Source organism: Melopsittacus undulatus, chromosome Z (genome assembly GCF_012275295.1).
Source record: "Melopsittacus undulatus isolate bMelUnd1 chromosome Z, bMelUnd1.mat.Z, whole genome shotgun sequence".
Taxonomy (NCBI): Eukaryota; Metazoa; Chordata; class Aves; order Psittaciformes; family Psittaculidae; genus Melopsittacus; species Melopsittacus undulatus.
In genome coordinates, this window is record NC_047557.1 from 84116061 (window position 1) to 84179347 (window position 63287).

Sequence of the window (63287 nt, forward strand, 5' to 3'; positions counted from 1 at the left end):
AGAGGATATGGTATGGCAATTAGAAGGGTAAGCCTCGGGGCCACAGAACTGTACTCCACCATCTTATTTGTTGGCACATCTGCGGGTATTACAGGTTATAGTTCGCGTTTCCCTGCTCTTTTACAGCACTGTAAATCTTTATTTGTCCCTGTTTTAGGAACAAACGCATGTGCATGCAGAGCACGCTCAGACCTAGGTAAGCTGCCAGGGATATGGCCTCTCCAGCAAACGACCGCGACTCCCACCAGGCAAACGGGGGGGAGGCAACGTGAGCACCCGCTCCTCCTCCTCCTCCTCCTGCCGGGAAGGGCACGCCGAGCGGCGCGGCAGGGGCGGAGCAGCCGCCATGACGTTTCTCTGTGGCAACGAGTGAGCATCCTCAGAACACCAGCGGCGCTGCCGGCAGGAGGGGAGGTAACGTTGGCCGCCACAGCTGCCGGCCGCGCAGCTGCAGCCGCCGGCGAGGTTCCGGAGATCGGCACCGCGGCGGGGCGCGGTCTCTGTCCCACCTTGGGTCGGGTTGGCTTCCAGGGCGCGGTGCGTCGTGCCCGGACGTTCCCATCGCGTTCCTCTGCAGCATCCGGCCAGCCTCGGCTGCCGGTGAGGGGTGGCAGTGCGACAAATGCCGTGTATATTTGATTTAATTCTGAGGTTTTTTAGGAGTGCTTCAGGAAAGCCACCTGTGGGTGCCTCATCCTTGACAGCCCCGGGCGGGAAGCGGCTTGCCCTCGCCTTATGCCCAAGGCGCAGAGCAAGCCGCTTCCCGCCTGGGGGTGTCCAGGAGGCGTAAAATGTGCCTAAACCTTTCTTATTTTGTAGGGAAAACAGGGTAACCGCCATCTGTGGAGGGAGGAGCAACCACCTTGAGGTGAAATGAGCCCAATTCCTCCCTCCCGCAGCGCGACCCTGAGGGCCGGTCTCCTCAAGGCGTTCCCGCATGTGACAGCCCGTCATGTCGCGCACATGTCGGCTTGAGGGAGGCTTTCTGGAGCCACGTGTTGTATTTAGTTTGGCAGCAGGCGAATTATAAGGCTACGTTCTCCGCTCGGCTTGTAGCAGGATGTTTTCTGGTGGCGGGTGCGTGTAATTATAACTGTTCTGTTAATTAACTATTGCAGGAGGCTGAAGTGGATTTAGCAGTACCCTCAGGCGAGCATTCCTTTGCTTACTGGCATTTGGTAGTGATCTTGGTTGTTTATGTGTTTTCTAAGTGACACGCATTAAATGCAGCATGATTAGGTATGACTCAAAATTGCAGCTGAAGAGTACACATGGGTGTAGATTTGTAGGTAAGCATGTGCTTTCTGACATTGCTTTTCTCCTTTTGGAGAGGTTTCCACTTCTGTGCCCCAGCATAAAAAATAATATGAAATAGTTTAACAATCTTCTGTTTTTACCTGGGGCTTATTGTATAAAAGTCTTCAGATGTACCTCTCATTGCAGCTGCTTCATGAATTCTCAGCCTTGCTTCTGTCTAAACCAAGACTTGCCTACCACAAAGTCACTTGTTGAGAGCTTGTTTCTATTTTTTCTTTGGAAATACAGATTACAAATGTGAAGGTTACAGTGGCATACTATTTTCCAATCTAGCTAGCACAGTTCCCTAACTTTGAAGTGGCTTGGTTTGAAATCTAGGTTAATGTTACTGAGGTGGATTTGTCTAGGATTAGTACTTTAGGAAATTTTGAAAGTTTCTGAGACATTGTAATTCAATATCTGTTTGTGAGCTGATTATAGGTCTTTCCCTCATTGAATGTTCATAGCTTTATTTAGGATTTGTCTAAACATGTGGGTAGTATGTGCATTTGCTGAACATCTCTTGTGCAGCTGTGTCACTGGTATTCTCTTTCATACCTTTTTACATAATAAACTTATCTTGTCATTTTAAAAAATATTGATGTTACAACCATTTCTATTTTATCAGTTTGGTTTTTATTGCTCTAAAGATAGCTGTGAGCCCAAAATACTTGCTTGAACAGATTAGATCTTTACATTACATCCTGTCTGCTAACTGTATCTATAGTGAAGAAGTGATTCTTGTTTTCGCCAGAAACAAGAAAAACAGACTAGACAAACTAAGCTTTTCCCACTTCAGTGTTAAGACTGTTAGGTGCCTAAATATATACACTGCAAGGAGTGGGCATTTCTGGGACTTAACAACCTTTGCTCTGTTGGTGCTCAAGTCCCTGAAGACTTTCATGCTGTTTGCCTGTGTAGGGCAATCTTGACTCTTACCCAAAGGGCCAGTCTTTGTGTTCAAAAATAGGAGTTTTACAGCTGGTATATGTGAATATGAGTCAAAGTATATATGTAGTGCGATGTTACAAGAGGTGTTTTATGCAAGACAGCTACCTAAGACATAGGCAAGAACACTGGAAATCTTTGCTAATGAGCAGGTACTGTATAAGAATACAACAAAACATAGTAAGCTTTTAGCAGTTTGGTATTTCTCATTGGTCATTAACTCACTTGCAGATTCACCCCAAGCTGAACAAATGACAGGTCAGCTGCTGTCCTGCTCAGGGGGGAAGAGAGGGTCTTAGCAGATGGTTCCTCTTTCTCCTCTCTTAGAGGAGAGCCACCCTGTAACCACAGTTAGTGCTTTGCTAACTCCATGTTAGTCTTTATTAGCTCATTTGGTACATGGCCAAAGTGTGATAGGCCTTATCAGAATGTATATTTTTGGAGAGACAATGAAGTGATCCTAATTTGACGTCAGTGCCCTGATTTCATATCAAAGCTTTCTTTATGAACAACAGTGTCATTTCAGTAAGAAAATTCTACAGGTATCAGCAAAAATATTCCTCAGAACTGCAATGATTAGCAAAAAAAAAAAATGTTAAACTTGTATTGCACCAAGGGTGAATAATGAGGAAATCTATGTGTTAGGTTATGTGAAGGCATAAGCCTGCATTAGCCACAGCAGTCTTGTGGCAAGATGTTGATAACATTAGAAATCATTCTAAATTATATTAACTGCATTGTTGCAGGATTGTTGTATGTTAGACAGTATGTGCTATTTGTCTCTGGTTCTGCTCTTCCAAGCCTCTTTTATGTTTCCAAAAGACATTCTGTGTCAACAATGTATCTTAATATATGTGTTTTTTCCCTCTATATTGCTAACCTTGACATAGCTTCAGTTTTCTCTGGTTTTGCCTCTCTTTTCCTTTGTAGGTGGGGTTTTTGGTTTTCTTTTTTAGGTGGTGGTGGGTTTTTTGTTTTGGTTTTTGTGTTCTTTTTCTTTTTTTTCAGTTGGTCAAAGCTGCTGACTTTAGTTACAGTTAAGATTAAGTGAAGTGTTGCAGGAAAAAACTGCCAATAGTTTGTTTGTATCATAGAGGTCGTGTAACAAAACACACAGCTTGGGCAGATAAGCAATTCCTGCCCTGAAGGCTTTAAGGATATAAACCAAACAAAGTTAGGAGAACGAAGTGCCAAATCTTGAGTGATCTGTTGCACAGCCTTCATGCAAATCCTAGTTATCAGCAGATCCCTGAGATATGGAAAAAAAAAAAGCAGACTCGAAGAGGAAGAAAGAATATTGGGACACAAAACAACCTAGGTTGAGCAATACTGTGGTTGTTTTTTCCCTGGGTAGAGCAGGGCAAGAAGCATTCAAAGTCATCAGTGACAATACAGAACTACAGTCACATGCTGGTAATTGAAGTGGAGGCATTTGAACAGTGACAGGGTCTGTAGTTATAGGTAATTAAATGTACCTCTGAACTTCAGGCCATGAGGCATATCACGTTCACTCTTAGTGCAAAACTGCTGTGTGTGAACACAGCAGATTTGATTTGATTTGAATGATCTGATTGATTTGAATCAAATAATGAAAATACCTGGGTATTCGAAGTAATAATGTTTATGCTTCTGAACAAGTCATTCTTTGAAAAGTGTTGTAGGAGGAAATGGTGGTGTGGTTTGACACTGACTGGCAAATAAGTACCACTCAGGAGAAAATTAACTCTATTTCGGCTATGTGGAGCAAGAAATCATAAAGCTGTATAGATATCACGAAAATTATATTTTACATCCGTGAGTCAATTCTCAACATATTACTCAGTTTTGTCCTTTAGCTGGAAGGGCGAAGAATGAATATGGCATATTTTCAAACTTGTCAGTCAGGTGTCATAGTAATAGCTGTAATATTCTTGGGTTTTTTTTTCTGCTGACATTTGTTCAGACTGATTTGCCTTTTGAAATACCTGTGCAAATAATGTCCTGTCCGAGTCAAAATGAAAATTAAAAGACTCAAGTTGGAGTTTATGAGACACAAGTGTTCTTTACATCCACTTCTTTCAGTCAAATTAGTCATGAAGACATCTGCTTTGATTAGTTGTCCTGCAGATTTACACATCTGTGCTTTCTCATGACTGCATCATATTTTGCAATGGATTAGTATAACAATTTATATTCACTTACACACTAATAACTAAACTTTCTCTTGTAAAGCAAACGAAATAACCTTACAAGCTCACAAGTCACATGCTTTTTTGAAGACTTAGTTCTTCTAAACCAGTTACAGAAAATCAGCCAGCATGAATTTTGCACAAGATAGGTGTAAGAGATAATAACAAGAAGGACCATTAACAAGGTGGTGACATGAATTTGCTTTTGTCTTCCATTGCAGTTTTGAGCACAGTTATCTGTAAAAACTGTGTGGATGTCTCTCCCTCAATTAGTTTAATTTTATCAGAGGCACTTCATAATAACTGTAAAATTTTTAAGTTCTGAAACAGCAGATTTAATTTCTGGAAGTTTGAAAATTTTTAGTCTAATTAAAAGCATGAAATTTGCTTGCTTTTATGTGTGACACTAGATAAGATGTTGACTCCTGTACCAGTGATAAAATATGTATTTAGTAATCAACCACCTTTAAACGTTTTTAAATACTGAGGGAAAGAAAGGCATCTCACTAAACAGATTGAGGATCTCATTTTACATTATTTAATAGAGCACAGCTTCCATTTTAATGTGGGAAAAGCTAGAATATTCACGAGTTGGAAATGAATGATGTAATGTGTTTCAGTAAATGATTCATACTCTATTTCCATGTAAGTTACTTTTTTATAGATTGAAAATAATTTTTAGTATTTTCATCTCTTCAAAGGTTCAGGGGTGTCAGGTCAGATTTTCTATACTGCACTATAAGGTGTTGCTTTATGGTAAAAGAAGAGTATGATTACAGAGAGTTCCCTGCAGAAACGAGTGCCTCTGCATGAGCAAAACTTTGTATATTCATATATTACTAGATGCATTGATACATCTGTAGCTTGGCTGATTGCATACTGCCCTTTCAAAGTCCCCATACTCATGTTTGTTGTTCCCTTAGTTGATAAGGTTATTGTTGGAATAACAGACCTGTTGTAAATTTAGTGCTACCCCAAAAAAGCTGCAAAATTATTCCCACACCTCCACCACCCCCCCCACCCCCTCCACCCCCCCAATCAGCTGCTTTATTCTAACTGATATTTCTGTCTATAGTAAATGGCTGAAGAATACACTGAGGGTTTAGTGAAGGGCAGGGCAAATGACTCTTAGTGCATCCTCGTAATTATGTTGGCCCTGTTCTTTAAGTAGCTCATAGTAAGCAAAGGTACAGCTGCAATTTAAGCTGGTTCCCATACAAGACTGTTCCTTGAATTGTTTATTTCTTACTTGAACATATATAAAATGGGCCTTATTCAAGATTGCAGCTAATTGTCAGTATATTTTTGTGCTAGTAAATGTCATTAAGCAGTTAACTTGCTTTTGGAAGGCATGGGAAAATTTCCTGGCTCTTCTCTAAATGGTCATTTCTGAAGATGAGGAAAAAGTTTATTTAATTTCTTTGTTCTTAAATAGTGTTAAATACAGTTGCTAATGGAGGAATTTGGATTTAAACTACTGTGGGTTCTTTTCACATGCAGGCTGCACCCTTAGATAACTCCAAGAAATGAGGCAGTGGGAACTGGGAACAGTTTTGGGGAGGGAGCAAACTATAGAATCAGTTAAAAGTAAAGAGCTGAATCAAGGGGATTCTGGTATCTCTTCACATTGCCCTTACTGAGAGCCTACACACTGCGCTAACAACATGCACAACTGATTAGATCACTCGTAACTTACAAGTACAATAATTTGATTAATCTTTTAGTACTGCAGTAAATCTATGATCATGCTTAGAACTTCTAACTTGGTTTTACAGTGCTTGCTTTTCTATATCACCTTTCTTTGCTTCCATCCATTCTTTCTTCCTTTTCAACACTGGAGTCGTTAAATACTGCCCTTCCTATGGTTTTGGTTGTCTGGGTGTTTTGTTTCATTTTGTTTTTTCCAAAGGTACAAATTCCTTTCTGAGTTTAAGTTAATTGGAATTTGTCTCTTGCTCTGTATGTGTTGATTTTTCTGTTTAACTATGCATGAATTTACCATTGTGTAGGAACATATATGAAACAACCTTTGTAAACTGTGGCGTAAAGAGGTGTAAAGAAGACTTGGCAAGAAAGTCCTGGGATAAAAAAATGTTATAATTTAGCTGTCTGTGTTTTGTTTTAGATTGTGATTTGGAGTCGTGGAGAATTCACAGTTTTTCCAGAATGGGAGAAAGGACAGATTATACGAAGTCGCATAGTTCACTGGCTGAATACAGCCCAGTAAATAAATCAGACAGGACAGATCCAAGTGACTGCTGTGAAATGCAGGATGGAAAACAAAATACAATGCAACTGAAGAAAGAAATATCTTTGATAAATGGGATAAGCCTTATAGTAGGCAACATGATTGGTTCAGGTATCTTTGTCTCTCCCAAAGGAGTTCTCATCTACAGCAAATCTTACGGATTGTCTCTAGTAATTTGGGCAATTGGAGGGATTTTTTCAGTCTTTGGAGCTTTGTGCTATGCTGAACTCGGAACCACTATTACAAAGTCTGGAGCTAGCTATGCATATATCTTGGAATCTTTTGGGAGCTTCATTGCTTTTATTCGTTTATGGACCTCACTCCTAATTGTTGAACCAACTAGCCAGGCAATTATTGCCATCACCTTTGCTAACTACATAGTTCAGCCTTTCTTCCCTTCTTGTGATCCTCCGTATTTGGCTTGCCGTCTCATAGCAGCTGCTTGTGAATGTAAGTATTTCCTGAAATTTACTGTGATAACTTTTTTATCCAGGGTTAAGTTTTATTAAAGCAAATCCTAGCTAGTCTCATAGTTGCTGCATACTGAACTTGAAATGGTTTGACTTACAGTGGGAAAAGAAGAATTCCCAGCACATGAATTACTTGCAGGTGTTCAGTCAATGAATTATCATTTTCTCATTCGGAAGCAGAACAAGGTATTTAACTCTTTCAAGTTTACTTACATGCAAAAATAGGGGAAAAAGTTTGTTTTCCCTCAAAGGTATATTCAGTCAAACCTGAAGGTCCTCTTGGTCTGGTCTAAGAGTTGCTGTAGAACAGCTCTTGTGCTATAAATTCTGGTGTAAAATATTTTACAATAGCCTCTCAATATAAACATACATAAATACTTAATGTAGTAGGATTTCAAAAGATCATTTATTCAGGATTATTCCTAATGCTTATGATTAATTGTACCTGTTGTAAAGATGTTTTGAAAAGCAACATTTTGTGTGCACATAAAACAAAAAATCAGCCAGCTCTGTTGGTCAGTACAGGGGAACAATGTCCACCTGCTTCAAATGATGACTGTTCTGCTGTATCAAAAGCATGAAACTGTATGATTGCACTGTGTGTGTCTTACTTAATTTTAGGTATTTCCTATTAAAAGTATTTATGTACATATTTTACATTTCCAGTGTAGATGTAGAAAGACAATGTGATGTCCTCTACACGTGCTGCTCAGAGAGAGGATTTAGCACCATTCTCTTTAGTGGAGACATGATGGCGAGATTACTATCATATAGGTGGAACAACTTTCTTTAACAGTCCGTTTTAGGGTTTAACTGCTTGTTATCTCCTGCTGTAGGTGTTAGTGCTGAAACTCACCCCTACTCTACAACTTCATTTAGCTGTTCTGTTAAGGCCTGTGGTTCTCCCTGGCCTGACAGGATTTGTGTGTCAAATCTTTAGCTCTAGGTATGAGTTGTAATATATTAATTAAGTTGCTGGGAGTGGAAGGCTTAACACTGGTTAAGTTACAGGTTGTATGTGAGAATTGGTGGGTTTGTTGTGGGGTTTCTTTTTTAAACTGTAGCAATAACAATACTAGATCTAGTGTGAGATCAGTGTTACTGATAAGTAATGCTGTATAAGACTCATTTTGGCAATGGGGGTGGCATCTGGTGTTGCAGAACTAAACTTGGCAGTTTACTAAAGTTCTCAGGGACTTCTAAATAGCTAAACAATAATTAAGTTGAGAAAAGCAAGAGAGAATAATTGTAATAAAAGAGGGAGGAGATGTGGCTTACTCAGTTTCTTAGTAAATTTTTTTTAGGTACCAGAGACAAAGTAGCATTTAATCTGAAGGAGAGACAGACCAAGCCCTAACTCACTAAAATAAGGAGTTAACAGTTACTTCTAGTGAAAGCTGCTTAAAAAAAAAAAAAAAAGAAAAAGAAAAAAGGCTGAAATAAACCCTGTGAGCAAATGCGCCATAGATATTACTGATCATGAAAACTGAATAGCAGAGACCAAGCAGGGTTGTTGTTTTTCCTGAGAGCTGTTTGGCAGCCGCAGCAGTCCTGACTTGAAATTTGATGCAACTGTTTTTTTCCCCTCATCATGCCAAGCTCAATGGAATCTCATTCAGCTATTCCACTTGGCTGGACTGTCTGGTATAACAGTGCTATACTTTTGAGATCATTACCTTTCCTTTGTTATCTTTTATAAATTATTACTTTTCTATTTGGTAACTGTGCTAAGTACACTTTTATCTTAATAGTGTCACATTAATCTCGGATTATGGGAAAGGAAATGATTTATCAGATCTTTTAATTTACTCTTGATTGCTATTTCCTTTACTTCTTAAACAATCAAGTTTAGTTTTCATTTAGATGCATATTTAAAATACATAGTGCAAGAAAACTGTTTGGAGATAAAAAGTACAGTAGAAAATAACCACTGCTTCACTAGCTAGAGAAAAACCTGAGATTTGGGGGTAATACTTAAACTTCCTGGTAAGAATGTATAATGTAATTATAATCTGGATAGCAAATACATGTGTTTTGTTCAGTAAAGAAAACTGAAGATAGTGAATCATATTCTGTATTCAGCATTTGAGTACAGGCAGAGGTTGGCTAGCTCTCCATTAGAGGAAAAAATAATAAATGCAAAACCAAAAAGTTGAAAGCCATGAGAACAACATATTTAAACAAGTTTGAAAAGTGTTTATTGGGGAAGTTGACCATGTGAGTAAGTATAGTCAGCCACTGTTACTAAAATTTGTGAAATCTGTTGACTTGAGTCTAATTTCAAGTTCCATTACAATATTGTGAAATAGGTCTTGACACTAATTTATTTTGGGATAGAGGGAGAAATGCACTCAGGATAGTCATTACTTACTACCAGTTCTTAAAAGTACAGATTAATATCACATTAGCTCTAATGTTATTTGGTCAGATCTGTTTTAACTTCACTTAGTAATGCAGTATAATACAACTGGAAAAGATTATTGAATTGCCTGTAACCATATTCAGTATTGCAAAAACTCCATGGATGTTGAACTCAGCCTAACAAGGGAGGATAAAAAAACTTTCTTAAACACTATTTTGCTTGCCTAAAGGAATTTCTAGGTAATCTTTAATTTATCAGAACAGTATTGATATATAAATATTAATTATTTCATTTAGTGGTTTCTTTAGCTTCAAGATAGTTGCAGGGTGCAGCTGATGAGGGGTAGTGTTAAGAAAATGGGCATATAATCAGAGAAAAGGAGGTTCTTCCCTTCCATCTTTTGAAACATTAGGTTTAGAACATCTGTTTCCTGCTGTTTTGTTTAAAAAAGTGTTTCAGTACCAGTGTGTATTTTGCTGAATTTAACCTAAGTGTTAGTATAACATGTAAGTGCATATTTAGATTCCGATTTAAAATCTTCGAATAATGGATTAAACCAAATATTGTTCAAATAGTATTTTAATTTCTTTTTCTTTCTTTTTTTTTCCCCTCCTCCCCTTCACAGGTCTTCTAACATTTATAAATTGTGCCTACGTTAAATGGGGAACACGAGTACAGGATATATTTACTTATGCTAAAGTTACTGCTCTTATTGTCATCATCATAACTGGACTTGTTAAAATATGCCAGGGTAAGCTTATAAAATAAAAGCAAAGGTTTGTATTTATCAGTTTAACTGGGTAGCTAAAGGCTGTAAAATACCTCCATATGTGTTCTTAAATGCCTTGGTAGAGCATAATATAGCTACTTTGAAAACATCAGTAATACCAATGTTAGTCATTATCATGACATTATATCATGAGAAGCTATCCTATCTCAGTTGACTTTGAACTGGGTAAAAGAAGGTAACTGATTGCTCAGCAGTGTTGTGGAATTTACAGCCTGCAGTATAGAATAATAAAGGAAATGAAAACAGCAAAATACAGAGCTGGCAAAATACAGTGGGAGCAGAGAAAGCTGTAGATTTCTGTATGGAACATAGTGCTTTACAATGAGATCAACTAATTTTTTTTTTTTCCCCTCAAAATGAGTTTTGTGCAAGTCTGAAAGTGACTAAATTAAAGCAAAAATAAATTTGTAAGAACATGCCAATAGGTCTGTAAAACCTCAGCTCTTTTTTGTTCATATCCCGAGTTCTCTTATAGCTGTTGAAAATTAGAAAGTTGCTGGGGTTTTGGATTTTTTTTTAATTTATTTTATTTTTAATTTGTGTCTGTGTTGGCAATAAGGATTCAAGTTAGAGAAATTCTGAATTTAGTTTTGTTCTTAGCCCTTGCTTTAGGGAGAATTTATTGGTGTATTAGCTTAAAAAAAAATTACCCTTCTTTCAAAGCTGCCATAAAGGTCTTTCCTGGCAGGTTGTGTCCTTTGCTCTAACCAGTTATTGTTGAAAGTCCATGAGCAAGATAATTATTCTGAATGGAGCAAGGATATGTGAGCAGCATGCTGGGGTGCTTAATCCTTAGCACACCTGTCCATCCGTTGTTTTGTAGATACTGAGCTTGTTCACTACTAATTTCCTTGACATTGTCTCCCTTCTGTGTTTTTAACTCAGCAGTTACTCTGCCTGTGTCTGTGCAATAGCACATGTCTTTTGAGGATAAAAAGTGGGGAAGAGAAATAAGTGAAAATATTCTAGAGGCCTGAAATACTTCCCTGGCTCATTTTGATGAAGTCTAAATATTTCAGGATGCACAGTGCAGGGCATGTTTTGGAATTACATAGTAACTCACCTTTCTCTATTGGGTGTTTTTGTTCAGGTGTGCCTGTATATGTAAATTAGTCTGAATATATAAAAAATGCCATTGATGAGTTTGTCTTGACTTGCTTAAAGTCAAAAGATGGCACAAGTTCTCACAAATGCTGGTGCAAAAGACCCATGCACTTTTTCTTTTAGCTTGGGAAAATTTTATCATGTAATAATAATATTTTACATTCTGTTAATTGCCTTTGGTTTTCTATTTTTCAAAGGTGAAACTTAAAACTCTATTTAGTTACTGGGTTTTTTTGTTGTTTTTGTTGTTATCCAAAATTATCTGTAATATTTGTTTTCTGAATAGGCTAAATGATTGAAAACTTAGAAGTATGTAGAAGGACAGAGTAGATTGTAAATATATATGTTATATAAAATACCCTTAGCCTGAGTCATTGCTGATTGTTTGTAGCTTAGTCTGTACTTAATGTTCATGAACTTACTGTGCCATTATGGACAAAGCATTTAATTATAGAACAGTATCATCCACAGAGCATAATTTTTAGTAGTCTAAATGCCATGCTTATTGTCATGGCTGACACACAGAGTAGAACTGGAAAAAGAGTTTAAGAAGCACTTTGAAAGAATTAGTTTTAATTAGGTTTTTTGTATTTGTGTGCCAAAATGAAGAAAAAAAATTACTAGCTTATTTTATTATCCTGTACCTCACTACATGTTTTCCACACACAGGACATTCATCGCACTTTGAGAACTCTTTCGAGGGATCCTCTTTTGATGTTGGAGACATTTCCCTCGCACTCTACTCTGCCTTGTTCTCTTACTCTGGTTGGGATACACTCAATTTTGTAACGGAGGAAATAAAAAACCCAGAAAGGTAAGCAATTTGAGCTTTCTAGACCTGAATAGTTCCCAAGTTGCTTGTTTTGTGGCTGTTCTGAGCTTATACAGAAATGAGTAGAACTGCTCTGTACTTGATAAGGCTGTGAACAGCTACTAGTGAAGATTCGTTAAATGCCATTAAAAAGAAGGCGGGGGGGGGGGAAGGTAAGAACACCTGCTATTTATAGGCATCGTTCTTGTAACAGTTGAAGCTGGTGAAGTGAACTTCAGATTTCACCTTTCTGTGTTGCCTGTTCTTGGGAATAATGAGATGTTCCAGACTTACATAAAATTACTCCAATAATTAAATGTTTTTAATATTCACTTGATTCATAGTACCCTCATGCTTGTCCAGTCAAAAGTTACAATCCACAAATCAAATTTGAAAGAGGCCCTTGGCTTTAATATTGGGTGATGCAAAGTCCTTAAAACGCCATTTCACCTTTTTGTTACATTATGTAACATTTCTGAGTTAATTTCTAAGTGGTTTTCTAATTCCATTTCTTCTCTTCACTGAGGTTCACAGGTCTCTGACTGTGAGTGTACAACCTGGAAGCAGCGTCAGAACTCCCATTTACTAATTTACTGATTTATTGGGGGGGGTGGGGTGGTGGTGGTGTGTGTGTTTGTTTTTCAGCTTCCACAGCATCAGACAGCCCCAGCTGGAGTTTTGGGTCTCTTGAAATTTTTGAGGAAACTTCCAAAGTGCATTTAATTTTTCTGCTTTGTTTGTTTTTATTGTTACTGAAAACCATATTTGTGGCAAATGCTGATCTATGTCACCATCCTGTGTTTGATTTCAAACTGGGCAAATGTGAGAGTAGCACTCTCAGTTCTGCTTCCGCTTTTGGGACATTTGAATGTCCCTGTGAGCTTTGGGGAAAAATAAGGCTGAGAAAAGCCAAAGCCTAAAATTGAAAGTTTGCTTCTGATCTGCAGTTTATCCCTGTGTAGCTGCAGACTCAGGGCTGTGATATCTCAGTTTTGAATTAAAATGTACCTGTTTAGATCTAGAGATTTTCATGTTACTCTAGACTTTTTTTGAGCTACTTTCTAGATGTGTTTGCTAGTAAGGAACACCACATCTTGAGATTCACAGCTGTGTAGCAATTTTGGATCTGCCCTCTGCATCTCTGTTTTCTGCAGTTGCACCACCTAGTTAGTTTTCTGCAGTGAGTATAGAGGAGAAGACTGGGGTTTTGGTTTGGTTTAGTTGATCTCCCTGCATCATTTGCAGAAGTAGATGCTAGAAGAACAGCAGCAATCCTTAAGGAGAATAAATGCAGTGGCTCAGAGCTCTGCCTTTTGTGTTCTAGTTGTGGTAATTAACATGGCCAGTAGGAAATAATTTAAAGCATGTAAATTTGAAGGCTGTTATGGGTCTGGAAACTCCGAGGCTAGGGTGCTTGATGAGCGCTTGCACAGAATCCATTTTTAGGCTTAATTTAAGTTTTAAGGTATTGCAAAATATTAATTTCTTTCCCAGTATTATACATTAGAATTTCTAGTTTTAAAAGAAATAAAACTCTGCCAGAGATACATATTTTGAAATCTTTATTCTGTCTTTATTTGTTTATTTATTTTTAATCTCTACGGTAAAGAATTTAGATAAGCGAGTTTATTCTGTTACTAATGGATTTTTTTCCCCTGGGTTGGGGGTTTGGTTTTGTTTTTGTCTTACAGGAACCTGCCACTGGCTATTGCAGTGTCTATGCCAATTGTGACTGTTATCTATATTATGACCAATATAGCTTACTATACAGTTCTGGATGTTGAAGCCGTTCTTTCCAGTGATGCTGTGGCAGTGGTAAGACTTTTCACTTTTTAGGGATGCATTTTATTTTGAAGAACAATCCAGGAAAAATCCCTCTTTCCTGATTACAGGGGGACAAAACAGCTCATCATGAATAATATAATCTTTCATAGAAAAGCAGTTAATGAATTCACATATAACAATAATATATTAACAGATTTAGTAAAACAAGCACAGATACATCTTGTTAGTGTATTTTGCAGAGATGCTAATTAAACTTGTGCATGTTGAGCTGATTGTAAGTTAGACTCATTAGTATAAATTGTCTTTATGCTGCAGTGTTTAGGAAGCTGAAGCACTAAGCAGAACAGCTGCACTGAGCTGAATTGTTGAGCTAATAATTGGTGCAATGCATATCTGCACATGGATGTGTTACAGCTCAGCTATGACAAGGTTTATCTCCTTTTAACTTAAGTCACTGTTTACTTAACAGTGTATTATTTCTAACAACTTTTAATATTAAGAGTCATTATTATATGGATGAAAATCTGAATCCAGTTCAAATATATAAGCTTCTTAAAGTAAAAGCTGGTCAAAACATGTATTATACTTAAAGCTAATTATTAAACAGAGTGAAGGGTTTTATTGCCCTGTAGCTAGTGAGTTAATTGGGTAGTTCTGATTATTGTGTCCTTTAGAGTTGAGACTTGGAAAATTTAATCTTCTTCTGTTTTTTTAAATTGGTAGAAAAAAATAGCTTTCCTTCATTTTACTTTCCTAACTGGCTTCTAAAATATAAGTAGTTAGACAATGGACAGAGAGTTTTAAATACATCAAATAAAGGAAGTATTCAGTATGTTCCCACAGAGTATTATTATGATTAAAAACCATGGCTTAGCAATCAGCAAACTCTTGTTGCAGATTTTAGGCAGATGGTTCCGCAAAAGCACTTACTTGAATTTCCTTCATACTTGACAAATATTTGTGTTTGATGTAAGATTTCAAAATGTGGGCTATATGTGTTATTTCACATGTAATTATGTAGATGTTTATTTCAAAATTTATTGAAATAAACTTTAATTCTTTGCCTCTTTTTAGCTAGAATATGGGAATACAAAGTTGTCATAAAATATATTGTGAAAAACTTAATACTTTAGAAGAAAACAAAGCAAGAAAAGGACAGAGAATATTTGATTTTGAATAAGCATATGCTGTAAGGGGTAATAAAATCTCCAGGAATATTTATTTCTGTTGTTGGCTACAGTATGCTTTATAAAGTACCTTCCAGTGACTGATAATGAAATTTTTAATTCTTGTCTATAATTTAATTAATCTAGATAAAACTAAAAGACAGTGCACAATCCACTGTCCGTCGTGACTTCTGTAAAGCAACATGAGATTGCTTTTTGTTAACAAAGACTTGGAAAATACATTCCTTTGACAGCAATGAAATTATTCTCCTATCCAGCCTATCCCCTCAGAGTATTCTGTGCCTGCTCTACTGCTCCTGCACTTTGTCATCACAGAGGTTTATACAGCCATGTGGCAAATAGGATAAGGAAAACTGATCCATCCTGTGAGGTGGGGGGAATGATTCACTGTGGGCCTGTCCAATGTTACCGTACACAACAAGTGGTAGCACTGCAGCAACAATTGGTGGCCAGATGGAGGGATGTCAGATGCTTGAACCTTACTACACGTGTGAAACCCAGACCTAAATGCTTATTACTTTATGTACACTTCATTTAGTTGTTTTTTGACATTGATTTTGACCTAAAGTGAGTATATATTTGTTTTTGTTTGTGTGTATGCATTTATGTATAGACACATGCTGTGTAATTTTACAAGAAATGGTAATAATCAGAACTGGTTAGGTCAGGTCTTCCTGTCTAGTACAGGATGCATCTAGATATTGAGGAGGAAAAAGGAAAACTTAAGAATTTATATGAAGTCTTTAGTCAGTCTAATTACATGCAGAGATATTTTGCAATCAGGATAAGAATGAAAAAATACACTTTTTTTTTGAAAGTTATTAGGGGATTTGCTTGTTGTGCTAATTTTAATGCAACTTAAACAAGTGACTTGCTTTGAAAGTCTAGAACTGTGCTTTTTCAATAGATTCCAGGATTGCCAAATACTTGCACTACTGTTCTATCTAAAGGCGTTTTTGCTGAGGTGTCTCATCAGCTGGCAAACAATGGTCTTCTGATTATCACTACTTATATTTCTTTTAGAATGATAAGGTGAAGGTGCAGCTTAAGTTTAATATTTAACACATGACACATTAAAGATTCCTTTTCATTGTGATGTGAATTTAATTATCCAGTTTTATGAAGCTAACTTTAAGCTTGATCTGCCAGTACGTTAGCAAGTAGTGTGGACTTCTGATAGGATGTCTGTATAGCAGAACAGTTGATGCTCAGGATGTAACACATGCACTACACATACTTTCAGCAGTGTTTTGCTTTGTACTACCTCTAGTGAGATTCTGTGCTGAATGCTTATGGATGGTTGGATTGCAGTAGAGGAGTGCTGTAGGCATGCTCTAGAAGTTCATCTTCCAATTTAGCCTGTTATAGCAGGAAACAAGTGTTTTACTTGGAATACCTAAAAATGATTCCTGGTTGAAGCAAATGGTTGTACTGCATAATAACTGGCTGTTATCTTTCTTGAAGCTGTACAGATTCTTTGGGAGAGTTGGGAAAAAGGTGACTACTTCAGTGCATCTTTGAGGGCCATTTGATCAATCCAATTTACCCTGATGTGCTCATATTGAAGAGCAGACTTTCTTTGCGTCAACATGCCTTTTTCCTCAGTAAATGAGGAATGTGTGAGGCGAGGCTGTGTTTTAGCTGGTTTATTATTCTTTGACATATAGCTTAGCAAATGATGAGTGTCTTTCTTCTAACTGAATTCAGTCAGAATTTCTGAAGTTACTCTTAGACCTTTTGGGTATTACTTCCCTTCCTTCATTTGGCCAATCACTGGTTTCTTTTCTGAAGAGGAAAATCTTCTCTTTGGCTGCTGGTGTCATGTCCCTCTTGTTTGCTCACATTGACACCTTCCGCTAAGGTTCCTTTGGATGAAATGCACATTTTAAACTTTATCATGGAAGAAATCTTCATTGGGCCAGGCAGTTGCATTTAGAAGAGAGCTGGTTAGCAAGTCATTTGCTTGCTTTCTTGGAGCTAGCACTTCTGTTGCCACTTAGGTTAAGTTCTCTGGCTTTGAAGGCCAAGCTGAAAACCTGAGCTAGAACTCAAAAGAGTGCTACATAATAATCTTCATTATGAGGAAGGTAAGAGACTTTGGAAACCACTGAACTCTTATTCTACAGCTAACTATTGAAAATACTAAGAACAGCATGAACACCTGAGAAAGGTGTTCAGCACCTTCAAGGAGACAAAAAGAAACTTTTATTGTTGGAGCTGAGATCTGTAATCTTAATGTGGACCATGTAGAAGAGACATGTTATATGCAGTAGGCATGCAGTATATTAATGGAGTAAAGTAATGCTGTTTTCAGTAAAAGCCGTAAGATTTTGAGTGACTTCAAGATGAAGAGAGAATTTCGTACTGGACCTTGCACTGCACTGGTACGTTTTTCTTCCAGAAAAGGCATTGCCAATAATACAAGGAGACAATTACGTCTGTTTGAGTAGAATCAATCAACAGAATGGTGCTTGAACCAAGAATTACAGGAAATCTGAATGTTTAAATTGCTTTCTTTTGCATCTTTACCACCTTCTGACTCTGTTTCAGTTGATGTGCACTCTCTTTCCTTTGTTTAACATATATATGATGTTAAATCTAATTTGGTCAAACTTGAACGGATGTCATACAGTATCTTGACAAATGTAATTGTGGCAGCGGAAAGAAACTTTATTTACTCAGTGGCTTTTTTGCATGTGTGGTTTCCCGGTTGCCATAAATCAGAGCTTCTTTGTTTCTTTTAGGAAGTAGCTCCTTAAAGGCCTGAGAAGCTAAAAATCGAGAAAAGAAACTAGTTTTTACTGCCAAATCATACTGTTATGTGGGAATATATTTATACTTTGTATCAAGAGAAGAGTCAAGGCAGGATTCATGGCACTTCCAAGATATTAGTCAGATTGCTTATAGTTGTTCACTGTTCTGTACAGCTTTCAGGGTAAGAGTATGTTTTACCAGTTGTTGGGGTCAACAGAAAGGACACTTGACACCAATAAAAGTAGGCTTATTTTACTGTCTGTGTCAAAATAATACAGAAGTAATACATTTCACTAAAACAATAAACTTATATTCTAGTTTTAAGCATCAAAGTGAACAAGCAGGGTAATGCACCTAATCATTACTACACAAGGTTAATTATAGTGAGGAAGACCCATCACCAGTTGCCCTTATCATCCAGATCCGCAGTCACTGGGGAGCCCCGGTTGCGGTGAGGATTTGGAGAACCTGTCCTGGCATTTGGGAGGTCCTACATAGTGCATCCACCTGTAGATGAGGTCTCCAAAGTTGCTGCAAGAGGGTCCACCTTTTATATGGTTGAATAAACACTGACAAAACTTCAAGTGTGAAAACACCCTCCCTGTGGACTCCACGCAAAGCCTGGCCAGGACTTAAGGAGGAGCCCAAGGGAGTATCTCCATCTATTTCAGCTGTGACCACCTATTTCTCAACAAGGGAGTATCTCTTATCTATTTTTTCAGCAAGGTCAGACACCTGATTTCATGGCCTTGCAGTATGTCTCCAAATAAAGAAGGATTATTCTGCTGGTTACTATTACACAATAAGCATTACAGCAAAGCTTTCATAGATTGCTGTATTCATACTAAAATAGATAATACATTGCATATATGATTAATACTATGCATTTTAGATGTATACATTGTTGGGGTGTGAGATTCATCTAGAGGTCAGCTTTGCTTCCAGGCCAATTGTTCAGGCCTTGGTACTTCAGAGTATTACAGAACTGAGCCTGGAAAAGCTCACATGTGTGATAGGATCTTGAAATGGGCTACATAAAGAGGCTTTGTAGCTGCCTTTTAAGCCTAATAGAAACACCTCATAATTTTGGGGTACAGTTTTCTGTAAGCTTCTTACTCATGTTAGTCCACATTCTGTCTGCATTTATACACCTGATCAGTACTGTTCAGTGCTTTGCCAGCCTAGCATGTGTTCACAGCTCCATATCCTCTCCATGTGGTCTGACAGTTTTTGTGTGCCTCTAAGAGCACTTTTTGTGTGCAGTTAAGTGGTGAAATGGTTTTCATCTTGTGATTCGTCACATAAATGTGGATCTTTCTAATTATCTCTGTGCCTGAGTTGATGGTGTGAGGCAGTATCGTGTGTTTTGTTGTGGCAGCTCTTTATGCAGGGCAATTCCCATTGCTTTTAGTTTAACCTGTTTGTATAGAACAGTTGTTCAGGCCTTTAAAAGGGCAAAAAAGTGTTCTTGTAAACCAGTTACAAGTTACCAGTGAATGATCATGAGATCAAACTAACCCAAGATAAAAATAAATATCAAATCAGTCATTCATATCTTGAAACAAAGCTGTAATTCAGTTTTGACCATTCTTCTGGGAGTAATGTAACATTTTAGTCATGATGAAATAAGGGCAGTTCAGCTGAGAAGTGCACAGCTGGAAGCTTCTTCTTTCATTATTATTCCCTGTTGATGGTTTGGGAAAAAAAACCCAAACCAATCAGAACAAAGGGGAACAATTCCAGGTGCATGTCTTTCTACAGTGTGCATGTATATGTATATCTTACATGTCCAGTGAATGGGAGGGCATAAAAGGTCTTTATCTGTAATTGCAGGTGCTGTATCAGCCACTAAATTCTCTGTTTCCTAGCTGTTAGAAGCAGTTATAGCTCAGGTCTGGACTACAGGACTTGTCAGACTGTAGCAGAGATGACAATTTAATCTCTTAATCCTTCTTGCTCTTTAGACTTTCTCAGAAGAAACCTGAGAAGAAATCCATCCCCATAGCGGTGGCTTTCTCCTGTTATGGTGGACTAAATACTTCTGCTATAGCTGCCTCCAGGTAGGCTCCTCTGTCATCCTCCGCACACCCTTGAAATGCTCCAGTCTTTTCCCTATTTGTTTTTATAAATGCACTACTCCCAGAAGTAGTGGTAGTTAAAATAGAATCGGTTAGGTGCTCAGTTCAGAGCCCAGGTCTGACTCATTTGTGGAGGATCCGTGATTGTACAATTGCGGTTTTAGCAGAAAGCAGCCACTAACTCTTCTCCTTCCTCCTTTTTTTTTTTTTTCCTCTTGGTACAGTGCACGTGGTGTATGTGCTTGATAATTTGCTTTTTGTACTTCTCTCTGACTGTCATTCTTATTCAGAATAATCTTCTGACATGTTCACACAGTGGAATGCTTATTGTGGCCAGTTCTGCTTATGCTTCAGTAATGCTTCCTGCAAGAAACACTGTAGAGGGTATAGCTCAGCTCTGGAGAAGACATTTCTTGGCATCTGTTAAAATGGGAGTGTCGAAGGATTTATAAATGTGTACTCCGAAGTACAAAGGTGTGTTTATTGTCTGAGTAGTAATACATGAACTTGGCTGATTTTTATGTTAGATGTGTGGCTAAAGCTCTGTCAGAAAACACCTGCATAAAGGCAGTTGGATCAGTACTTGTCATGTTAAGTTAGTTAGTATCACCAGAAGGTTTAGCTAAATTTAAGTACCTTTCAACTTTGTTTTGCTGAGAAATCATTTTGCAGGCATATCTACTTGGCAAACCAAGCTGAACTTTTTAGAGCATTCTCAGTTAAAATACTCTTTTGCGTTACCTAATTAGGGAGAAGTTAAGCTCTTGAAGTTAATGCTCCATCCCTTGCTCTGTCAGGTAGCCAAACTGCAGTGTTAGAAAGTACATCAGAAATGAGTGTTTGATAAAGGCTGTCACTAGGTTATTCTGTCTTTTGAGACGTCTGACTTGTACAGATTAAGGGAAATTAATTATTTAGACTTTGAGCTGGATTAACAATTGTTATAAATCACATAGCTTGCATTTAGAATGCATTGAATCTATAATATCTTGATCTGTGTACAATTTCTGGCAGTGATACCGTAGCTTTGTCTTAACTCTTTGTGGTTTTAACATCTCATGGGAATGGTTGCTGCTTTCCAGGATGTGTGTAACAGTATTAGTATATCTTAGAAAGATTAGGTATTATAGCATGGAAGTGGCCTTTGAGTTAGTCCCACATCTGTCATTCCACAGTGGCCTGTTACTGGATGTTTCAAAAGGAGATGGGAGATTCTTGCAAAGAAAAAGCCAACCTGCCTTTTGGGAGAAGAAGTTTCTTCAAATGACATACTAGCTAATTTGCATCATGCAGCATAAGATTACATTCATACATTTTCTCTCTTCTTTAACTTTAGCTGTTAATACTACTTATCTAAATGCTTATCCTTTAGGCAACTTCACTAACATCTTAATTCTCTAACATCTTGTTAAGTGAGTTCATCTTAACTTTGTATATTTTAAAAAAAAAGCTCTGAAGTTTGAAGTTTGGTGTCTAGTTATGTCACTTACTATTTAACTTTGGAAATCAGGAGTCCAAGTTTAAATCATCCTTTAAAGTATCACAACTGCACGTTAAAATCTTGTCCTCATTCTTGTTCTGGAGAAGTTGTCTTAATTCATTCACTGGATCATTATAAATTACATTCTGCCTTGGGAGACTGGATTTCTCAGAGTTGTATTTAGATCCAGCAAGGATGTAAAAGAAGCACTGTGGATTCTAGTAATTATTTATTCTTGAGCAGCAGAAATCTTTTATAGATAATAATGTAAATTTATGAGTTGCTTGTTCAGTTTCAATTGACTGAAAATGGGTAATTCATGGTATACAGAACACATTTCTTATGGCATTGTCTTGCTAAATTGATGTTCTGATGAACCTTTGGTAAGGTTTCAATTGAAACGATTATATGGTTTTACATTGTCCTTTAGCAACAGGAAATCTTATCTGCCTTTGCTGATAAAGATGGAACAAATTTTGCTTTTTAGTGTAGATGATGGTGTATGGCTAAGCAGAGTTGGATTCTGAACCTTAACCTGGATAATGTGCTGAACAAAACACTTTGTCAACTCAGATAAAGAACAAGAAACTTTAGCTGGCCAAGCTTTGGTTTATGTCAGTAAATTTTTCTGCATTTTATGGTTTAAAGGTTGATATTATATGAAGGGTGTTGCCTCATGAAAATCAATCACACATTTCACAAAACCCTAACACCCCATTTTATTAAGTCATTTTGTCTTTTTTGACATACAGGAACATTCAGGAAACTAATGCACTGCTCTTGGTGATCTTGTTCCTGGAGTAATGAAATCAAAATTTGACAACTGTTAAATACAGAAAACTTTACAAACAAAGGCCAGTTCTGAGTGTTAATCCACTTTGACTGAGCTCCTTAGTTCAGAAATCTTATGAGGAAGACCAGCAGTCTAAAGGGGAGGTCAAAGGGGCGGTGTTTTGAAATATTAAAAACTGAAGAAAATTTTTGTAATAGAAAAGACAGATCTGCAGAAGGCTGAACTAGAATATATACTTTTTGCATCTGAGGATCTGAAATTGATAAAGCAAGAGAAAGCTAAGAAAGTGATTAGAGAAAGGTTCATAAAAAAGATTAGATTACTACTACCTCCTGAGGTGTAAAATGTTCTCATACCCACAGTCTTTGGGGTTTGTTTGAATATCCCTTATGTATAAGCATTTACCTTTCTGTTTCTATAGATAGTTATTTTATGCTGTCTAATGTAGACATAGTCCTTTTGGTACCATGGCTGTTACTTTGCTTCTGTAAAAGAAATCATGAAAGTAATTTAGTTACTGGTAGGTAGAATTGGGATAGGAAGGTTTTCACCCACATCTTTTGGACACAGCATGAGTGGATTTTTGCTTAACTCCAAACATGCTAATGTTCAGATATGTACAGTGCTCAGACCAAGATGGGATTTGGTATACCTGCCAGTCTTCATATGTTAAGTTTCTTGATTTTTTCAAACATTTTGTCTGATATTCTAAGTCTCTCTCCCCTTTTTCTCCACCCAGGAGGCTGAACAGAATTGACAAGGACAATATCTTGCAAATTAGTACCCATTTTTATTATAGCTCCCAGGTCACTGGCAATCGATGACTCCTACAATTTGCTGTGAAACTTTGATGCTGCTGGCTTCGTGGTTTCAGAGCTCTGTGTCAGAAGGTCACTGCAGTTGGCCTGCAGTATTGTCAGGCAACACTAACAAATGACTGCTACTCGGATGCTTTCTCTGTCATTACCATGTTGTGAGACAGAGCCCAGAGGCCCTGCTGATGGAGATAAAGGAAAAAGTGTTGCTTAGGGAATTGAGAAAGAAGGAAAATTAAGTAGATTCCTAGAATCTAGGAATCTACAGTATAGAGTCTACGTCAGGAATAAACAGTAGGTGTGATGGTGGCTACATTTATAATCTGCAATGTGGCACTCTCCTTTCTTGTATATGTAATAATATTTTTGTTCTTTATTCTCTGTAGTCGTTATGTCCCACTTGAGAGGGGTAGTTCAGTTAGATAATAAAACATACTAGGTTTGGTGAGAAAATTATAAAACCATTTTGTGAGGAGAAAATGTGAGTTCAGGTGGTTGGCCAAGGAAGTTTATGCTTATTTAGAATCCATAAATAAATAAATAAGCTATGTGCTTCTTTGTACTGCATTATGGATTGTCCTTACAATAACACTATTTTTCCATACAATAATACTATTTTTCCATACAAACTTATTCCAGAAGCTCTGATACCATTATTTTATGTATGCTTTGTTGCAGATATTTTCATGTTTCCTTTCTCTTTTCCCTTTCATCAGACATTTGCTGACCAGGTATTTGGTATCTTCAGCTGGACAATTCCCATTGCTGTAGCCTTTTCTTGTTTTGGTGGACTTAATGCTTCAATTCTAGCATCATCAAGGTAGTGCATACCTCTTTCTGTTTGACAAACGTTCATAAGTATTTTTATATGTTACTGTTCTGCTCATCTATTTATGAGAGTAGCAAAAATAGTTTTGTAATCAAAACTATAGTGAGTAGCCACAATAAAATAACAGACCTAAATAAACCTCTGTGCATGTGTACATACACCCATAACACTGCCTTACTTCCCCAAAGCACTCCTAGGTGTATGTAGAGTACAATTAAAGATCAAATGAATGTTTTCTGTGTGGTGAGTCCTCAGGCCTTCTGATTCTTTGGATTGAGCTATCTTCCATTTTAATTTAGACAGTAATTCCTGCAACTTCTTGTTTTCAAATGTATTTACTTAAAGTTTACTTTTAAAATCAGTGTCTTTAACGGTTTTTTTCAATTAAAGAGTTTTAAAGGCTGCTGCTGCTATTAAGCTGCAGCCAAAAAGCTGATGATACAGTACAGAAGCTTGCCTCTGAACACTGGTTATGGATGTGACTAATGAGAGTTTTAAATAGATTAACTCAGGCATTTTAAGATCCTTCCTGTCCATTGAATCTATGTGCAATGCCTCTGTACTGAGAACAATATTAACATGATCTGGTGAAGTAGTGAATACAGAACGATTTGCAGTTGATAATATTTATTATTTATTTAATAAATTATTTTCACTGGTATTGTCCTTTGATTTTCTACAATACATTGTCTCTCATCTGTGGCATCAAGAACTGTTTTCTGTTTTGGGTTGGGTTTTTCTTTCAGGCTATTTTTTGTAGGATCTCGAGAAGGTCACCTTCCTGATCTGTTGTCTATGATACACATAGGCAGGTTCACACCTGTGCCAGCACTGCTCTTCAATGTAAGTTACTATTGCTTTTCAGCTATTTGGATGTGACTGTAGGAACTTTTTAAAAGAAAACTTAAAAAAAATCACAAGAGAGAACTTCAGATGTAGAATAGAATCATAGAATAGTTAGGGTTGGAAAGGACCTTAAGATCATCCAGTTCCAAACACCCCTGCTATGGGCAGGGACACCTCACACTGAACCATGTCACCCAAGGCTCTGTCCAACCTGGCCTTGAACTCTACCAGGGATGGAGCATTCACAACCTCCCTGGGCAACCCATTCTTGTACCTTACCACCCTAACAGTAAAGAACTTTGTTATATCCAATTTAAACTTCCCCTGTTTAAGTTTCAACCCATTACCCCTTGTCCTGTCACTACAGTCCCTAATGAATAGTCCCTCACCACCATTCCTATAGGCCCCCTTCAGATACTGGAAGGCTGCTATGAGGTCTCCATGCAGCCTTCTCTTCTCCAGGCTGAACAGCCCCAACTTTCTCAGCCTGTCTTCACATGGGAGGTGCTCCAGTCCCCTGATCATCCTCGTGGCCTCCTCTGGAGTTGTTCTAACAGTAACATGTCCTTTTTATGTTGAGGACACCAGAACTGCACACAATACTCAAGTGAGATCTCACAAGAGCAGAGTAGAGGGGCAGAATCACCTCCTTCAACCTGCTGGTCACACTCCTTTTGATGCAGTCCAGGATACTTTTGGCTTTCTGGGCTGCGAGTGCACACTGCCAGCTAATGTACTGTCATCAAGGTGATGTCTGTCTGAGAGAGTGATTTTTGAGGCATAAAATTGTGCCAAACACCAGAGTGTAAGATGGTACTTAAAGTCAAAAAGCAGTATAATCAGTAAGTTTCAAACTTCTGCTGTTCAGCTCACTCTTGTTTTTTTCTGACAGTGTGTTATGACCCTTATATACCTGGCTGTGGAAGATGTCTTCAAGCTTATTAATTACTTCAGTTTCAGTTACTGGTTTTTTGTTGGTCTTTCTATTGCTGGGCAATTATATCTGCGTTGGAAAGAACCAGATCGACCCAGGCCTCTTAAGGTAGTAGTCATTTATTACAGAATTGTTTAAAATACCTGTCTTCCATATATTGTAAAAGTACTGTCTAAAATCTGGACCATACATGTTATGTCTAATGATTACAAATTGAACAGGACATAAAACATTACTTCCATTTAATATTGTGCTGTGAAAGCCAGTTTGTCTGCTAGATAAGAATAAGTGATTGTTGTGATAGTGTATTCTTTTATTACCCATTCGTTCAATCAGTAGCTCTTCTCTCTTGTCAATTTGAGAATGTCTCAAAAGGTTAACATAGTAGTTAGTTAACCTTTTCTCTTGGATTAGTAATCTCTAATTAGGAATCCTATAGTTAATTAATTCTGTCAATGTGGAACACATTTTGTTCTGATGGTGTTTCAGTTCAATATCTGATCCTCTTAACCACCTTCTGATAGTTTAACTTGATGCTCTGCATGAGGAAGTCATTCTTGTTTCCTCAGTTTTATTGGATTTATCTAACACCACTTTGTGCTGCTGTGCAGTTTCTGTCAACACAGCAGAGTTACCATACTTGATTACTTCTACAATTTTTAGCAGCAATTCTGTTCAAGAATAATTCTGCAATTTGATTATGGTTCAAAATAGCCAGATATAAAAGAGGAAGAGCAGGTAGTTTCACAAAGTAGGGTAGAGAGGGAAAAGTTTGTAACTGTCACCAAAATTTAACTGCAGACCACAGATATTTTAATAACATTCTGTTCTGTTTTTCTCCCTTCAGCTGAGTGTGGCTTTCCCAATAATATTCTGTATATGCACAGTATTTCTGGTGGTAGTGCCACTCTATAGCGATACTATAAATTCATTGATTGGAATTGCCATTGCTTTATCTGGAATTCCAGTCTATTTCCTGGGAGTCTATTTACCTGCATCAAGGAGACCTCGGTTTATCAACAAGATTTTAGGTAAGTTTCTTTATAGACAGAGGTGTTAGGAAAGAGGAAAATGAAATAAGTGAATCTCAGTTTGCTGAGAAAAATGCTGTGGTCAGATGATCCCAGCCAGCAGCTAAGTACCCACAGAGTCACTTTCTCACCACCATCCCTCCCAGCAGGATGAGGGAAAGAATGGGAAGAGCAAAGGTGAGAAGACTTGTTGGTCGAGATAATGACAATTTAGTAAGTGAAGGAAAGGGTAAGAAAACCTGCTGCTGCAAAGGCAATAATCACTTACCACCTCCCACAAAGCAGGCCTGTATGCAACCAGATTCCAAGCAATGGTCACCTTTTGGGACACCCTCCCACTTCTTCCTCTACCTGTTTTTATATCTGAACTAGAAAATATATGGCCTGAAATACCTCTTTTCCTAGTTTGGGTCAGCTGTTCTGGTCATCTTCCCTTTGAATTGCCCATGCCCATCCCCATTTTGCTGCTTGCATGGATGGCAGAAAGGAAGGGGAAAAAAATAAAAAGCCTTGATACTGTGCAAGCATTGTTTAGCCATAGCCAAAACATTGGTGTGTTACAACTCTGTTGGAGCCACAGATCCAAAACACAGCACCATATGGGCCACTATGAAGAATGTTAACTGCATCCCAGCCAGACCCAGTTAAAGGGGTATGCTGATATTTTTTTATATATATGTATGTTTTTGTATATATATCTCATGCTGTGCCAGTGAGGGGCAGAAGAAGCAGGGAGGAAGCAGAGACAGGACACCTGACCCAAACTAGCCAAAGGGGTATTCCATGCCACAGCACATCATGCCCAGTATATCAACTGGGGGGAGTTACCCAGAATTAATTTATCACTGCTTGGGTTAGGCTGGGTATCAGTTGGTGGGTGGTGGGCAGTTTGTATCATGTGCCACTTGTGTTTATTTATTGGGTTTTTTCCCTTTTTAGTTTATATTCCCTCCCCTTGTTATTTCTCTTAGTAGTAGTAGGAGTAGTAATTTTATACTATACCTTAGCTAGCAGACTGTTCTTACCTCAACCTGCGGGATTTACATTCTTTTGATTATACTCCCCATACCGCTGGGAGGGGAGCCGAAAGGGGAGTGAGCGAGTGGCTGCGTGGTTGTGAGTCACCAGCTGGGCTTCAACCACAGCGATCTGGCAGGGTGCTAAGAATAAAAATACTCTAGGATATCAACAAAACAGTTCTAAACATTATTTGTTTTAAAAAAATGAGTGGAAGACAATATTCTGTATTAGCTTTTATAATTTGTATCCCTGAAGAGGTGAGGCAGCATTCGTGACAGCTAGTTTTTCTTAGGCAGATGCATATTGTGTAGTTAAGAGTTGAGATAGGTGGTGGTTCTGATTTATCTCCAATTTCCTATGCAGGTGTAGTCACGCGAAACATGCAGCTGCTCTGTTACTGTGTTCTAACAGAGATGGACCCAAGTGAAGAAAAGAAGTTATAAATCAAATCCAACAAATATTTCAAAGCCATTACAAGAAACAGGAGGGAGGCTAAAGAAATTATGACAACAAAAGGGAAGAGCTGGAACTGGAAAAAAAAACCAAACCAAAACAGAAAAACTGTTCCCAGTGATCTTTTAGAAACACTGGAACTGTACTTCCTTGCAGTTGGATTCCCACACAGATCATACCCTTGCCTCACCCTTCTGAACTGTGGCATGTTTCAGGGGATTTTTTTTTTTTTTTTTTCTCACTGGATATTGATTACCTGCTCAGTTCAGGCACACAAGCTATGCGTCAATACTGTTCCTTTTCCAGAATTGGTATTCAAATGGTAAGAGCTAATGGATCAAATTAGATTTTTGCAGAACCAGGTGGTGAAGTAATGCATTTGTAAGTTCGACTGAAAACCATTTTGACTCAGAAGACCAAAAGCCATTTACTGCTTAATTCTATGGATGTTTGCATGAAATTATTTGCTGTGCTATTTTGGTTGTCATCACAGAAGACACCTGGTCACAACAAACTACCTTATTAGTCACTATTAGCAGAAAAATGAGCTAAAGTTGTGCTACATTATTTAAAGACTGAACCAACTTAAAGATTTGTATTTTATTCCATACGCTATGTGGAAGTGTGCTATCTGAGTGTAGCAAGGATTTAATCAAGATAGCACCTTGGCACTAAAGTTTTGATTAAAGGTTGATGATTCTTTCCTGTTAGCTTGTTAGCACATGGTCAACTTCTGTTAGGCTTTATGAAAATTTCAAAATTAAAATGGTGTTTGAAACTTGTCAGCATTTGTTTCTGAACTTTTTCAGTAAGCACACATTTTGTTGCCTCCGCAGTCACAAAGCTCCTTTTCTACATTTCACTCTGTTCACTATAAAATGGCCATCCAAAACCCCACAGAACAAACCACATTCGTTTTCTGTATCAGAAGTAAAGTTCTGTATCAGCTGGAAAGTAATATCTTGACAGATAAGTAGCAGGGAAAGAAAAACAGGAATAAAAACAGAAATAAAGATTATTATTTTTAATACTTTTTAATGCAGATTGATGCTGATTATTAGTAGTTGTAATTCCAAAGCTGTTAAGTGTAGTATCAGGACACTTTGATACTTAATTTTGGTGCAGCAAGAGATGAAGCCAGCCTGTGTGGCTAGCAGAGTGAGGTACACTTCAACCCTATGCCTAGAATTTTTACCTTAATTCAGAATGTTTACCTCACTTTATCCAAATTTGTTCATATATGTTTTTTTGTGCATTTATAGGTTTTTTGTGCATTTAAGTTGAACTAAATCTTGTAATTGCAAGATTGTGGTTGAAGCAATGCATGCTTCACACATTCACACACACTGTATGACATCTGCATCAGCCACTTTAGTAATAGGGAGGGTATCTGGATTCCTGCACTAACTCTGTGATTAAGGTTATCTTAAAAAACTACAGATAATGGCAAATGGTAGTAGATGGTGAGGACTAACGTAAGAGGGTTTTGGGCAGTCTTCATGAAGCAGCACAGGGATTTAAGAGAAGTGGAAATTCTAGCTGGCAACTTTGTGCCCAGTTGTCATGTAAACATGTAGGGTTTTTCTATATTTGATGAAAATTAGAACTTAGTTATTATAATATAGCTTTTAATCTCGCATATGATTAGAATAAATTCAGTATCTTAAGACATCTGTCCAGTAAGCAAGAATAGCTTTAACAGGCTTAGGGCTGTGGCATAAGTTAACAGCAGTATTAAAACCAAGGGAAAAAAAATATTTTGCCTCCACTGCCTTGACATCAGCCAAACCTAATTTATCTTAAGTCTTTGCTGCAACCTAGAGGTCATGAATGGTGTTGATCTGACATCTTATTAACTATTTTTTACAGACTCGGGTGAGAGAATGCTGAAATAGTTAGTATGCCCAAACAAGTAAGATTAATTTAAAGGTGTATGAATGTAAAGTAAAATACCGGCATGGCTTCAGCTGTATCAGCTTCTATGATCTTTAAACAAGTAAAGAAAACTTAGTAAAAAATTCTTTATTTTAAATTTAAGTTCACATATATTGTTCTACTCCAATGGCAAAATTACTGGAGAGAGATCAGCAATAAATGGACAGGTCAAGTCATTTCATATGCTCAAATACTTGCGAGGGAAGTAACTTAGGAACAATAGAATGTACTAGGACAGAGCACCCTTTTCAAGGACTTTCACTTGCTGCCATGGAAGACATGTTGTTCTTCATGTGAAACCTGGCACATTAGTCATGACCAGAAGGGCTGCTCCCAACGGTACCTCCATACTTAATGGGAATGCTTTAAAACAAACAAAAACGTTCCTTCAGAACCACAGCATCACAGAATGGGCAGAAAAATATTTTAAAGTATACAGTATCTTTCGCTTGGAACAAAACTTTGTTTTGTTTTTGAGTATGTCAAGTGGACATACACTTGTCTGTTTAGTAGCTACCAGCTGAAGCTGGCTGCTGAGATGGTTAAGTTTTACCTTTTGCTGGAGTCCCAGTCTTGGATCTAATGCCAATCCTAGTCAGTAAGTGCAAGGGTAAACCTGCTAGTCACCAACAGTTTCTGAAAGTCAGACAGCTCATACATGCAAAGACTGGTTTCCTACTGTCCCAGTGAGCACACCTTTTATGGAAAAGGGTGTTCCAAGGTTTATTTTGTTGTTGTTTATTTTTGTTTTTTTTTTTTTTTTATTCATTCCTAAGTTTAGTTCAGCATTCTTCCAAATAGCAGCAGCTGTCTGGATTTTCAGTTCTGTTGTAAAGGTAGAATTTAATCTTTAGTGTACATTTAATCTTCAGAAAATGGACTGTTAGTCAGACTCCAAATCCTGGATCTCATCATATCCAAATTCCTGTAGAACATCTTGTTGGTATTTTTTCCATGTTCTCCTGTAGCATTGGTCCTCATCACTGAAGCTGTCTTCAGACTCTAAAAAAAGGCATTAACTTTTAGATAATTCCTTTTTTTTTAGTTAAGCAATTCAGTTAATCAGATTATTTTAAGCTTCTTCAGTAATTAACAAAGTCTGAGCAACTTCTGTATTAGGTGAGGTTTGAACTGTGTGTGGCATGTACTGGAAAGGGAGTTAAGAAAGCAGAGGCACTGTCTCAGGCATGGGGAACCAAGTAATCAATTTATTTCAAAATAAGCAATCCTTTGCAATAGCAGCAGCCTGCAAAGTGAAGCTCTCAATTTTGACTTTGCAAAAATGTTAGGAGCTCTTGTAGTTCCAAGACAGATTATCCTTCTTTAAGCAGATTTAACCCATTACAAGAGCAGAATACTACCCCAGCAGTGCTTACTTTAGAGATGGTATGTAAAAGGGATGAGATTTATACGTGCACAGTATGAAAGCAAACAAGTGTTTATTACAGGCACACCTTTTTCTCCATCACTATCTTCCTCAGGTAAGAATTCATCTTCATCAGGATAGTCATTACGCCAGTTATTTTCATCATTTTCATCATCTTCATCTGTTTCCTCTGGATCATGATCATCATTTACCTGCATGTCAACACAAAAGATAACATTCACTAAAAATACACTTAGCATTACGGTGGTTTTCATTCACCTATACCACCCTGTGTGGATAATAAAAAAGCCAAGAGACACTCGTCTACTGCATGCATAAGTAATTCTGCAGTTGTACAAAGGGCACTGCAGAAACATTTGTGTTTTTGTAACACAGCAATCTGCTTTAGGTGAAAAAACAGTTAAGTCACGCATTTATTTCAGCATTCAAATGCTAAGGTTAATGTCTGAAGTAATCCTACTCACATCAGCAGTTATAGAAAGTAGCTTCAGGTTCCCAACCTGCTAATCTATTGATCACAGTATCTATACAATGGAAGATTAAAGCTTACATTAAACTTCCTAACTCCACAGCAACTGAAGGATTCTATTACAAGAAAGTATCTCATATTGAGATTAAAGTCAAGTCCTCAAATATTGGAAAAAGTGTGTGTCCCTTTGCTCCTTTTTTCACATAACCATATATTTACAGCTACATTTTAATTGCTGCCTCTTAATCACAAATGAGACATGTATTACTGAAGTTTTCATTTGTGTGCCAAAATTTATTTGGCAATTTGAAGCCAGACACATTCTTCTGAGTACATGAGCTATATCCCTTTAGTTTTCATTGTCATAACATAATTTCCTGGAATCCACAGTAACCTGTAGGAACACAGAACTGGCAGCTGGAAAACCCCAACATATAAGTCCCTGAGCGTACATGTAGTATCTCAAAGCATCTTTCTTGGCATGGCAACTTTTAATGACAGGATGTCAAGAATGTTTATTTGTGAGCTTTCTATTTAAGAACGCTATTTTCTCACAACCTTACCAGTTCATATTCTTCTCTGTACGGATGTACAGAAAGAATATTTTGGATCCAGCCAGTGGTTGATGAGTCCATATAGTAGATGTCATAAACATACTCATCTTCTTTCTCGTGTTCCTTTTTACTATCTTCAGAAACATTTAAACGCTCACGGATCATCTCTACTGCATTGCAGAGGATTACATCTGGATCAGTCTTCTGCTGAGAAAAAATAAAAAATGGCTATTTCCACTGAAGGCACACAGACAAAGCTTTAGTTACAATCATCAGTTTTCACTATAGACAGTAGCCAACAAACAGCTAGCTGACAGTCTGAAATCTTAGACCAAGACACTTCCCTGTTGTAATGCTGATATTCAGAACATTAGCAAGCTAAAATACAAACACCAAAAAAAATCCAATTACTGTAGTACTGTGCAGCCATGTCTTATTTCAGATAATAGCAGAAAACTTCTGGTACAAATCTTTAGAAACTACTGAAAGGGATACAACTAATCCCATAGAATTGTTCATCCGTTTCTAATGACATGTTGGTTGAAAAGGCAAGTCTTCAGCTAGCCTGTGCTTTGTACAACTTTACACTTGGAACACTGCTGGAAAGATGTGCATTCAGCAGCATGGATAATATGCAAACAGATTACGTGTACAAAGTGTGGACGAGAGACAATGAAAATGTGACAACAGGAAAAAGCTGACCAGCCCTATGTAAGTTTTTTATTTCCTTTATTTCCTCACTTCAGTTATTAACAACAGAAGACATTTCTTCATGCTTTCTCCTTCCTAATAAATTATTTGCAATGTATCTGCATGTGACCTGCACTTGAAGGTCTACATGGTCAGGTTTTTGCTGCTTTTAATCTGCTAGAGCTTTTCAGATATTTTGTTCAATCCACAATCTGGTCTTGTGAACTACTTATGTAATTCTGAGGAACAGCTACAGACTAACCTTTCATTCACTCCTAAATACAGAATGGAAACAAAGCTTGCTTTGTGCTTGCAACACCTACTGCTAGCTCTGAAAGAGTATAAGGAAAATTCTGATGCTACCTCAGTTTCATTTCTGTTTTTCTAATCAGCATAATGATTGATAACAGTTAACTAATATCTCAAATGCCTGTTTGAACTACCTGCTTAATAGAAAGTGTGAGTTTGTATTAAAGATTGATGGCAAAGCCCTGAAATAATCTATCAGAAATCCTGAAGGGTGATAGCCGGTTAGGTTCTTCCTCACCCAGGTTATCTTTTTTAACATCAAGCATTTAAGTTTTCCTCAGTACTCTCACAGGCTGCGTAAGTAAAGCATCCACTTACATACAGTGAAGACACTAGAGAAAGCACAGACAGCCCTCTGACCTTTTACATATAAAATCTTCTTAACACTGTATAGAGGGCAACCCTATACAGAATGCAGAGCTTCTTCATACTTAAAGCTATGCTAGATATTAAGCAGATATTCTGCCAATTGAAAAAAAACTCAAAATACCAGCGAAAACCAGGATGTAGCAGCTTAAGTAAGTGTCAAACACCTAAATTCTAAAATAAACTGTATCATAAAACCTTATATTGAAATTATGAAAAGGGGAGGCTCGAAAATGTCTTTTCCTGGAGTGACTCTTGCCTACAAGTGACATTTCTAATCATATGCATAGATGACACTGAATTAGATTTTTTCGGTTCTCTAGGTAGAGAAGTTAATTAAAAAACCTTGAAAATCTACCCAACAGATGGACCCGAGAGTTTACACATCAGAATAGTGTACATTAAAAAAAGGGTAGTAGAAGCCCTTCCTGTAGCAAACAATTTCACGTCCTTGTCTCAGCATTAGCGCACTTAAGGATACTCCTGACAATTCCTCCCTGTACAATATTCCAAGTTGCAAATACCTAGTTCAAGCTCCCAGTAAACACCAGAATACTTACAAAGTAAAAAATCTTCCACAGAAGTCAGTTTGCCCACATGTACCAGTCAACAGTGATATCAAAGCACCTCAAGTACACTAAGTTCATTTGCTGACCTGAAGGTTTGCAGCAGTTACGCTGGAGTCTTCCAACACCTCCTCTTCTTGTACAATATCAAACAATTGGAATTGCCCACAGCAGTCCAAACTCTCCTCAACAGCACTGCTCTCCTTTTGTGAAGCATCTTCCCTTGCTTCACAGTTTGATCTGTCACCATCAGTCAATGCCTTACCATTTGCAATAGGTTCAATGTTTTGACTACAGTTAGGTCGATTGCTGGCTATTACATGGTAACGGTTTTCCTTCCTTGTTTCTCGCTTGGAAGAACGGAGTTCCTTAATGATTCGCTGAGTGCTTCCTAAAGAGGGTCGCAGGCTTTGAGCTGCTTTGTCTCGAGTGATCAGTTCCTGAACGTATTTATGAACTGGTTCATTCTGAGGAGCAAAACAGAGAAGGAATATAACGATACCATCAACACATGTTTTAAGTTGTAAAGGTGATTAATAACTATTACCAGTGCTTCCTATTGGAGCACTGCAATCCTAACAACGTTCAAGTGACCTCTTCTACTGCTTAAGCAACACAACTACCATAATTCTTGAAATTCTCTACTATGAGCATCATGAGACACTGGCACAGGTTGCAAAGAGAAGCTGTGGCTGCCCCATCCCTGGCAGTGTTGAACGCCAGGTTGGACAGGGCTTGGACCAACCTGCTCTAGTGGAAGGGGTCCCTGCCAGTGGCAGGGGGTTGAAACTGGATGAGCCTTAAGGCCCTTTTCAACTCAAAACAACTCTGTGATGCAATATTCTCCTGATATGAGGGGGAAACATATAAGGTATGTATAAATTGTAAAATTGCTACAATTTGATTTTTAAACGATGCATTTTGTGGTACAGGACAGCCCTCCAAACCAAACCATATACCTTTGGAAGACTGGTGGTGGCCCACCTGTGATGGTCCTATAAAGACCTGCTCTCAAGGAAGACCAGTTTCAAGATAAAAAGCAGTACAGTGGGGGGAAGTTGTAAGCCCTGCAGGGTTTAGCTTCAGCACCCCAAACAGCAGAAATTTAGGCTCAATTTAGTGAGTACTCTGTGCTCTGTATGTTCGTAAGTATAAAAGAGCCAGGGCTGAACCGAGCTCTGAACAGAGTTCTCACTCTGCGCTATGTTCTTTACCCAGCAAACAACCAGCAAACAGCCCGTTTCTCAGGCGGGTCAGGCGGCAGGGAACAGAAGGCCGCCGGTTTATCAGGACAGGAGGACACGAGTCGCTGCTGCCCAGGCTACTAGCCAGAACTTCGGAGATCCCGTAAAAGGGATCCTGAGCTTACTCCGCTCAAAGGCCCCTTCAGGAGCACAACGAAACGCCCCGGCTGGACCAAGCCGCCCCCAGACGCCTAAGGCGCGGCCATGGCCTACATCGGCCCCGGCGGCAGGGCCTCTGTACCTTTGAGGACACGGTCGCCACCAGTTTGAAAAGGTTCCTCTCTACCGCCGGAGCACTGCCTCCGTCCTCCGTGCGCAGCCGCTTGCAGGCGAGGAGCAGCGCCTCGGCCGGCTCCGTCCCGCTGCGCTTCCGCTTGACGCGCAGCACCGCGGACCCCTCCATGACGCTCGGCTACAAGCAGTAGGTGTGGGCCCGCAGCTCCCTGCTCTCCGCGACCCTGCCCGCCGCGCGGTGCATGCCGGGCAGGTGACGGTTGTCGTGGGAAGGCGGTCTGAGTGGTGAGGTGATGGCGGCGGCTTCGGGCCTGGGGGGGAGGATGAGATCGCGGTCCCGTCGGCGCAGTTGCTGCTCGGAGTTTGTAGGTCCCCTGTCAGACAAGGCTGGTGACCGACTTGTGTAGTCTGGAGAAGAGAAGGCTCGGGGGGACCTTACCGCTCGATACAGCTACCTGACGGGAGGATGCAGCCAGGAGGTGGCTGGTCTCTGCTCCCAAGTATCAAGTGATAGAACAAGAGGAAAAAAAGCTGCATCAGAGAAGGTTTAGATGGATATTAGGAAACATTTCTTAACCAAAAGGGTGGTCAGGCATTGGAACAGGCTGCCCACGGCAGTGGTGGAGTCACCGTCTCTGGAAGTGTTCACACCCCGTGTAGACAAGGCCCTCAGTGACACTGTTTAGTGATGGCCTTGGCAGTGGAGGGGTGACAGTAGGACTTGATCTTAAAGGCCTTTTCCAACCTGGTTGATGATGATTCTGGAGATTGGGTGTTTGGCCTCCCCCAGCCCCATGTGCTTTCCCTCAGGGGGAGGCATTTTTCCTGGAAAATGTACCCGTGATTTTTTCTTTTTTCTGGGCTGAATTCCTGCAGGGGCTAGGTGACAGATGTGAGCTTAAAATATCCGTGTACTAGAAGTGTAAGGCAGTCACAAGTGCGGCTGGCCCAGTAGGGAGTATGTGTATCTGTGTATCCAGAGATAAAGTGGTCTCTGTTGCTTTCACTGCAAGTTTTGTGGTGTTTTGTTAACTTTTTTTTTTTTTTTTTTTTTTCCCCACAGCGAGTATTTTGGGTATTCCACTGAAGCCAAAGTGGGAAAACTGCACATAATACATAAATAATACAAATTGAGATTGATCATGAAGACCTTTTGTGGAAGAGCTAATCCAACCACTGGTGCAATGGAGTGGTTAGAAGAGGATGAGAACTATGACTACCATCAGGAAATTGCACGGTACACTGGAAAAAAATATCCTGTTGTTCCACTAAAGCTACAAAAAAGAGCAAATGCAGCTTGATTTTGTAGCAGTTTTTGGGTTTATCTCTATACAAATAACAATGGTGTAAGATGAACAGGCTGTTGAGTAGTCTAAATGTTACAGTGCCCTGTATTGTTCAGGAACAGATTTATATATGTAGAATTTTGTTAAGTAATCAAGTAGCTTCCCTCTAAATTATTTTAAACATTTTCTGAGGTGATCTTAATACCGAGTTGTGGAAAAATGTGTTGACTAATTTTTTTTAAATCCCTAGTGCAATAAATAACTGCCAGTTGTTTGTTCCTGTAGTAACTTTATAAGAGCTTGATGTAACAGTTGTAGACGTTGGGAAGATTAGATTTTGGGATGTTTTTAAGTAGAGAGATCCATGAAAAATGGGAACTAAAGAAATTTACATCTTGGTAACAAATGGGAGACCATTAGTAGGCTGTCTTTCATAGCTAGGTATTGCTTTGTGTGAACCTCTGTTTGTCCCTGCTGTTACTTCACAGCTATTTGTCCATAGGTTAGCTGGGACCATGTATTGAATTCACGGCTAAAGAGAGGATACATGGCAGCAGATAATTAGTTCATTTATATGGTGATGACAGATCACTGAAATGACATTATTCCTTAAATCTGAGAAACAGTTCAGATCCTCAAGGAAGATGTCAGTTATCTGTGCATTTATGGGCCATGTAGGACCGGTTGCCTTAGTAAGAGAGACTGAGGCAGCTATATAAGAGCTATCAGTTTTGTTGTGCTTTGCAGTATGTAGTATTTTGACTAAATTTTTTTTTACTGTAGGTCACGCTATGCAGATATGCTTCATGATAAAGACAGAGTAAGTATAGAAGCAAAACACTTCTGAATAATTAGAAATGCCCACTTTCTTTTTCTTGAATAGATGTCACTTCATGATTACACGGGTTTCTCTGGAAGACGAGATGATCAAATCTGTACCCTTTAAGATACCAGATCTGCTTTTAGATCAACAGATGTCTTCTTGTGTCTGACTCTAGTGCTCTGTTTATTGCAGAACATAATATGTACATTCAGTAGCTATTTTTGCTGGTTTGGTTGGTGTTTTTGATGGAAGAGTACTCACTAGATGAAATTTCAAAGGCTGTAAATGTGAATCTAGGCTTCTTAGTTTTTATAGTAATACAAGTATTTTTATTCTTTCGTAGTATTTTTTAGCTTTTATTTACTGCTTAGGATTGAGAAGAAAATTCAGACACCATATCTGTGGGCATGATAAAGTCTGGAGTGAATGGTTTAAATGTTCCTTCTGCTCTATAGCCATTTAGAGAGGAAACTAAACCCAAGATACTTTAGCTCCTGTGCTGGCATAGTCACTATTTGAGTGGTGCTGCTGGGAAAGAGTAATCAGAAAAGCAGTAGTATCTCAAATGGATCTTATTTGCTCCAGAAAATATATTGCATTTGTAACTTATGCATATGGTGTAAAAGCTGAGTGAAAAGTATAAATTAATAAAAGGTTATTTTTTTTAAATTTATTTTCTTCTCCACAGAATGAGAAATATTACCAAGGTATTCGTGCTGCAGTGAACAGAGTAAAAGAAAGAGGTGAGAAAGCAATTGTTCTGGATATAGGGACTGGCACAGGACTTCTGTCTATGATGGCAGCTTCAGCAGGTGCTGATTTCTGCTATGCAGTTGAGGTGAGCATTTATTGTGGGTTGCACATACTTCTGCTGGTGCCTCTTTTTAGAGCGTCAGTGCAGTTGTTCTATCTGTATGATCAGTGGAGTAGATGTACTTGCTGTTTTGTGTTGCAGCTTCTGAAGTGAAAGCTTGATACTTCCATGTGTCAAAACAACTTAGATCTTAATATAACTGAAAAGGTGCATCACACTTTTAATATTTTGGACAGTTTCTGTAAATGTGCAGATTAAAATTACTGAGCGAAGTTTTATAGTATTGTCTTCTCTGCTTCTTATCAAGACTCAAATGTAATATGGAAAACTTTTAACTAAACTTTTTAAAAATGTGTTCTCCAACCATATTGCTGATCTTTATAAATTTCAGGGCTTGGGGATGGGTTCTCAAACCACTTAATCATACCATGGCCCGCATCATAATAAAGACACTGTCCCGTCAACTCACTTTCCATAGCTTCATGATTAGGTAGAGCATCTCCTTTTTTTTATTAGCAGTTAAGAAACATCCTGATGGTTGTTAGTAGTGATTACTTATATTAAGGATAATAACAGGAGCATTTTGGCCATTTCAGCTTTTTTTTTTTTTTTTAGGACATTTGAAGAAACAAGAAGGTTCACTTGTCTGTAGGTCGTAGTTAGCAGAGTGCTGTGTGATTTTATCCAAGCAGAAATCTACTGGGGTTTTTTTGTCTTGTTTTGTTTTTATTAACTGAGGATTGTTGCTGTCTTGTTCCACGGTAATGAACTTCAAACAGGGAAAGATACAGAAGATGTGAAGTTTCTGAGTTACTGCATCTTGTGTTTGTGTCCTTTCATTTCTGAAAACTAATCACAGCTTACCAGTTTGTTATACTTTTGTTATTTACAGGTCTTCAAGCCCATGGCTAATGCTGCTGTGAAGATAGTGGAGAAAAATGGTTTTCGTGATAAGATCAAGGTAATCAACAAGCACTCCACTGAAGTCACAGTTGGTCCAGGTGAGAAAAATAGGTTAGGTTTAAAAAAATCAGCAAGTAGCTGAAAACCTTGAAGAAATATGTCTTATTTTATATGTGCTTTTAATTAAAACAGTCTAATCTGTAACTCTATAAAAAGTAATATTGAAAATTTACTTCAAAAGGGAGTGTTATATATCAGTAGTCATTTATATTTCATAGTAAACTTCTAAAGGAGAACAGATTGCAGTCCTCAGGAGTTTCTCTTACAGGAATACATTTTTAATTGTGTTTTCAGTATAGCATCTTCTTGAAAGACTTTTATATAAGTCTTATTATTAAAATATTTAATTCTGTCTTTTAGATGGAGATATGCAATGTCGTGCAAACATCCTGGTAACAGAGCTGTTTGATACAGAGCTGATTGGAGAAGGGGCTTTACCAACCTATGAGCATGCACACAAGTATCTTGTACAGGTAAGAAAATAGCTATCAATAGTATGTCCCATCTATCCCTAGAGAGCCTCTTCTATAGGAAGAGTAGGGTAGAGATTGTTCTTGATTTAGGCTTCTGTATCCTTTGTGAATACACCATCAGGTGTGTTAGTTATTTATTCAGTAAATAATTTACTGCATTCATTCCTAGCTGGTGGAGTTCATATTGTAAATCACAGGCTCTGAAATTACTCTTAGTTGCTTTGTATTAACCATTTGCCATTAACTTTCTGGTTAACAAATGTCTTTCTGAATGGTATCCAGTTCTGATTTGGAGCCTTCCTTAGTAGTTTGTTCCAAAATGTTGTAAAAATGAAATTTCCCTTTGAAATTTGATGGCTTTCACCTCTCTGGCATTGGTTCATGTTTGGCTAGTTTTCTGTTTTTTTAGCTAAGGAGGCCTGCTACTCCGCATGTTTTTTTGGCTATGGAAATACTTTATTAAACACTGTAATCAAATTAATACTTTTTTTTTCGGATATATGATCTATTGGTATAATTTTAGTGTTTCCTCTTTTACCCTAATTTTTTCCTTTAATTAAAATGTGGATGGCAAAACTTTATTTAGGTTTCCAGGTTTCATCTCACCCGTTTACATATGAAGACAATAACATTCGATAACATTTTGCTGGTCGGCATATATAGTTCTAAATAGTAATTAGTCTTTTTGTAAAAGCATTGTTCTCGGACTTCACTCTTAGCTTTTAGTTTTAGAACAACGTACATGTTTTTTACTCTTTAAATACGGGTACAAAGTTTTCTTTGCATAAAGATTTGAGCCATTATTTTTCCTATTTACTCACCATGATCACAGACTATTTTAATGTTGATAGCTTAGTACTTTTCTGCCTTGAGAAGCTCAAGATAGATCTCTTGTTTCAGAATGAGAATGGACATGCAAGTTCAACTGAGGCTAGGAAAATCATAATGTTGCATGTTTAATAGTAACCTGGCCTTGCTGAGTCATACTGAATAGGATAGATACATATATTATACTTCACAGATAACAGAGGCAAAGCGAAAATGCTCTGATATTACAAAAGTCTCTGAAATCATCTGTGTGTAAGACTTCAAAGCTCCCAGGCCAGCTTCTCTTTAAATTGGTTCACATTCCAATTGATTTAATTCTCATTAATAGGTCAGACTTGTTGAATGCTTTTACCCTTTGTTTTAAACAGGAAGGATGTGAGGCAGTGCCTCACAGGGCAACAGTGTATGTCCAATTGGTGGAATCCAAAAGAATGTGGGCCTGGAACAAACTGTTTCCTGTTCATGTCGAAGCAGAGGATGGTGAAAAAATTATTGTCTCCCCTTCAGAAATGGAGAACTGTCCAGGTGTTCCTTCTGTTTGTGATATCCAACTGAACCAAATGCCTTCAAATGACTTCACTGTCCTTAGTGATGTGTTAACAATGTTCAGGTAAGGTAGGCATTGTTTTGTTCAAAACAGAATTTGCCTGTTAATGCCTTTTATATAAGTTCTGTATTCAGCTTAGGAAGCTAGTGAGAACTGGAGAATGCTGAACTATTTGTTTTTACAATTTTCCTTCTTCTCCACAGTGTGGATTTCAGTAAGCCAGTAAGGAGTGCTTCTACCTACTATAGAGTGCAGCTGGAGCCTGTAAAATCTGGCAAGGCACAAATTGTACTTTCGTGGTGGGATATTGACATGGATCCCTCTGGAATGATAAATTGTACAATGGCTCCATACTGGGTAAAACCCACTTCCACTTTCCAGGTAAATACCAAGCCTTCAGATACTATCATCAGATGACTGTCAGCAGTTATTTTGAGTAAAGGCCATGCTGGGTGTTTTACACATCTTTCTCTTAAACTGTGTAGGAACTTTGGTAATGTTTTATGTATTGAAATGTGCTAAATAAGCAAATCATAGAAATGTTAACTATATTATATACCTATTTTAGGTTTTCTTTAATGTAAAACTTAAGCTTTACATTAAAGCTTAGATTTAAAACCTGTAGTTTGTCCTCCATGTATTTTTCTCATATTTCTTTGACTTTCAAAAAATCAAATATTTCCACATACTTTTCCTTATCTAGTCTCTATCTCTGATCAAAACATTAGTCTGTGATTTGCTTCCATGTAGTTCTGTTAAATTTCCAAAATAAGTGTTAAATTTATGGTAATATACACCCATAAAAAAAGGCTGATGTGGGAAAAAGCTGGGTTTATACTGGATAATTAGAGGAAGAGGAGATCACTATTAAATTAGACTACTGTGTTTTTGTATGAATGTATTTAGTAGTAGGATTAATTTAGTCAAAAGCAAGCTGCAAATTGATTGCACTTACTGTGTTTGAGAATAAAATTTGAAACTATCAAGCTTTGGGGCATCCAGTCAACTCTGGAATGACCAGTCACCTTGGAATATTTGGAATGCAGAATATAGCATTAATAAATGCCAAGTGTATTTTGGATTTGTTTTTTGTTTGATTAAAATACAGGCTTAGCTGGTTTAGCAAGCTAGTGGTCTCACTTCTAAGTGAAAAAATTCTAAGGTTTTGATTATCAATTCTTTTCAGTGGCGAGATCACTGGATGCAATGTGTGTATTTTCTTCCCAATGAGGAGCCAGTTCTCCAGGGTGAGAAGTTGTACCTGATTGCCAGTCGTGATGAGTACTCTTTGTGGTACAAGCTGCAGAAGGACAGGTAACAATACACGTCTGTTAAAAAGGGTAGTACTCCAAGCTGAAGTATTTGCAGTATTGAAGTATTAGCTCTTAGAGCAACTATCTTGTAGAAGAGCAAGGTAAGAACCTAAAGATGAGAAAATTACTAACATTCAATTCATGGGCAGTGCACAGCTGAAAAATTATTGTATGTAGTATATCATGTAAATTTATTATACATGATTTATTATACATTTATTCTATATATATATAGAATTATTGTAAGCCATGTATATTTATTATACATTAAATCACAGTTGAGGTTTTTTAAAAGCTCCTGCTTTATACCTGGTAGCATTCTGTGATACAGAAACAAAGAACACTCACAGTCGGTTCCTGACTACCCTAAAATACAGCTCAGCTGAGATGGCATATAGGTAAACGAGCAAAATAATTGCCATTCTGTCTGTCTCCATTTTTTATTTTCCTAGTCAGCTCTGCCTTTTTAAGATTAATACATTTTGCTCAAAAAAGAGCTTAATCATGTTGGTTGTGATGACAATTTTTAACATTTTTAAAGTTCAGTGACAGCTTTAAAAGTTAATGTCTGAATTTTATGTATCTTTTTCACCTAGGAATCCAAATCAAATACCTGAAATACCTAACCATTAGAATTGGTGGGAAAGTGGGGGGGGTTCTTGATTTCGTCTTTTAGAAAAGGTGTAAATTGGCCCTTTCTCTTCAGTGGAGTCCATATGCATTGATGTGCATGGTAGACAAAAATTCATAAATATATCTGTTTGCAAAAACATGCTATTGATGCCATAATTAATACTTCGTTTAATTATTTTTCCAGAGGAGAAGAGAAGAACAAAGCAGAAGTTCTTGTTGAGAGTCCTGTTTGTAGATGCCAGGCTCATCTTCTTTGGAATAGACCACGCTTTGGGCAATTAAATGATAAGAACCGAACACTCCAATATATCAAGTCTCTGATGAAAGTGAGTGCATGTTGCCTTTACGTTTTTTGGCTTCTCTGATAGCTGCATATATTGTTTATTTGGTGTAATTATTTATAGAATTTGTTTCTCCCTGCTGGAGGACTTCACTCACAAAGTGTATTTTATTTACATCAGCAGATGCAAGTTAAATTTTGTCATTTTTTTAATTGTAAGCTGCCATTTTTCAATAGAAACCTGTAACAGCTCTGTGTATTTGTTAGAAGGAGTATTAGTAGTTGAATAAAGGAACGCAGAACATTTTTGTGCAGACTTTTTCTGACCTAAAAATGAGTGGATTACACGAACATTTCTTGCAGTATTCTTTTGTGCTTGAACTGGTTATGTTAATCACTGATTCTCCCAGTCCTTACTTGATATGAAGTGCATAAAGTGGGAAAAAGCCCCACCAAAATGTCTAGAATTGGAAAACATTTTCATCTGTAGTAGGAATAACAGCAACTGTTTATTTTCTGTAGGTTCTGAAAACTGATAGTGTTTGCCTTTGTATTAGTGATGGCAGCCTGCTGCCTGTGCTGGCTCACTATCTTGGAGCAAAGCAGGTACAGTACTTCATGTTCTTCTGATCTTTGTGTTTTCACTTGGTATTTTTAGTTCTCTGATATTTCAGTATTTCTGGCCCATTATTTAATTATTTCCAGTGCTTCTTCAGTGACAGGTGAGAAAGAGGCTTCTGTTGTGTTCAAGTGGAGGTTAAATTCATACTTGATCAAGCTGAAGTCTAGGGTGGAGATAATTACCAGTTCTGATGCTTACTGTTGTGGAGCCCTGAATGCAAGTGTTCTCCATTGCCCACTGTTTCTTTTTGCTTACTGTCTTGTATCTCAGTGCTTCTGGAGATACTCTTTCTACTGACCTAAATGTTTCACAGTTTTTTTCTTCTTTTACGTTTGCAATTCCATAATTACGTTTATTATCTAGTCTGAAGTGGAAGGTCTGCAATAGCAAGGTAGGAAGCAGTAAGAATACTGAGTGTGTATAAATGAGAGCTGGGAGCCCCCTGGCTGTTTTGTTTAGGTATATACTTTACTTGATGTGTTCCATCATGGGGCTCTTGAAAATAAAATGTATTACAGTTGTACAGAATATTTGGGAATGTGTAACGTAATATTCTGAGGACGATGCAATTTGTAGAAATGAATAACCATGATGAGTTAAACCAGTGATCCATAGCTCCTGTATTTTTGCCTTTAGTAGTGGCTAGTCACAGACAGCTACTGAGAAGAGAGGAAATTAATAGCGCAGATTACATAATACTCTCGTAGCCCTGTAGCAGCCTATTGACTTAACTACACACCAGTTTTGAATAAAACCTAATTTTTTCTTGCTTTGAATGGCTGGTGTGCTGCACTGCACATCTGAGCTCTTCATGTCTGATTCAGTCAGATCATGTTAAACAATGCTTACAGGGAGTAAGCACTACTGGTGCGTGGGTCAGCACAATGGCAATATGCTTGTGTTTGTTCGGGAATAAACATATGCCTAGAGCAAGTGCTAATATACTGTGTGGATCTTAAAAATGGAAAATAAATATCTGCATTCTGTTGAGGTTTTTCACGTATGGTTGTGAAAGCAGAATGATTTAGCATGTAGTTATTTGGAGTGGTTTTGTTGTTAAAAAGGTGCATAACTCTGGCTTAGATTCACAGTTCTTATGAACTGTGTTCACTAGGGCATCAAAATTGTTCCTTCATTGTTTATTTACATATTCTTTTAATTATAAAGCTAGTTTGACTAACTGTTGTGTATTTTCTTTAGGTATTTACACTAGAAAACTCTGCTGTGTCCTGTTCTGTCATGGAAAAAGTTAGTCTTCAGTTTTCTGTTAAAGCAGTAAATGAACTCATGGCATTTCTAAGGCCAGAGTTGGTGGCTTTGATTGTCCTTGTATCAATTGCTTGGGGTTAAATTAGTTTAATGAATATATTTGATCATACAGTTTGACAACACTGTGGGAGGTGGGATATGTTGGGCAGGAGGAGTTCTTATTTTTTCCTGGTATTTGTACAGTGCTTTATGCAGATACTTGGAGGAATACATCTTGTTGGAGAGAGATCCAGTCTCACAGCTTTAGCCATAAGCTGAATAGGCCTCTGGGGAAGTTGAGCTGAGCAGAGGAAATTACGGTTTTCAGTGCTCGATCTCTCCTTGCAGATGCCTTGTGGCTTGTCTGCTTGAGCTGCTGCTCTGCTGCCCTCATTGTATTGGTGATAAAAGTCAAGGGTTTCTGAGAGTGGAATTTGAGAATACCTGTTTTACCAGAAAGGTGGCATCTAGCAGTATGGTCTTGCAGCTGGGACAAGCTGGGAACACCTGCTCTGCTGTTTGGATATTAGGAGACAGTAGGCAGTGAGTCTTACCCACAAGTAATGTTTCAACTGCTGTCCTTGGGGTGGAGCACAGGAGGACCTGCCGGTGAAGTGGAGGCTGCTCAGGAGAAGCAGCTAATGCCTAAGAAGTGACTGGAAGCAGCTTCCTGAGGTCACTGTTCGGCTGTGTCTGTTCTAGTTGGCACTATATGTTTCAAAGAGGTCTATCTCAGCCTGTGGTTTAGGGGTACAAAAACATGAATAGTAGGCCAGTTAGGTTGCAAACCTGGTCTCAAACAGAAGGCAAATATGCAGTGTATTTATAGGTGAAGTGATTTTTATATCTCTTGACTGTCCTTCCCATATGTTTCAAAGTACAGACAAATGAAGGTGAGGCAACCTATGTGTTACCTGCCTTTTTATGTACTTAACTGAAGGAATACATAGGGCATGTGCTTTAGTTCACTAGGTGTGACATGTTGGCTCAAGTGCATGCACACTTCAAGAACAGACTTGTATCATCCTAGTGAGTTATGGTAGGCAGTATTTTTAGGAGTCTGAGTCTCAACTGCAGCTTTTGATAAAGACATACACTACTTTTTCTCTTCAGTTTTTTAAAGCAAATCATCTTGATGATAAAATTAAGATAATAGAAGCACGTCCTGAGTTGCTGACATCTTCTAATTTGGAAAATAAAAAGGTATGTTACAGTTGTCCAATACTGAATTTCAGTGGGGAGGAGAGGGGAAGGTGAAAATGAATCTTGCTTTATACTATTGTAACTACAATGAATCCCATTATATCCCAGTTCATATAAGTGTATACATTATTATACATATGACATATATATATTATATATAATGTATATATATGGGTCAGACCTTGTCGCACTAAAGCTAAATGAGACTAAAAAACTATGGGAGGGTTTCTCCTTGATTTTGAAAGGGTATGACTTCCCCTTACTGCGTAATCTACACCAGCTGTTAAGGCATTTAAACTGCTTTAACTGCATATGTGCTGCTGGGCTGCAGTTCTCTTAAGGCACTCAGAAGATGCAATCTATTTGGAAGTACTAACATTCTTAAATTAAAAATTTCAAAATTCTTTGGCTATCATTACAAAGCCTTCCAACCTAAAACTGCAGTATTTTCTCTCAAACTCTGTTTCAGGAAAATTAATCTTAAAATTTGCTAACTAAACACACAAAAAGATACCTGTTGTGCAGTATATGCAGTATGCAGTAATTAAATCCTTATAGAGCAGTAAGAGGTTTTTATCTAGATGACTTCACTGGCTATATTGCATTATCAGCTATTGAAGATATATAGAGCCTGTGTTATTGAGCTGTTGTCCTTTATTATGCTTTTTATCTCCTCCTTTCTTTGCTAAGGTTTCTGTTCTTGTGGGAGAGCCATTTTTTACTACAAGTCTGTTGCCATGGCATAACCTGTATTTCTGGTATGCCAGAACAGCTGTGACCGGTCACCTCACCAGCGATGTCACTATCCTACCTCAGTCTGCTTCTTTGCACATGATGATTGTGGAGTTTCAGGTGAGACTGCTCAAAACTATTTGCTTGATATTTATACAAATCCACTTAAAATTGAGTACCATTCCAGGGTTTTTTTAGGGACAAATTTATCTCACCTTAATACTGTCAAATACATTTTGCACTTGCCACCTGAGAAAGGAATGTTTGACATCTTGAAGGTGAGTTTTGCTATTTCAGCTATCTCTTACCAGAAAACTATCTCAAGTAACATTACCAATTTAAATGAAAGGGATAAATATTTTAAAATAAGTACTTTCATAACTAATATACAAACTTTTTTTTTCAGTAGCTAAAGTGAGGGAACATTTTAGTCCAAAATTGTGTAACTTAAATATCCATATCTGTAAAAAAAAATTCGTATAATCTAATGAGTTTTCACATAAGCATAATCTTCAGTTTATCTGTTAAAATTAGTAAATCTTTTCTCTTTTCTTCTTTCTGGCTTACCAGATGTGTAGTTTTGTGTCTGAGCCTTCTCTCCTTACCAGTTTCGTGATTCAGATGTTCTTTAACCTTGTTATTTTACTTCTGCCTTTGATTTGTGCAATTTTACTTATGCATTTGATTTGTGAAAATACATGTGTTCTTTTTTTCTCTGAGGTTAGTCAACTCTATATTTTTACATACCTTTCAGTTTTCTGCAAAGATGCAGAGAGTTTAAATATATACTGAGTAAATAACATAAATCTGAACCTGGTAATAGGAAGCAGATGTTTAATCAACAGTAACCAGATTGAAATAATATCTAGAAGTTTTACTTCCCTAGAACTCAAAGCATTTTCTGAGGAAGTAAGCATTATTCTCTTCATGTTCTGGATGAGAAAACTGAAGCATGCAGGGTGATGACTAAAAATCATTCAGCAATCTAGCAGCAGAATGTAGAGTAACATCCATGCCTCCTATTTTACACTTTTTATCTACAGAGTTTGTGTTCAGAGATGATTCCACATAGCTGTTTTGGTAGAACATTTAACTTGTGTTATGTTCCATTAAGCTATTCCAAAAGCTATTGGTTTAATTATACATTTTCCCCTTTGTTCAGTGGTTACTCTGGACTTGAAGACTAGAATCTGTGTGTTTTTTTTTTTAAATAACCTCTGCATTTAACAGTTTTTCGTTAGGCATAATGGACAGACATGGTGTTGTAAGGTATTCTGCAGAACTGGTTCTTTAGGCTGTTCTGTCTTGTCAGAGTGCTAAAGGAAAGTATGTTAGTCGAATGGGCTCTAGGATGTTTTGTGCAAGAAGGAGCACTTAGCTGTGCTGCGTAATAGAAGAGGGGAGATGGGGCTGTAAGGGTTTAATCTTAGCAGATCCATACCTACTGTAAAGTAAACTGTACATAGAGATGGTAGAAAATGTGGCAGGTTCTTTGGAAGTGTTGAAAACAGTGGCTAAAAAATTATGTGACTTGAAAAATATTTTCCCAGAATTATACTATCTTATGATTTTTGCAGTAGTCCTAATGGTTTAGGAATGTGTAAGATAGTGGAGTCTTTATCTGGCTTATTATCAAATGTCTTATCTACAGCTAAAATTATCTTGAGATTTCCTATTTCCTTTAATAAAGCAAAACAAAATCCTGATTTCTTTTTTAGGACTTATGGAGGATCCGGAGTCCATGTGGCACCTGTGAAGGTTTTGATGTCCAGACTATGGATGATATGATTAACGTAAGAAAACTGAAAACAGTTTCAGTGCAATTCTCAACAAAACAGAAAAAAAACTCAACTTACTTAAAACAATATTTAGTGAGTGTTGAAAAACTTGTATGTTGAGCAGAACACCATAGGATTAGTTTCTCATAAATATGGTAGCTATTTAGTTCTTGCAGAAGAGTAACTTCTGTGGCATGGGTTTTGAGGTAGAATGTTTCTTCTCATTTGTGAAGCTTGTCAGTACTTTGCACTGTTTTGAAAATACTTCAGTCAAAAAGAAAAATACTGTTTTCAAAATTTTATTCTGAGCTTGAAATTAAATTACCTGGGAGTTGTTCATAGATGGATCCTGCTGCCCTTACTTGGCCTTGAAGGTACTTTTGAAAGAGAAAAAGGCTTTTTGACTTTATTGATATGGAAAGTGAGATTTATTTGCATCAATTTCTAGAGCTGTGTTGTCGGTATCCATGTTTGAATTAGCCATTTAGATGACTCTAAGCATTGTGGAGGATTACAGGCAGTGCTAGAGTGGAATTCTTCCCAAGGGAGAAGAAAAGTTAAATGCTTTGTATTTTGAAAGCACCTGTTTCTGTTTCACAACTGAAGACTGTAGTCATAGCAATTAGTTCATGCATGTAGTACATGTTTTCCTTTACACCTAAGAAGTGCAGTCCCATCCTCTGGCAGCTTTATTGTTTAAATACTCTGTGTTCAGGACACATAATTAACTTGAAAACAAGGACTGTTTGCCTTTGGATTGTTTTTTTGTTTCAGATAGTTTTTTTACCTTCTTTCTTCAGAATTCTCTGAATTTTAGGGAATCCAAGGAAGCAGAACCTCACCCTTTGTGGGAATATCCTTGCAAGTCTCTCTCTGACCCCCAAGAAGTTTTGACATTTGACTTCAGAAAGACTGTACCACAACACTGTCTCAGAACAAAGGGTTCTGTAAATCTTTTACGGTGAGTTTTTGCATTGCAAATGCTGTTCTTGTCATCATCTATTTTTTTACCTTGTATTCAAGCTCTTAGTGTATTACAGTTAACTAGTGGGAACATAGTTGACAGTATGACAATATTTTTAATAATGTGACCTAAAGTTCTGGAAGTTACTCTGACATGAATTTCCTGTGTCTGTTCACAAGAAGCTATATTACATAATAAGGTTAATTTCTTAGATAATATTGTTGTATTTCAAAAATAACATTTTTTCTAGATGTTGCCATGATTTAAAACTTAAATAGATTAATTTATAGTTTAGAGAAAATAAACCATTTTCTGGATGGTTTTAATCTTTCTGTTTGTTCCCTGCTAATGAGTTCTTGCAGAGAAAGTTCCTATTTAGCTTTCAAAATAATTCTGTTTAATAGCTTTAAATTGTACATTGTTCTTCCTTCTAACTATGATTCTGACAATCTTCATAATTGTCATATGTCTTCTGAGACATTTTTCACTGTATTCTCTTTAAACTTGAAATGCTGTTAAGAATTAAAAACCAGGGGAAAAGTATTTTTAACTATGTATAGCTTATGTAACTCAAATCACTGCTGTAATTATACATTTCTCTTTGTGAAGCAAAATTCAAGGTTTCACAAAATCTAGAACCATCTAGAGGTCTGTGCCTCTGCACTTATAGTTACAGGCAACACAGTAGCATGACCTTTGCTCCTTGTGGAGCAGACACTTGAAGTGAGACCCTGTCTGTGGTAAATGCTTCCTCAGAATTCAGACCATGCTGTGGTCTCTAAAGGAAAAATTCTCCAAGTATGCCATATAATTTATGCCATGTTATCAAATGCCTGTTAAAGGAATGTGATTTTGAGTAGATTTAGGTATATTTCCCTTTTGTCTTTTAAATTTTATATCTGCAAACATTTTAAAAGTTGCTACCCATTTAACAAGTCATTCAGCTGTTGAACTTTTTTTCAAGGCAACAAGTTAGTCATGCATTTACAGCTCTCAGATAAACTATGTGAGGAATGGGTGCAGCATTTCAGCTGTCAGTGTAAATTAACAAGTTTTGATCCTCCACCTTTCCCCAGGAAAGGAAAGAGCCATGGAGCAGTTCTGTGGATGGAATATTATCTTGCTGCTGATATCTCCGTTAGTACAGGACTGGTGCAAATTTCAAATGAAAAGGTAATTCTTCAATCTAATTCATTGTGCCAGAGTCCATAGGATTACAGTGCTGAAAAATGGGACTCTGTTGGCCATGCTTGGTTTGTGTAGTACTCTTTGTTATGCTGTTTGAATACTATGTAGACAGAACTACTGGGGCTACTTGGTCATATATTTAAGGGAAGCAGATGTACCTTGAAATGGGAGAGTGTGGACTGAATCCGATTGCTCCCATAGTTTGGAACCATATTCAGAACTTAAATGTGGTAACTAGCTCAAAGTAGAATTTATTCATACTTCTTTCTCAGTCTGACAAAAGCAGGATTTTTAAGAGGAAGGAGTAAGTATTTTTAGTATTCTATCTAAATATTCTTTGACCAGATCCATTTTTTCCTCTACAACTTCACTGTGCATATGTTATTTTAAGTTACGTGCTCCTATGGATGGCAATGGAAGTGATCACTATCTCATCATTGTATAATGGACTGGGAACAAGGATGCTTACTGCATATTACTGTCTAGTAATAACATCACAGGTTTTGATTGCTTTCACTTTTATCTCTCTCCTGTAGGGAAACTGTGAGTGGAATCCCCACTGCAAGCAAGCTGTCTATTTCTTCAGTTCTGTTATTGAATCAGAAACTCTGTCAGACCTTCCTAGTGCTGTCACGTATGCTATAAATTTCGACACAAAGACAGGAGAGATTGCCATGGATTTTAAGCTGTCATAAAATAGCTTAAAATTTTAATTACTTTCTTTTTATTCATGTTCCCAAATTGTAATAAACTTCTATAGAATTTTTTATATGGCAGAAGGATTTTATTTGTTGTGCTCAGAGAGCAAGCTGATTGTTCTGAAATACACTTTAAACCTTTTTGGGTTTGTTTGCAAGATAGATGGTGGGGGAAGTAGAAAGGAACTTTTTAGTAAAGATGAGTACTCCTGACAAGAATTCCTGACAGGGCTTATATACATACATACACATACTTGTTACATATCCTTCAGTGTGAAACTGGTATTTTGGGGTTTTGAACAACATTATGGAGCTACAAAAGAGTTGACTTCCTGTTTATTGCATGGCATATCAGTGCATGAGAACACTGAACCTTAAACTAACATTAAAGTGAGTTAAACACATCTATTTGTAGGCTTTGCTCTTGCCACTGTAAAATGGGAAATAATCTTCAGAGTGCACAGAAAGAAATCCCAGGTCAAGCTACATATGTGTATTAGTGCAGTTAATAGGGAGAGGGAAACAGTTTAGCTGCTCGCAGACTTGTGTCAGTTATGGCTAGTATTAAACAGGTCAGTGAATTAAAGTATGATGCACGAACATTCTTGTGGAGTCTGAGATACTGCATTTCTGAAGAGACATTTGCCAAACAGTGACCCAAGTCAGGAAAGGTGTAACTAGAAATTAAAAAATTTACAAATTCAGGTTAATTGGAATTTACAAACTGATAGTATTATGGCCAGAAACAAAAGAAAAAGCCATAGTGTACAAAAACACACAAATTTTAGGAGATACGTAATATGCATTATCTGGTCAAAAATGTGGACTTATATTTGTTCCACTAGAGGTCTAAATAATACCTGTTCAGCTGAGTTGTATGTTGCACATATCTGCAGCTGAGTTTTACTTAGTTGTATTCCAGATCATGTTGAGAGAAGTTGTAATGTGTGACAATGTGTGTGCAATTAATTCTGCTTTAGATGAACAATCAATTGGTGGATCTGTTTTGTATGTGTGACCTATTAAGAGAAATAGAAAATCATTGTATCGGCTGTCCTAAATTATGTCAGCCAGCCATAGGCATAGCTCTGCTTACCAAAGTTACTCCTGTTTCCTATGACCAGCAACTTCAGCAAAGTGAGAGGAATTCCACAAAGAAGCCATGAGGGAGCAGGAGCTTACTCTGGTAGCTCAGGAGCTTTCCTCGTCACCATGGTAAATAATTCTGGTGAGTAGGAATTTTTCCTTTTTCTCTTCCTAAGTGTGTGATCGCATTTACAGACCTGGAAGCCATCTGAAATATTCCTAAATTTCTGAGAACTGTTTTTCTGATGAAGGTCTTCACACTTAATAGATGTAAGGAAGCAATTAAATACATGACTAATATTTTTCACTGGAACAGGAACCCTGCAGCTCCTGTTGAGATCTGTGGATTTCACTTTTCAAAACTGTACTTTTAAGATGCTTAACATCAGACTCTTGTTTCTTACAAACTTTGCTGGAATGTGTAGGTTACTGTTCATTAAACAATTGTTTCTAATTTTGCTACCTGCACCGAGTCCACAGAATGTATAGTGGCACCCACCTGTTTGTTGTATGTTGGGAACATAAGCTGTGCAGTTGTAAAGGGAACAATAATATGGCCAAGGCATTTAAAGGGAAAAGGCTTTTTAAATTTAATTTATAAATTAAAAAAAAAAAGGCAGACAGTTGTGCAAGTGTGAATATTGTAAGGCTTGCACTGTATAAATTGTCTTTGGGAAGAGATCAGAGCAGAAAAACCACAGGTGCTGCCTTCTGTGTTTGCTCGTGGTCTGACACAGAAGGCATGAGCTGCTGTTTTTGTTCGGCAGTATTCAGAAGCTATTTTTCAGGAATAGCTTCTGAAGGTGCGTTGCATATGACTACAGATGATTCTGGACCTAACAGAAGCATACAGTGTTCAAAAGGTAACACAGAACTAATAGACATCAATATATTAGAATTATGGTGTTTGAAAAATAACAAAACCACAACTGCATTTACAGTATTTTAATGTCTACTGGTAACTTTCTTAAAGATTACTCTGTATGTATGGTCTGAATTGTGCTTCCTAGTTAAAAATAAAACAATTTGCTAAAATGACAAGGAGAAGAATCCCAAATTGATGGGAATTTGTATTTTGTTATCAGGGTTATGTATGTTGAAGATGTGTGGGTACTGCAGTAGAAACTAGGCATGGTAATGGAGAGGCATCCTTTCTAAACAATCGTGGTATTGTGAGACTTAAGACTACTGAGATTCTCAGAGGGGGTGTAGTGAAAATGAAGGGCATAAGCTAAATGTAGTAGCTAGCACAGCTGCAGAACTATGCTTCCAGAACTGAACTGTGGCAGTTAATAGGGATCATACTACCTGCATATGAGGAAAAACAAATTTCAATATACCTAGAGTGGAAGTTGTATTGCTGTTCAAAAAAAAAAAAAAGGCTGAAAAGCTGTAAAATTGAGTGTATTTTAGCACCCGTGGGCTCCTCACAGGAACAAAATCTGACAGATCTGCTAAAGAAACCTTGTGTGTGTTTTAATTCACTGTGGGATCAACATTACTAATATTTGCTGGTTATACTTAGGCATTTTAACAGGCACTGAAACTGCTTGGAGGGTTTGGTTAAAACATGCTGGAAGCTGTTATGTTGGAAGAAACCTTTTCCCATATGTATAGGTTGAATGTTTTCACAAAGGTCACACCACTCATTAAATTCTGGTACATACAAAACATAGCTGTTTGATACAAATCTGGGTGAGTTGGGGAAAGATTAGTTCACATGTGATTAGGACTATTTAGTGTATGTATCAAATCTTAGTTAGCTACTGTAAATTCTTCACAGACTTAAAACCCTAGTGTGATGAGTAAATTGTGTGGAAAACAGCTGCTTATAGGGAGATAGCAGCCATTCTGGATACATGTATGCAAAACCAAACCAGAACAAGTACTTCTATCTCTGTTCTCTTCCACAGGGCATTTTACTGCCAGCACACACATGGGGGAGGAAAGCCACTTAATCAGAAAAGCACATCTGCCCAGTAGCAACATTCAGCCTCCTGTTTATTCCCAGACCTGACAGAAGCATTGCAATGATGTGCTGACTTGGAAGAGCTTCTGGCTACTGGGATCTTAATAAGCAGAGCCAGAGTCCTATTTTCTCTTGGAAGGAGCCTACCCCATGTAGCCACCACAGGCAATTGGTTTTTTTTTTTAATGGCAACAGCTTTGATCCTGACTGGGCCTACAGGCATAGCACATGTTTTAGTAGAAAAAGAATCCCCTGTCTCCACTGAACCAAACAGTATTGCAGTTCATATATTGCCTGAGAGCCAGTGTGCCACTGGCAGATTTTTTGTATGTGGCACAAGAGATGCTTGCACTAAAGATGCAGGTTTTATTCAGGTATTAAAATAATCATAAACCGCCATGATTTGCCATTCACATTTAATTCCCCATTGTAGTTTTGCTGCAAAAACAACTTTTCTGTAGTTCTGAATTGTAATTGAAGTTTTACTTACATTTGGTAGTTATCACAGCTGAAATCCACGAGAGGGTGCTGAGAATCCACTTCTTCATTGCTAGCATGTTTTCAAATTATGTTTACTTCTAATAAGGAAAAGTGCACTGATTGCAGTGCAGCTGTCTCGTGCAAATAAAAAGCTTGTGATGTTATGAGGTACATTGTACACGTATGCACTGAAGTGGAAAACTAGTACAAAAAGTGACAACTCTAGTAGTCTAATAGGGACTTGCACTGACCATAAAAAGCAGGCAGGCAACAAAGTGTCTCATGGTGAATACACAAAAGGAATAATACTCTTGGGACAGTGACATTGTCATGGTCCTAATGAAGGACAAGTCTTGCATTTTAAAGGGTCTGAGTCATGACAGCTGACTGTTATTTGTAAAACTGAAAGCTTTTGTCCAAAGGCTGGGCAGTTCAAAGACTGAGATCCTGGAGCTTGCTTTTCTCCTTCATTAGCCTCTTTGAAAACTGCTTTGTGTTGGCTTCCTGCATTTAACAAGATAGAGGATGCAGTTCAAAACTAATTTATTTAATCACTCATCTTTTGTATTCTGTGTGTAGTTACAGCTGGTTGTTAGCAGGGGAAGAGACTAATACAGTTTCTTAGTGCTAAGATTTTTCCAGTGATGATTGTGAGCTGAATACAATGGGTGCCTGTGTTGTCAGTCTTACTGAGTTCGATGGCATTGCAGAATGTTAATTTGGCCTGGTACTTAATAATTACAAAACTTAATATTTCCAAGCATTTACTGCAGATTAATGATTAAGAAGCTTCTCAGAGGTGTGTCTTGTTATCCCCATTTTTCAGATGAGAAAAACCAAGTGTTCTGTGTGGGTATTAAAGTGTTTCATCTGCCCCAGGCTCACTACAAGATTAGGGCCTGAGAGCTAAAAATAACTTGCTCAAGGCCATACAGAATAAACTAATCTCCTGGCTCCCTCGCTCTGCTTTAATAATTCGTTTTCTTAGTGCAGTGTGGTTTCACATGCAGCCTTATGAAGTTTGACCAGACACAGCAGATACAGGCTCAGAGACAGCAAGTCCTTGGATACCTCAGTAATTAAACCCATGGGGTTTTTAGCATATCTAAAAATAAATAATATATATTATATATATATATAATTTTTTATATATATGTATACATATATATATAGTTTCTTAATATATATAGTTAGAAGGCTATAGGGCTTTGGTTTTATTTTGAAAGGCTGTTGTGAAGATGATCAGTATTTCCCCCCCCAGCAGGATTCTGTCTAGGATTTGAGAGCTCTGAAGATGCCTCTTTTGTGGACACTGATTATCTTCCTCCAAGCGAAAAGAAAGACCTGCAGTCACACATCTGCTGGTGCTCTTGGCAGTGGCGTGGGCAGTCTCAGGGTATCTTAGCTTCTGAGTTAGAGACAGGAGACTGGCCGCATAACCTCTGCTGCTTCCTCAGGGTGTTGCTGAACTGCAGCTGTGTGATACACTGTTTGTTGTGGGTTTGGTCTCTCACTCCTGTTATTTTCCTCAGCCTCTGGTCTTCCTTGCCTTGCACATCACTGAGTGAGTGTTGCACTCATGCTCTGGGAGAAAGCGTGGGTGCAGCAGCTTACTGCTTCTCAACTTCTCCTGCTTCTCAATGCTGATGGATCTGGCTGTATCTGTACATCCATAAAGTGCCTGCTTTATGCTAGAGTATCCAAGAAACCAGTTGTTCACAACCCTAAGAGTCAGTGAATAAATCAAGCCACGGCAATGAAACAGGTGGCAGGGACAGTTAGTTTATGCTGCAGCATTGAAAATGTCATCCTCCTCGCCTGCCGTGTTTCTAGGAATGGTTGAAGTGACAGTACTGCACGTCTACGTACATCATCTCACGCATACCTCAAGGACAGCTGCAAAAGCGTTTGCAATGAAGGGGCTGGTGATCGTGTTGAGGTGGAAAAGGCCTGAATTAATCAGTAATCAGCTGACTCCCCTGGGCCCTTCCCCGCTGCACAAGACGAGGGAGCGCAGCTAGGCGGCCGTTGTCCCGCGGTGCATCGAGTCCCGCAGCACCTCCTTGCCCTCCGGCCCCCGGTCCCTGTGGCGCTGGATCACTTCTGCCAACACGGCTGCCACCACCCCACCGCAGCCGGGCCCGCCGGCAGTGCTAGGCTCCTGATTGGCCGAGCCCTCTCGTCAGGCAGTAGGGAGCCATTTTGTCCTTCTGCCGCCTGAGGAGAGGGGGCACGCCTGTTCTCGTCCCCAGCGGCACTGCCGCGGCGAGGAAGGCGGGGAGGGAGCTCCGTTTGGTGCTTCTGTCGGAGAAGTGCCGCTGTAAGCCGGGCCGGGGAGGCACTGCTTCCCTTCTACCTTTTTGTGTTACTGCTAGTGTTTATATCACAGCTTTGTTTCCCCTAGGGAGAAGAAGGGAGAGGGCAGTGGGTTGAAAGTTGCAGAGCCCAGTTTTGGGTTAAATTTAGTGTTAATTCATTTGTGATCTACATATGCAAGGGTGAAAACTCAGGGGGAAGACTGTTTATGCTAGAGTCTGGTCAGCCCTGGTTTGTTTTAAAACACTTTCCCCCTCCACTTTGGAAGCAAAACGATTGTAGCAGCTTTAACATACTTCTGTGTTAAGTGACACAGATTAGCTCCAGCTGCCTGCATATACATCTGTCTCCATTACTGTGTGTGCTTGCCTGCATGATTAAAATGGTCTTTGGACTCCAAATCTAATAGTTTCATTCTGGTAAGAGAATTTAAGTGATGGTCCATAAAGCAACCTTGTTGGCATTGCTCCTCGTTAAGCCTTGGCATTGCTTTAAATCAGTGGCCATCTCTTTTGCTCCTCCAACCTCCCTAGTGCCCGGTTGACCAGGCAGTCCTGAGAGCGGAGATTGCAGATGCCAACTGAGAAGTCAGAAGTCTCCCAGGATTACACAGGGATCTGAACTTCTCTTTAGCAAAAGGTGGTTTTGCCTACAAAAATGTATCATCTAACATTTATGCTTCTGGAACTGAAGCATAAAACCAAAACTTTATCTGAAGGCACGCATGAGGCATGGGGGAAGTGGTAAGATTACGACAAAGTTCTGTTGTGCAGCGTATGTGTCAGTAGAGGGCACTGATCCTGAGTCTTTAGGCATAGCAAGCCAAAGGATAAAAGTCTTGATGGGGGCAGAAGGTTAATCCATACTGGTCTTGTGTTGAGAGCTGTGCTGATATATTGCATTCTGATGGCTTAGTATGTGTTTCTGTTTTGTATGAAACTGTTAGGGAAGTTGCATCTCCTTCATGCATTGTTTTTTTTGTTTTCCTTTAGATTTCAGGAGTTTGGATCTCTCCCCCACTTTATGTTTTTTAAGAATACCGACTAGGCCTCAGCAAAAGCTAGGAGTTCCCTCTGTGTTGCATAGCAGAATAAATGAACCCTAAGGTCAACTTCCATGTCAGATGTTACATTTTCACCTTTTCTTGTATTATCTTGGCATGTGCATTCCAATGTACATAAACAAAAAAAGAAAGGTCTCCAAAAAGTCAATAAGGCAGAGAAAAATCTAGGAAAGACTATGTCTTCATATTTCATAGAATCACAAGACTTTGTTGTAGTGGAGTACTCTGCTTCACAGGTTTCATGGGTATATACTGGCAAAACATATAATTTCTGTGTTTTCTTTTGTGTTTGTCATGGGCCATGAGCACTTCAAGATCAGTCTCATACTGTATCCCTGTGCAGGTCCTGTGCTGCCAGGCTGTGGGGTTTATTTGATGTTTATAGGTGTTGTGAATGCATCAGCAGAGTGGAGGTATAAGTAGCATTTCCTTTCCACCTCAGATCATCTAAGCACTTCTTCCTAAACAGCATTAGTGCCGGAGTTGCTTTGTGAGAGCTGAACTCCTCTGGTATCTGTTGCATATACGCTAACATACACATGTAATTGCAGCATGTTCCTTGCTCCACAGTGGCAGTCATCAGGTATCGGCAAGAGTTCTGTGGTAAGGCTATGACACAGACTTTTCAGTTGCTGTTTAGTGCATTCTCTTTATTTGAAGTCTCCCTTGTTGGCAGAGCTTGTCCTCATGTGGAATGCTGTAATATGTCACAGTGCCAGTCAGCCAGGCTGTATAGTCTGCCTGAAAAAATAAAGGTATTTTCTCACAGGAGATCATCTATCTGTTCAGATTGATGCAATGCCTTCTATCCACACTCTCAGCTTCCTGCTGCTTTCTTGGATGCTGCCACCTGTATCCCTTTGCTTATGAGCAGAATATTCCACTTGTGTGTCTGACTCTAGCTGGGAGCTAGAAACACTGCTCCATTGTTTACTTCCCTATAAACCTGGGACTCTTTTGAGACAGTCTGTATTTGCATTCCCTGGGTTGGCTGGGCAACAGCTAATCAAATAATTACATTTGAAATAAGATTTAATAAAAAACCCTCTAAAACTAAAGGCAAGGTGTAGTTATGCTTGTCACCAACAAAACTAGTCAGCAGTGTACATTCTGTGGAATGTTTATATAAGGACCATTTAATTTTTCTTAATATTCTTACTTTTTATAAAATTGCAGTTTACTTCTTATTTATTCCTTTTCTGATGCTCTTGTGTCTTTATAGGATGTCTGCAGATTCAGTAGCTCCTCCTTCCATTTATTTATTTTTCATTTCCCTTTGCCCCCCACGCTTTACATACAGTTTTCTTACCCAGAACCATGACAGGGAGCTATTCGTAGCTAGTTTCTGCAAGTAAGTGCCAGCCCTGTTCATGTTTAAGAAGTTAAAAGGAATATCAGTTATTTTTTTAAGGAAGAAACCAAAGGCCCCAAACAGGTAGTTACCTGTGCTTGTAAATAATAATTAACCAGAAGCAGAAGAAATTCTGTACTTTTCTCCGTCCTCAAACCAAGTGCGGCACTGAGTGGGACCTTCTGGGTTGCTCTGTATAGTCTCTTCCTGTAGGAGGGCTCACACATATAATCTCTCTAAAAATACATCAAACTCTGTTCTAAAACCAGTGGATTTTCAGAGAGGAATTTTTGTTTGTGTTACATTCCATTGTGGTCACTTGGAAGCTGGTTTTGAACTCCTCTGGTCTTGTGGTCAGAAACCTTCTAATTGTCAGTCCCTGGGAAGGCAGGCCTGGACAAGGACCTTTTACACTGAGTTTGGAACCACAGCCCAGCACTTAACCAGACTCAGTGATTCTTTCTGTCAGGGTATAATAAGTGCCACATTTACACTTTCTAATTTACGCTAACATTGGAACATGTAGCTGCAGAGTGGTGAGGCAGAGTTTTTTGCACTGAGATGGAAGGACACTCAAGGTCAGCTGTGGGCAAGAGGGGTCTCACCAGGGTGAGCACATCAGTTAAAAAATGCCAGAGTTCCAGGAACACCAGTCTGCTAATGAAGTAGCTACAGTGTGAAGTCCTCCATATGTGCATACTGTGGGATAAAAGACATGTTTTGTTTCAAGTCTTGAGTTTGCTGTGGTTATGAATAGCTTTCTCAGCAAATGTGGAAAAGAGAAATTATATGTAACCAAGGAGTAACAGAAAATAGTGTTTAAATGCCTGTTTCCTAACAGTCTTATTTTGGAGCCAAGATAATGGACCAGGCTGTGTACCGAGAAATAGTTTGTCTTGTGTGATACACCTCTCATTAGAAGTATATTTAGCATAGTGCTTGGCACCAGGCTAGGCCTGGGATATTTTTTCAGTTGATGTCTTGCAGACATTGCAACTGCCTTTTGTTCCTTGATATCCTGAATGTCCTTTTGAAGCAGTATAAAACATTCAGTGTTGACTTTGCTGAAGCTGGTGATGGTTGTGGCAGTTGACTTCAGGTGAAGTTTTTAATTGCAGAGGAAGATCCATCTGCATTTTGCTGGGTATTCAAAGCTCTGGATTGGCATTTGAAAAGTATTTAAGAACCTGTGGCAGCCAAACACAAAGAATGTAATAATTATACCTAGTTAGATATGAAAAGGTAGTGAGGATGTTACCCAAATTGTAGCTGGGCCAGGATGTTCAAACTAATGATCTGCTCAATTTTAAGTTCATGAACCTCTTTAATGAGAACAAAGAGACCTAATTACATTCGGTGTGGAAGATGTCATCTTCCCCTTGTCATGTGCATCTCTTTCCATTCATTGTTGTGAGTGCATTCAGAGTGCACTGCGGCTGGGTGATTTCAGGTTCTGAACTCCCCGTTTGCTTCTCTCAGATACAGAAGTGTTCAGAGCCTGCCCATGCAGGTGCTGTTGCATGCAGTGCTGCAGCAGCATTGGAAATCCCTTCAGTTGTTTTTACTGTATCATCCAGAATCTTAAATTACAGAAACACCATTGTGGAATAGAGCAGTTCTTACCATAGGTGCATCCTGAACTCGTGCAAGTTGTTCTGCCAGGTATTTGTGAAGTTACACCTCACAGGTTAAATAAATGTGTAGGACATGTGTGCCCACTTTACAGACATGCTACAGTCCTTTCTGCAGGCAGCTCTGTTTCCCTGTGATGTCTTTGCCATCATCCTCCATTTTGTATTGTTAAGGCAGAAGGATTTATGTCAGTTACTAGCTAATACAGTGTTTATGTATCTGTGAGGCAAATTCCATTTTAGCAGGGTGAAAAGCGGTCGGTGATATCAATATTCAGTACACTAATGACAGGACCACATTCAGGAACACATTAAAGTCTCTGTTGAGCTCATCAGATTGACGCATCTTATTGCTGGGATTTAAGAGTCACAACATTTGCGAATAGCAATGGGACTTTTAAGGCTTCTGGTTGCTTTGGACATGTGCTGCCATGAGTTGAGGAACTTTAGCAGAGCTTTGTAAAAGAACAGATGTAATATAACAGAACTACTGTGACACATTAGGATTTTGTTGCAGTGTTCATACAGATAAAAGATACTCTGGCACACGTGGCTTACTGTCTGTGGACTGTGGTACATGGGGCAGTTTGGAGTTGTTCTGCTGATTTGGCCTTGGAGACATCAAAGGTTTACTTACAAAACGGAAAGAGAGGGCTTGACAGTGATAGAAACTGTGCAAGCACATGTTGGTAGATGCTTCCAGAGGAACAGAATAAGCAGAGACTGTTTTCTAGGAATTTACAGACAGGAAAGCCAGCTGTAAGGTAATGGGGAAACATGGGGAAAATGTCCGGGTATTTTATGTGATTATATTCAGTTACGCTTTAAAGCTCACAGAAAGGCTATAGCATTTTTCTACTACAGTGAATCTCCTTTTTTCAGTAGTTTACTCTTTAGATAGTTCTGGTGCCTGGGAACAATTTCCTTGATGTTGTAGTGCTGGATGTTATATAAAAGACAGGGCAGTTACAGGTCTTCTGCACTGTGGCATCTGTGTCACACAAGAGGCGAGTGAGAGGACATAACCAAATGGTGAAGGTGG

At 38.3% G+C, this 63287-nt stretch overlaps 3 protein-coding genes across 11 annotated transcripts; 2 read left to right on the plus strand and 1 right to left on the minus strand.

Annotated features, from left to right (window-relative positions):
- The first annotated feature begins 356 nt into the window (after positions 1-356).
- Positions 357-28987, plus strand: SLC7A6 (solute carrier family 7 member 6). 3 transcript variants are annotated; one of them, XM_013129838.3, is made up of 10 exons: positions 357-414; positions 6538-7110; positions 10118-10243; positions 12056-12200; positions 13889-14012; positions 23806-23909; positions 24665-24761; positions 25657-25806; positions 26546-26729; positions 28113-28987. In XM_013129838.3, the coding sequence occupies exons 2-10, from the start codon at positions 6579-6581 to the stop codon at positions 28190-28192; spliced, it is 1542 nt and encodes a 513-aa protein (XP_012985292.2). In that variant the 5' UTR covers positions 357-414; positions 6538-6578; the 3' UTR covers positions 28193-28987. The 3 variants fall into 3 exon arrangements, with proteins under 3 accessions (XP_012985292.2, XP_030907806.2, XP_030907805.2); XM_031051946.2 differs by lacking the exon at positions 357-414 and adding an exon at positions 421-600; XM_031051945.2 differs by lacking the exon at positions 357-414 and adding an exon at positions 840-1077.
- A 1872-nt stretch (positions 28988-30859) lies between these two features.
- Positions 30860-36200, minus strand: SLC7A6OS (solute carrier family 7 member 6 opposite strand). Of its 2 annotated transcripts, none has more exons than XM_005152240.3 (5): positions 35964-36200; positions 34568-34945; positions 32557-32754; positions 31592-31715; positions 30860-31139 (listed from the first exon to the last, which is right to left on the minus strand). In XM_005152240.3, the coding sequence occupies exons 1-5, from the start codon at positions 36123-36125 to the stop codon at positions 31021-31023; spliced, it is 981 nt and encodes a 326-aa protein (XP_005152297.2). In that variant the 5' UTR covers positions 36126-36200; the 3' UTR covers positions 30860-31020. The 2 variants fall into 2 exon arrangements, with proteins under 2 accessions (XP_005152297.2, XP_030907544.2); XM_031051684.2 differs by having other exon boundaries at positions 32557-32751; positions 35964-36198.
- Positions 36052-54476, plus strand: PRMT7 (protein arginine methyltransferase 7). Of its 6 annotated transcripts, none has more exons than XM_031051680.1 (18): positions 36052-36143; positions 37020-37193; positions 38026-38062; positions 38754-38903; positions 39772-39880; positions 40203-40315; positions 41512-41753; positions 41894-42071; positions 42877-43004; positions 43821-43962; positions 44439-44522; positions 45739-45786; positions 46900-46989; positions 47680-47841; positions 49440-49514; positions 50300-50460; positions 51540-51636; positions 52188-53432. In XM_031051680.1, the coding sequence occupies exons 2-18, from the start codon at positions 37099-37101 to the stop codon at positions 52344-52346; spliced, it is 2070 nt and encodes a 689-aa protein (XP_030907540.1). In that variant the 5' UTR covers positions 36052-36143; positions 37020-37098; the 3' UTR covers positions 52347-53432. The 6 variants fall into 6 exon arrangements, 5 of the variants coding, with proteins under 5 accessions (XP_030907540.1, XP_030907539.1, XP_030907538.1 ...); XM_031051679.1 differs by having other exon boundaries at positions 36079-36147; XR_004080974.2 differs by having other exon boundaries at positions 36083-36241; positions 50317-50460; positions 52188-54476.
- Positions 54477-63287: the final 8811 nt, after the last annotated feature.

Bases quoted from the DNA above. Each gene is read 5' to 3' on its own strand.
- SLC7A6 (XM_013129838.3), top strand. From the start codon at position 6,579: ATGGGAGAAAGGACAGATTATACGAAGTCGCATAGTTCACTGGCTGAA. The intron at 7,111-10,117 runs GTAAGTATTTCC...TCCCCTTCACAG, and splicing joins CATAGCAGCTGCTTGTGAAT to GTCTTCTAACATTTATAAAT. The intron at 24,762-25,656 runs GTAAGTTACTAT...TTTTTCTGACAG, and splicing joins TGCCAGCACTGCTCTTCAAT to TGTGTTATGACCCTTATATA.
- SLC7A6OS (XM_005152240.3), bottom strand. From the start codon at position 36,125: ATGGAGGGGTCCGCGGTGCTGCGCGTCAAGCGGAAGCGCAGCGGGACG. The intron at 34,946-35,963 runs GTACAGAGGCCC...TTTGCTCCTCAG, and splicing joins TGGCGACCGTGTCCTCAAAG to AATGAACCAGTTCATAAATA. The intron at 31,140-31,591 runs GTGTGCCTGTAA...GCCTTTTTTTAG, and splicing joins AGATAGTGATGGAGAAAAAG to AGTCTGAAGACAGCTTCAGT.
- PRMT7 (XM_031051680.1), top strand. From the start codon at position 37,099: ATGAAGACCTTTTGTGGAAGAGCTAATCCAACCACTGGTGCAATGGAG. The intron at 43,005-43,820 runs GTAACAATACAC...TTATTTTTCCAG, and splicing joins TACAAGCTGCAGAAGGACAG to AGGAGAAGAGAAGAACAAAG. The intron at 44,523-45,738 runs GTACAGTACTTC...TATTTTCTTTAG, and splicing joins ACTATCTTGGAGCAAAGCAG to GTATTTACACTAGAAAACTC.